General features: G+C 29.6%; 6 protein-coding genes across 7 annotated transcripts; 1 reads left to right on the top strand and 5 right to left on the bottom strand.

Annotated features, from left to right (window-relative positions):
- Positions 1-11,717: 11,717 nt before the first annotated feature.
- Positions 11,718-13,340, bottom strand: LOC100819427 (F-box/kelch-repeat protein At1g23390). Its single transcript, XM_003519882.5, has one exon. The coding sequence runs from the start codon at positions 12,971-12,973 to the stop codon at positions 11,873-11,875; it is 1,101 nt and encodes a 366-aa protein (XP_003519930.1). The 5' UTR covers positions 12,974-13,340; the 3' UTR covers positions 11,718-11,872.
- Positions 13,341-30,593: 17,253 nt separating this feature from the next.
- LOC100818180 (ATP-citrate synthase alpha chain protein 1-like) lies at positions 30,594-34,864 on the bottom strand. 2 transcript variants are annotated; one of them, NM_001289197.2, is made up of 13 exons: positions 34,606-34,864; positions 34,256-34,365; positions 33,502-33,678; positions 33,238-33,399; positions 33,051-33,131; positions 32,855-32,906; positions 32,599-32,713; positions 32,388-32,469; positions 31,766-31,861; positions 31,577-31,678; positions 31,272-31,388; positions 31,066-31,182; positions 30,594-30,942 (listed from the first exon to the last, which is right to left on the bottom strand). In NM_001289197.2, the coding sequence occupies exons 2-13, from the start codon at positions 34,352-34,354 to the stop codon at positions 30,871-30,873; spliced, it is 1,272 nt and encodes a 423-aa protein (NP_001276126.2). In that variant the 5' UTR covers positions 34,355-34,365; positions 34,606-34,864; the 3' UTR covers positions 30,594-30,870. The 2 variants fall into 2 exon arrangements, with proteins under 2 accessions (NP_001276126.2, XP_040862374.1); XM_041006440.1 differs by having other exon boundaries at positions 30,644-30,942; positions 31,577-31,861; positions 34,606-34,859.
- Positions 34,865-39,601: 4,737 nt separating this feature from the next.
- LOC100800572 (signal recognition particle receptor subunit beta) lies at positions 39,602-42,405 on the top strand. Its single transcript, XM_003519776.5, has 6 exons — positions 39,602-39,955; positions 40,047-40,129; positions 40,717-40,803; positions 41,054-41,202; positions 41,431-41,562; positions 41,947-42,405. Exons 1-6 carry the CDS (start codon positions 39,817-39,819, stop codon positions 42,134-42,136), a joined length of 780 nt encoding a protein of 259 aa, XP_003519824.1. The 5' UTR covers positions 39,602-39,816; the 3' UTR covers positions 42,137-42,405.
- Positions 42,406-43,584: 1,179 nt separating this feature from the next.
- LOC100799510 (uncharacterized) lies at positions 43,585-49,450 on the bottom strand. The gene is made up of 9 exons (XM_006574564.4): positions 49,113-49,450; positions 47,703-48,054; positions 46,963-46,996; positions 46,504-46,731; positions 45,339-45,431; positions 44,740-44,805; positions 44,560-44,651; positions 44,430-44,477; positions 43,585-43,899 (listed from the first exon to the last, which is right to left on the bottom strand). The coding sequence occupies exons 2-9, from the start codon at positions 48,023-48,025 to the stop codon at positions 43,782-43,784; spliced, it is 1,002 nt and encodes a 333-aa protein (XP_006574627.1). The 5' UTR covers positions 48,026-48,054; positions 49,113-49,450; the 3' UTR covers positions 43,585-43,781.
- A 3,056-nt stretch (positions 49,451-52,506) lies between these two features.
- Positions 52,507-53,331, bottom strand: LOC100527579 (putative ubiquitin-40S ribosomal protein S27a). Its single transcript, NM_001251252.3, has one exon. The coding sequence runs from the start codon at positions 53,271-53,273 to the stop codon at positions 52,806-52,808; it is 468 nt and encodes a 155-aa protein (NP_001238181.1). The 5' UTR covers positions 53,274-53,331; the 3' UTR covers positions 52,507-52,805.
- A 2,405-nt stretch (positions 53,332-55,736) lies between these two features.
- Positions 55,737-57,716, bottom strand: LOC100775415 (DNA-directed RNA polymerase subunit 10-like protein). Its single transcript, XM_003519961.5, has 4 exons — positions 57,587-57,716; positions 57,374-57,432; positions 56,170-56,264; positions 55,737-56,084 (listed from the first exon to the last, which is right to left on the bottom strand). The coding sequence occupies exons 1-4, from the start codon at positions 57,620-57,622 to the stop codon at positions 56,059-56,061; spliced, it is 216 nt and encodes a 71-aa protein (XP_003520009.1). The 5' UTR covers positions 57,623-57,716; the 3' UTR covers positions 55,737-56,058.
- Between the last annotated feature and the right edge of the window lie 10,341 nt (positions 57,717-68,057).

The raw sequence follows: 68,057 nt of genomic DNA, 5'->3' as shown, positions 1-68,057 counted from the left end.
TACTGACTGGCATGGCCTACCATTGTCGACCTCTATGACATTATTGAGCAATTCCAAAACCATTCCCAACATAAAGTAAGCGAAAATAATACTTTTCCAGAGACTACAACACAAAAGAGTAAGCGAGAAAAAGTTGAGGGTTGAATCTTGAGGGAAAAAAAAAAAGTAGGCAAATAATTCATGAGGGTAATCTTAATGCTATTTTATTCAAATGACAGTACGTACATGAATTCTGATCATAAAGCATGGCTAAACATAGAACTGTTTTGGCTGGTCACATTGATAAATGTTTTTTGCTAGGATTTCTATTTCAATTTTAAAATTATTCTTTGAACAAAAATTACAAGAGAAATTTTTACTTAAACCATGATTTGACATCTTTAAACATAAACCAGTGGTATAGTGAAGAGATTGTAGATTAAACTATCAACAAGATTAAGATACAGTTACATTTTTCCATAGGCATTAAGATACCGTTTTATATGACTAATCATAAACAAGAGCTAAATATCACCAAAGTTAAGGTTATTGGTGAGAATTAAATTAATGAATACATGTATTTGTTATGAAATTTGTGTGTATAATGTTCTGTGACTACATTAGTTTTACAATGTTTTGAAACAATGAATGTCCTTCTGAGAAACACGAAAAAGGGGAAGAAATATATCATTAACTTGATTCCACCATGGTGAGGATTTAGGAATAACATAATTATAAGTGGGGGATTGTTAAAAGAAGGAGCATCTATTTGGTAGATAGCATGTTATGTTAGGGATATTATTAATGATGAAATCCCTTTGGATCATAACAAAGCATTTTTTATTTTTTTTTAGCATTGAGTGGTGGGGGTGGGGCCAGGGATGAGGTCATAGAATGGAATGGAAGCCCCAATGTTAATGTGGTCCAAAGGATCAGATATGAGCAGCTTTGGCATTAGTTCCCATTCCATAATGTATCATTCAAGAATTCAAAGATCTCATTCCTCTCTTTCAATCAGTTTATCCTTTTTTTATTTGATTCTTCCAACTAAATTCATGACTCTTTGCTCAATTGTCCTTGAGACGTATTTGATCGTGATGCTTCCCAAATTGGGTCTGACCTTTCTCATTCCATTTGTTCAATCAAGACTTCAAGGCCACACAACAATCCACTAACCACTCCACTACCACAACGCAACGCATATTTTTTTGTTTCTTTTGGGATGTTGTTCCTTCCTAACCTCTCTACCATAGACACTTGTTTAATTTAGTTTATGCCATTGAGTTTCAACATCGCCATCATTTTTTTACTCCATTATAAGTTATGTTTCCTCTATTAATATTGTGTATGTAACTATATATATAGTTTTCATAGTGCAAATTGAGTGGATTGGTATTTTTAACGTCAAGAATGACTCTGCTAGTTTCCTAGCTAATTGAGATTTTATTACTTTCTTGGAATGATGCACTTGCTTTTTAGTTTTGTTAAATATTTGTGAACTTTGGATGTAACACTTCAACAGTTAAGCATATAATTTTAACTACACCAAAGGACAAAAACCAAATTATTTAGTTGTGTTCGAGAATATCATACGATTTTTAACCATGATTTTATCCATAACGTATATTCTTATCACCAATCCAAACACACTATCAATCACATTGTTGGAACTCGATTTCACCAAATCAAGCACTAGATTTTTTGTGTGGTCAAAGCACTAGATTCCAACAAAAACCCATTGGATACACTGATATTGGTCTTGTTCATATTTGTTAGGCCATTTTGCCATACTGTAACAAGTTCGTTTTCAAAAAGATCAAGTCAAGTATCCGTTGGGCTAGTTTATTGGGCTTGCAGTTGAACTCTAACATTAGGCTGGCTGTTGCTTACTTCAATTCTCATTACATTCTGGAATGCAAATTGTATTTTGGAATAAACTTTTTAAAATCCAATAGAAAGTGTCTCAAGCAATAATAGGCGTGCAGGAAGTTTTACCCCATTAGACTTTGGTAGTTGAGATTCCGGTAAATTTACAAGAGTAGGGTAATTTTTTAAAAAACATTGAAGTCATGTTTTGAATCATAACTTTAAGTGTGTGTATATATATATATATATATATATATATATATATATATATATATATATATATATATATATATATATATATATATATATATATATATATATTCTAAAGTTGTGTTTTAAAACATATTTTTTATATAAAATCGTATTTAAAACACGATTTATTCATATCTATAATATTTTTTAAATCTATCAATTCCTATAATTTTTTTAAAAAAAAAAAATTACCCCACTTTTGTAATTTTGCCTGGGGTTCCTCATTGACCCAAATAGCACAATTTAACATGTAAGCGACACCAATTATTCGTCATTGACCAAAATCAATAAAAAAAAATCATTACAATACTAAAACTTACTTCAATTATACTTGCACAATTAAAATTATATTTTATTTACAAATTAAAATGGTTAGAGAATTGGAAGAATTTCTATATAAATTTGAGCCAGCTTTAAATACTTTTTAATAAAAATAACTTTGAAATGATAATAGGGAAGGATGATTGATGAGGGAAAAAAAGAGTTAGAAGACATTCAAAACAATAAATATTAACATTGAATGAAAGGAATGTGACAGCTTTTGAGAAATATAGATAGTTTAATGTGGGGATTCCATTCACTTTAGAAAATTACAAATGATGTATTGGCAGCCTGGCAGAAGAAGCACATGCTCTGTAGCAGGATTTTGTCATCTACTGATCTACCAGAATAGGTTCGAGTTGTGTTCAAAGTTTAAACTGCTATACTCTGTCATGATTTGAAAGGGGTTCCACACTTCCTATAGATGTAGCTATATTTCTCTTTAGAAAATCAAATTTGACTCTCAAATTATAGTATAAGTAATAAAAATAGAAAGAGATCATTTTTAAGTTCAATCAGCAACATTCATGACCCAATGACTTTAAAAAAGTTATTTAAATAAGTTTTTTTGTTCGTATCGAGTTTTAGATTTTGCGTTTTAATCTATAATTTTTTTGAAAATTTTTAATCCTCATTCAGTTTTATTCCTCATAATTAGTTGTCATGATGAGATAAAAAAATTTCTTTTGTTCTCATTTTCTTTGTCTTTCCAAGGACTAATTTATAAACAAAAAAATAAATGAAAAATAAAAAATGTACGAGAAATTTAAAGAAACTAAAACTCAAAATCTGAAATTTGACAAAAACTAAAAACTTATTTTATCCTTAAATTAATTCAAAACCTTTTGCAAATCATAGTTTTAATTTTCTTTTTGTCAAATGTGGGCATAGAAAATAGAGAATGGGATTCAAATGGAGAGCTACTATTCTCACTATCATTTTTGCTAGTTTGAGATTGTGGCCGTGAGGGATACTTAGGAGAGACATCTTACAATAAAATCATATTTTTATTATTTTATTAATTTTCACCCATCTGACAAACAACGAAATGATTTTGTTGTACAATTCATTGTACACTATACAAACAGAATTGAATCTTATTTTCATTGTTTTATTTTGTTATCTCTCATGTGTGCACCAAAAATACAATTTCATTGTATAAGTCTACAATTATTTTTTTTTCTGTGGGAAAGATAATTTTGGAATAACATGAAAATCTCCACATGGGTAGTTTAAATAGCACTTTTGGTAGTGCAAATAGTAGCTCCCATCCAAATGCCTCATGAAGAAATGAATCCGTCTTCTATTTTTTGGAGATAACGTTGTATGTCCCCAAGACTTTAGATGATGTACTAAACTTTCCTTCAAAGTGGCCATTTGTTAAGTTTGAAGACCCTAAGGCTTACAGAAAAGGCCTTTAACTGAATCACTCACAGAAATTTCTTTATGCCCGAGTCAATTTGCTGGTACACCCAGCATAAGATGAGCAATTTCACTATTACTCTTCTGTAAAACTATACAGATTCATAATCGGTAAGAATAAGCTTATGGATTCTTAATCTATAAGTTTACCTAATTCGTAAACAAATCCATAACACATAATTTGTATATGGATTGGTAATAGACCAAGTGAGTTAATAGGTCAATTATATAATGAAATAATTAATATCACTATATATAATACTAAAATTTTTAATATATATTTAATGCACATGTAAATTTACATAATTAATTTTGATCTAATAATTAATTTGTTTACATATATAAATTTTTATGAAACTTATAATTTTTATTTAAAATTTATATATGTAAAAAATACATTATTAGATCAAAATTAATTATAATAAGACCAAAATTTTATTGGAATCCATAAGTTTATAGATTACAAATCCGTAAACATACTCTTATAAATTATGAATCTGTATCAATTTTACATAAAGATAATAGAATTGTCCATCTTATGTTGAATGTACCAACAATTTCACTAGTACCCAAAGCAATTGCTATCGCTCACGAGCGAACACACGTTGGGTTTCAAATTGGGCCTAAGAGTAATAGATTCTGGGTGTATTAGTATTTTAGTTTAAGATAATTATTTATTTTATATCACGAAAATTCACGATAAATAATTTTTTAATATATACGTTATACTAGTTTAAAACTCAATCCTTTCAAAAAAAATATTAAAACTCAGAATAAATAAATAAAATTGAATAAATATATTATTTTTTGATTTATTATAAATAATTTAGATTGTAATATAAAGTTATTATAATTATTAAAATTAAATTTAGAGATAGATAAAATATGATAAATAAAAAAACAAATATATATAATTAATAAGATTAAATATATAGACAAAATAAAAATATAATAGTTCAAAATGCAAGAGATTAATTTTTTTTCCTGGCTAATTACAGGAGTAATATGTGAAATGCAAATGCAAGTGAAGAGGAGAGAAAATATTAAAAATGTATAATTCATCAAATGAAAAAAAAATTAAAGTCTAACTTTTACAAGTTGTGTAAATCTATTTGTGTGACAAAAAAATATTTGTCATTATTTATAGAGTTCAAAATTTGGTTAGGATTGTTTTCCTTTTTCTTTTAATCGGCCATGACATGTTATAATTCATAGAAGTGTGTATTTGAATGAATATCTGTAAAATTGATTTTAAATGAATTTAATGTTGATTCAAATAAATGTTTGAGTGAAGTAATTTATGTTTGACTGTTTTTGTTATAAAAGAAAATTTATTTCAAAACTTAGTGTAAATATTTTAATCCAACACAACTCAAAAGATACTTTATTTCTATCATTTCTAATCAAACACAAATTTGAGGCAAAATCAATTTTATCTAACGATAATTAAATATTTATAATTTTATAAAATCAAGTTTGGCGACCATCAGAATTAGTTATCATTACTTACATTATGAAACCAAGCACATTTGCCATTTAAAGAGTTAAAAAAGTAGTTGAGATTTGTCTCCCTATTTTAATTTTCATTTTTCCATAACAAGTTATAGAAATAGATTTCCCATTTATAGAGTTCAAAAAATGGTTGTGATTCATTTTCTTTATCTTTTAATTCATTATTAAGGATTAGCCACAATATCTATAATTTTATTAAAATTATTTATATTAAATTGTTTAAAGATGATATAGGAAATTAGGTATAATATTATGATTAATTATACTTTATATAATGAATTTTATCCCACATGAATTTTTTATTATATTTCTATAATTAATTAGGATAAAATGTCATATTATTTTTAATGGTTTACCCACACGGATCATGAGGTGATGTATAATTTGACAATTTTATCATAAAGTAAATATTTGTGATGAAAAATCAAATTATTTTCATGTTGTACCCGTAAAGCATGAATTTGAATATATAATTTGATTATTTTATCATAAAGTTTAATTGTATCTTGTTGAATTAAAAATTTAACTCAAACAATTTTTATGTCACAAGATTCAATTTTCTAGTATGTTTACATTGTTAAAACATACAATTAAGATTAATATGACTCAAATTTTGATATAAGTCTTTGGATTTTTGCAGCTTCTCAAACAGTTAGCTTTCTGATATTCAATGTCATGTTTTCAAACTCGAAGGAGATAACTATAAGATATGTAAGTAGAGAATTTTTCTTCAATTGGGGTGGATGGACATGGATTATGCTATAAAAAAAGACGAATCACCTACAATCACTGATAAAAGTAGTCCAACTGTTGTTGCGCTATATGAGCGGTGGGATCAATCCAACCGACTCAGCGTGATGTTCATTAATACCAAAATCTCGACTGAAATGCGTGGTTCTGTTGACCAACATGAAAAGGTCTGAAACTTGCTTAAGGCTATTGATGACCAATTTATCACTTCAGATAAGGCTTTAGCAAGCACTCTGATGAAGTTCTCCTTTCTCCAGCTCATTAGGGTGAAAGGTGTGCAGGAGTGAATACATAATACAAATAGTTGAAGATATATTCTGATTATGTTTTTCACATTTGTTAATGACATGTGTTTCATCGTATTGTTTGTAACATCGCATATTTAATATTTTAGTCTTACGTAGGTTCATAATCAAGAAAAACATGTATGAGGGTTTCAAGGTGGTTTTGGCAACAATGATAAAGAGAGTTAGGGTATGTTTAGTTGTAGGGAGAGAAAATGACAGAATAAGTGAGAAGAGAAAAGAAAAGAAATAAATAAGAAATAAGGCAAAAATCAAAGTAATTTGGTTGAAGAGAAATACAAAAGAAATAGAGTAAAAATAAAATGATAGAATTTATAAAAATATCCTTTTACCCTTTTAAGATTAGTATTTTTTTTTGTTGCACAATTGATGTAAGAAATAGAACAAAGTCAATAAAATAAAATGTTAAATTTCTGCACAAATCTACTCATATGAATAGAAATCTGCAGCAGTGAGTCCCACCACCTTCTTAAAAAATTTCCTCTCTTATGGTCAACAAAAACGGCAAATTTCCCCATTTGGGGTAGTTTTAAAAACTTTTTCCCCAGATGGAGTGGTTTTAAAACTATTTACTAAAGGGGGCACTTTTGGACGTAACCCCATGCATGGTGCAAGGGTTTGTTGTTGCTGACTGGACTCGCCATTGACAGGGGCGATATGCACAAGTTTGACCCAAATCGCCATTGGAAGTGGCGACATGCGACAACAAGGGGAACCGCCAGTTTGACTGGCGAGTTCCCAGCACGTAGGCCTCAGGGCTAAGCGTCAGTGGCACAGGCCATGCAGAGGTTGCAGCTGCAGCAGTGGACTCGCCAATCAGGATGGCGGGATGCGCTTCACCGGATTACGCTTGGTACGCTTTCTTGTTCTTCTTCATATTACTCTTCTTCTTCATATTATTGCACTACATTGCTGTTCTTCTTGTTTTATTTCTGGTAAGTATTTTATACTGGTAAATATATGTTGCATTATATATATATATATATATATATATATATATATATATATATATATATTGAAACATAATTTTAGTGAAAATTATTTACGTGATTGTTCCTGCTGTTGTAGGACTGTGCTGTGATTGTTCTTGTTACGTGGTTTCTTCCCCTACGAGCTACTCCGAGCTATTACGTGGTTTTTCTAATTGGTAAGTATTTGTTAACTTGGTTTCGTAATTTTAGTAAATATGTCAATATTATTTAAGTTAGATTTTCTAAATTATATATTATTAGTTGTGTTATATATATATATATATATATATATATATATATATATATATATATATATATATTTTGTTAGGTTAGTTTTAGTTATTTTGATAATATAATTTTTTTAAAATTTTGTAAATTAGTATAGTATTAATTGTTTTATATATAGATATGCTAAGTTTGTTGATGTTAGGTGAAACTTTTAAATTTTAAGTAGTATGTTTAAATATGATTTAGTTGGTATATTATTATTTGTATGTTAGTTATAGTTGATTTATTAATATAATTTTGTTAAGATTTTTAAAATTTGTATGTTATTATTTATGATAAAATTATTTATACGTTAATTTTAGTTGTTATGTTATTATTATTTGGTTTAGATTTATTAGGCTTGTATAATATTATTTGTATTATATATATGATATTTTAGGTTTAGTTAGAATGTGAATATTATTTAGTTTATTGAATTATAGTTTTTATTGAAATATATGATACTTTATTAATTTTATATATACGTTCTTTAAATTTTTTATTCCATGAAATTTTTTTGATTTAATACCATTTTTTGTGTATAATATTTGTTATATAATTTAAATTTTAATAATTGGAAAAAATATGGTCATTTAATTAATTTAATGTAGGTATTTTATTATTTAATTTTGTTATGTATAGAGTATTTTACTTAGTAAATTAAGTTTTGTTGTGTTAAATTTATGTACGTGTTTTATTTTATAATTTTATTAAGTACGTATTTTAATTTTGTCATTTATTTTAATTTATGTTGCTATGTTAATTTTTAATTATGTTATTTGTAGAGTATTTTAGGTAGTATTTTAAGTTTTATTGTGTAAAATTTATTTCAATTTATGTACGTGTTTTATTTTATAATTTTATTAAGTACGTATTTTAATTTTGTCATTTATTTCAATTTATGTTGCTATGTTAATTTTTAATTATGTTATTTGTAGAGTATTTTAGGTAGTATTTTAAGTTTTATTGTGTAAAATCTACAACTGATAGCATAAATAATTTTATTATTTTGTAACTTTACCTTGTCTCCAATTTTTTTCTTCAAAGCACTAAAACTAATTCCACGTTTAATCTAAATCGTTTTTTTACTGCCTTCAAATATTACACCATCATTGTGTACCTACAAAAAAAATATTTTAATTAATTAATCATAATAAATTCAAAATAGTCAAATATAATCACAAAAAGTCTCTTTAACACAATTTTACATTAAACATTATTCTATAAAAAATTTATTTACTTTAAATATTTTTCATGGTAAAAACTTAAAAAAATAAACGATTCCTAGGTACTAATTTTAAAGCCCAAATAAACCATAAATAAAGTTAGTATTATTTATAAATAATTCATTCTCATAATAATAACTTCAACTTACGTACTACAAAAAAATATAATGGAAAAAAAATTAATTTTAAATACCGTTCAAGTTAAATGCTCATAAAATAAATTTACTATAACTTTATATTAAAATAAATTTCCACACTAAAAATACTTATTTCGAATAATTATGATGTTACAAATTTTTTTATTTTCAGACACTTTTCACAATACACGCTCGATCAATTTTTAACACTAACAAAGTATTAATACCAACCTAATCTAATTAAAAATATACTAAAATTTTCATATTTACCAATTTTTTTCGGGACTCAAATATTTTCTTTAGATAAATATCATCAAAAAAATTTCTATTTTACACACACAAAGAAGCATATCAAATATAAGACTAATTTAATTAAAAAATTATTAAAAACAAAACATTCAAAATGCTCTAAAAAATTACTTAACAAATATTTTATAATACAAATTATTTCACTCAAAATTACTAACCTGATTCAGAAATTTATGCCTCAACAAATAAATTTCAAACCTTATACGCACAAATTTAAATCTCAAGAAAAGCTTACAATTTTTGAAAACTGAAATGTAACTTTCAAAGCACAGCACCAACACTAACAATTTGCAGTTTTGAATACACAACGAACTCGCTTTGGGAAAAAACACCACCACTGAGTTTTCAACACACAACTAAAATGCAGTTTTGAACACATAGCATGATTGAGGTTTTTTTTTTTCGAGTTTATAAAGGCACTGAATCGCCATTTGGAATGACTATTTTCTTGGCCCTAAGTTGCCAATGACATTTGCCATGAACTCGCCAATGACAGTTGCAACTTGCCTTTTGGCCTGAAAAAGCTAAACAACACCTCTGCCACCTGCAAAAAGCTGGCTTACGAAACAGCCTAGAACTCGTTAGTTTGACTGACGGTTCCCACCTTCCACCTATATCGCCAGTCTCACTGGCGATTTGCTCCTGTGCATGTGCATATCGCCCCTGTCAATGGCGAGTCCAGTCAGCAGCAACAAACCCGCCAATTCCATTGGCGGTTTGCTTGCACCATGCATGGGGTTACGTCCAAAAGTGTCCCCTTGGGTAAATAGTTTTAAAACCACCCCATCTGGAGAAAAAGTTTTTAAAACTATCCCAAATGGGGAAATTTGCCCAACAAAATCACTGGACGATTATCTCTTCCCTCGTCTCCCTTTCTTTCTTATGTATCAAACCATGTCTTAGTTGTCATTCCATGATTACTCTTTCCTCATTTGCAAGTAAACTTAGAATGGGTGAGTTTCCAAATAAAAGTTTTAACCCGTGGTTCATGCAAAGTCCAAATTTTATGGGAAAAAATGGGTTTGACACATGATAAAAAAAAAGGGTTGTAGAAAGGTTGGTTTTTTCTTCTTTTCTTCTTTTCTTTTTCCTTTTTAGAATTGGTTGGTTTTTACTAGTGTAGAAAGGTGATTGTAAGTTGATTGCAACATGAAGTTTCCATTAGAAGAGCTAGTCATATTTCAACATCAATTTTTCACTTGATAATTCATTTAACATGAATTTATAAATGTAATATATCAACAAATGAATTAACAGTCAAGAGTAATATTTTTTTATCATGTGCCAGAAATTCATTTGAATAAAAAGAGACATGCATGAAAGATATTAATTTTAATTGATTTATGAAAATAAAAAATATTATAAACAAATACTACACAACTATATAGAATTTTATAAATATTTTTTAGTCTCTTTTAACCTTAGATTTGGATCGTTGCCCCTCTAAACAAAGCTTAGGATCGGCTTTTTATGTAAAAACAAAAGGTTAAACAATTTATTTTGCCTTTATGTAAAAACAAAGAGTTAAACAACTCAACAATTAATAAATAATAGTGAAGCAAGAGAAACTTCTTATATTGGAGAAGAAGACCTCTCAAATGAAGTAAGACACTAAGACCCTACCCGTGCACTTGTCTGGCTTCAATAGACCCACTTTCATTATCATTACAAATTTACAACCTCTAGTTGCAGACAAACATATCCACTCCACGTCAGATTTTCCTCATCACGATTCTCCCACAGCACTTTTTTCTTTTTTTTCTTTCCCTCCTTCTTTTAGTCACCACTATTTTTATCTATGCCAAATTAATATCCCATTCACTTTCTCATTCACCACCACACCACATTTTCTTATTAGGATATACAAGGCCTCTTGTGCCATAACGAGGAAAATAGATAAATCATGTTTTGAAATACGATTTTCAATAAATTGTATTTCAAATCAGGATTTTACTTCTCTGAAAAGTTTTACGCTAAAATTATATACCATCATATCATTTCAGTTTTTTTTTAAATTAAATGTTGAAATTGTATTCCAACATGTTTATTTTTTTTTATTAAAAAGAACTAAAATCGTATTTTTTATATGATTTCAGTTTTCACATAATTTTTTCTAATAAGTAAAACATAGGATTTATTTATTGTGAAATCGTATATTAAATGATAATTAAAAAAAAAATACTCATTTTTGTAATTCATCCGATATATAAGATTTATATAAGATTTGTATGGTGGTTAAAAGGAAAAAAAAATCACGATTGAAATTCCTTTTATTAAGATTTTAATAAAAATTAATAATTAATAGTTGGTTAAAAAAATATAATATTTTCTTATAATTTTTTTGCCTTTAAAATAATCAAACAAAAAAATTATTAAAAAATTGAAAAACTTATCTGCCAATTTAACGAAAATGATCCCAATCATTCCATACACTTGGAATCCCAATCCCAAAATCCTAAAGCATTTTTATTTATTAAAAAAAAAAGTATCACAAGGATTATTTATTGCAACCCATTGATCACACTTTTTTTTTCATTATTATTATTATGTCCAATTCACACTTGTTCTATGGAAAATGTGGGATTCTCCGACATCACCGCCCGCTGCAGATCCTCCAGGCACACATCGCCACCGCAAAACAGCATCCTCGCGCCACATCTAACGGCGGCGTTCCGTACACTCCGCCACTCGCACCCAACTCCATTCAAATGATTCAACACTTCGCACAACACCAGCTCCTCCGGTTCGAAAGTGTTCCTTACGTAAACAAAATCCCCAATCCACGTCACCTCCACCGAATCTAACTCCGAACCACTGAATAACTTCCGAACCATCTCCTTCGGCATCTCACCCACTTCCTCCATCCCCGAACCCACCCGAACCTCCCACAGCTTCACGCCTTTCACGTTCCCAACTTCCCACACCACCCCCGCCACCATCAACCTCTCTCCTAGGGTTCCGGTGACGCAGTGAAAAACACTCTCATGAGGCCTCAAATTAAACGGTCCTTTCCACGTTTTCGAAACAGTGTCGAACGAGTACGTCACGCCGGAGTGTTTCTCGGTCACGTGCATGATTTCTCCGGCGATCGCCACCGACAGCCACGACGACGCCGTCGAACCTTTCAGCAGCGCCGGCATGGAGGGACACGCCTCCCAGGATTGGCTCTTTAAGTCGTACATCTCCACCGCGAGCGGATCGTCCTCGAACTCGCACGCACCGCCGGCCACCACCACGCACGTCCCCACGCGCGCCACCACGGGGTCGGTGCGCCACACGCGCGGGGAAGGCGCGTGGTGCCAGTTGAGGTGCAGCGCGTCGAGGGAGAAGGCGAACTCGGATGGGGTGAGTGTGTAGAAGAGCGTCGAGTGTGAGGATCGCACGGGGGAGGTGTGACAGTATTTTGAGTTATTGATTTGGAGCCACACGTGCGAGCGGGGGTCGTAGGCGTGGAGGGTTGTCACGTGCGAGGCGCGGAGGCTCTGGGTGAGGACAATTAACCACGGCTTGATGGGTCTGACGTGGGCGAGGGAGGAGGACACCGCACGCTTCCAGGAATTCGACACGTGAGAGGCGGGCACAAGGTGGATGAGTGGCACGTGCGAGAATATGGCCTCTAAGATATCGCCGTGGATGGGTGCTTCTTCTGTTGCCATTGGTACAAGAATGAATGTCTTTGTGTTTCTGTTACTAAGTGTTTTTTGGGATAGTAGAGTGAGAGGGGAACGGGAATGAAGGGGTTATATAGAAGGTGAAAAAGGATAATGAACAAACAGATCCCATGTTATCCAATGGTTGTGTGCCACCTCATTAGTGTCAGAATGTGAATTTGGTCACAGATGGGGACCTCAACCCTGAATCCTCACCAACAATTTCGTGTCGGTTAGTGTATATTTGAAATACTGTTGGTAGCACAATCAAATTTGTACAAGTATTTTTACCCTTCCTTTTATGTTTAATTTGTGACGGATCATTAGATTTAGTTTAAAAATTCATGCACTAGTTGAATTCAAAATAAAACATGTTAACCGGTTTGCAACTTATTAGTGAATCTCTTTCATCATAGGTTATTTTTATATTATTATTTAACATTTTTTTTCTAATCAAGTATTTGAAAAAAAATTCAATTTGATTTTATTATCTTTCATCTCGTCTTACATTAAGTGATAATGTAATAGATAAAGTGTCACAAAATTAAAAGATAATCAACAAATCAAAATGTGAGATATATATTTTGGATACAGGGAATAATAAAAAAGAGAAAGTGAGAGAAGATATAACATGTGTACATTGATCATAAATAATAAAAACACCAATTATATATAGTTTAAATAAATTTTTCATACTTGAAAATATGTCATTTTTAAATTATAACCTATTTTTTTTGTCAAATCTACCTGAACATTTCTTTATGTTTCAACTTACTATTACCCGTTAAGTGATTATATGATAAACGAAATATCAGGTCATCATGTCTTGTCATAGATACTTCATTGTCACGTAATTACATTTGATGATGTGTGTCATGACAAGGTGCGATGATATTACACTTCATTTATTAGATTATTATTTAATAAAATATAACTAACGACACATAGTAAAATAAAATTAAAAACATTTTCAAGTATTTGATTGAAAAAAAATGGATGTTAAAAAGTAATTTGACAACAATCAATATCTTGCATATGAAAAACTTAATTAAGTGATTTTAAAATTATATATTAATAAAGAATCTATTAAAAGATTGATAAGATAGAATTGAAACTAAAATTTTGTGTATTTGTAAATTTTCAAAAATATTAAAACAAATTTAAATACAACTATCCCGACAACAAAAAAATCTTTTTTGGGATATTCCTAGCCGTATCCTAGACGTACAACGTTAAAACTCAACTATTACCCATGTCTTTCATAAAAGAGGGCCAGATGTTCAGTGTTGCATCGACAACATTGTACTTATATAATTAGTCTATAATTCTGAAATAAACATGAAATTGTAAAAACAAAAATAGCAATTCTTGACAGTTAAAAAGAATTAAAAGAGTTGCTAGTTTAACTTAAACTTTAGTTTTACTCTTATTGATGTTATATTTCTATGACTTATAAAAAATATGTTAATTTTTTATCATATCAAGATCGCACTCAACTATGGTCACGCTATGGTGATGATACTAGAATTTTGTTAATAACGTAATATTATGACAAATGTTTCGCACTAGTTGTGGTGGACACTGGTATCAATACTCAATATAGCAAAGCGTTAGTTTGTGATTATGTACTGGTAAGTTGTCGTGACGATGAAGATGGGGGATGATGATGAGTGCTCCAATTTTGGGTTAAAAAATGCTTTCTTTTCCCTCGCAATATTTAAAAAATTGATTTTACCCTTTATAAAAATGCAATACATTTTTAGTTTTATATTTATAAAATGATATAATTTTAGTCTTTCATTAGGGATTAAAAACACATATTTTTGTGAAAATGTAGGAATTAAAGTATATATTAAATTTTTGTAACACATAATAATATTTATCAGTGATTAAAATTATGAAATAAATAAATAAATGTAAATGATATAAGTATGCATAATCATAATATATTCAGCAAAAAAAATAATCACAATATTGAGTTTTTTAATTAAAAAATAAAAAATTCCAGCAAGCTGGTTCAAACTAATTTTGGTTGATTTGGATTAGTGAGTCCAAATTTAGATCAATTTAACTGATTTTACAGCAGTTCTTTGTAAAAGCCATTTAATGACTGATTCCTAATTCAACTGACCGACCGACCAACTCAATTTAGTTCTAACAACATTATTGTATCCTAAAAAAAGTTGAAAATTATTTATATATATTGCCCATAGTAGCCAACTATCTAATTATTTTGAAAAAAAGCAGCACACATGTTTAATGTTGCTTCGGTAGCATTGCGCTTACATCAATGGCCAATAATATTCTTGAAATTAATAAACTCGAAATTGTCAAAACAATATTAGGTAATAATATGAATTAATCAATTGACATTTTTTTTATATTTCTAATATTTTATATATCAATAATTGTCATTACAAGTTATACCTTAAATTTTAATTTAACTCGTATCTATGTTAACTTTTAGGATAAAATTCGTTGACATTCTCTATAATTTGGTGAAAATTATACCAATATTTCTTAACGTAAATGTTAATACTCCTTAATTATTTGAACCATTCATGTTACACTAAAAAAAATAAGTTATACCGTATATTCCTATAAACAGGGGTCCAATACAAAATTATGATGCAGGTAAAAATTTTAAGAAAGCATAAGAAGTGCTAGAATAATTTGCAGTAACTTTTATAATTTAGATTACACTCATTTGTAGTTGAGCCCGCTGACGTACCGATAGTTTTTTTTTTTTAGGTAAGCCGATGACTGATAGTTGAATCATGGTGATAGCGCAATAATTATTTCGAACCAACTGTGGTGTCAATGTGTTATAGTTGTACGGACTATATAGTAACAAAAATTTATTGATTATAGTTCTCACCGTGAGGATGAATGATGATATTAATGGGAGATTTTTTTTGTTTTTTTATACTTAGTAATAAGAATATCACTATTAAAAGTTTTATAACAATTCATGCAAATTATTTAATTAATTAACTGATTTTTTTTTATAATAATGAGAGATGTGACATATTAATTCTTAATCCTTAAATTAAATGTAAAAATATTAATATTATGAATTTAATTTGCAGAGAAAAATTAAATAATTTTATATTATTATTTAATTATAAATTATAGAGATTATATTTTTTTAAAAGTTTTATAATGATTATTTTTATGGTTATAATAATTATATTTTTTAATGAAAAATGTTGATAATGTAATTCTTTTTATATGGGTAGTACATAAAGATTTATTCTTTGTGCATTGTCTATATTTACATGATTAATTAATAAATAAAAAAACTATCATTGTATTGGAACTACAATTGTTTGTCGATATTAGTATTTCAGTCAACACTAGATGACTGATAGATATTTGATTGCAAAACAATTTTTTTAGCCGACAAAGGATAGGAAGGGTAATTTTGGTATAAAAAACAGGATGAGGCCCATGATCTGAAATGCAATTGTTTTATGGAATATAGGCACATTGCTTTCACAAAAGATAAATCAGGTAAGACATTAAGATCATGTAATTCATGGTCACCCTAAAATTTAGAATAGTGGTTAGTACTTTTGGTGGTGTATCAGATTATCAAGAATGACTAATGGCTTGTAATTGTCTTGTCTTACAAATTGGAAAAAATCATATGTAATTATGGGGATGACCATCATCAATCAAAATTATCTCTTAGATTTCTTACTTTCGCTCATTACTTTCTTGTTTTTACCACTTTTTAATCGCTTTCATTTACTTTCACATAATTTACATTAGTTGTTTACAATGTTCTTTTACTGCAATTTTACATGAGTAGCTTAACATAGAAACATTGAATTTACAACTTTTTGGAGTAAATCATGATCAAGAAATATAGTTTCTTTACTTGAGTCAATCAGTTAACTGTGAATCGATTGGTGTTAGCCGGCACAATGGCAAGATAATATTTCACACCAACATATTGATATAATTTTAAAAATAATTATTATAAAAATCAATAAATTTTTCATAAATAGGAATTTTAAAAGTAAAAGATATTTTAAAACTATAAATATATAAACTATTTAGTGGTGGGAGTTTGGGTGATATGTAATTATGTATGATATTATAATTTTTAATTTATTGTTATTATATTAATATTTTCACAGAATCTTAAAATCATATATTTGTTAATTTATTTAATAATTTAAGTCGTTTAATTCATTTTAAGTTTATTAAATTATTCAGTGACATATATGTTAATTTGTGTTTAAAAAATTATTGTAAAATATTTTTTAGACAAACATACAGAATAAAGTTAAGTCTTAAAAATGGGTATTTCTCAAGTGAATAGGTTAATAGAACTTAAATTTGACAATTCAAGATAAAATCTAATTAGATGACTCATTTCTTTTCTATTCTCACCAGACTTGGAAACAAATGCAACTGTAACATCGATGAGTACAATATACTGTAGTATTAGCTATTGAATTGACAACAATTAAGAAAATAAAAATATTTTTTTTCTTGAGAGGAAAGGAGGTGATATAAAGGAAACAAATGATTGAATTCCAGTATGTAGTGTGCATTTTAAATAATTCATTTTAATGGAAATTTTTATATTTCAGAAATTTAAAAAATCCTCAACAAGCACACAATTAAAGTTCATATCAGTAGGCATGGTAATAGGATTCTCATCTAGAATCATAAAAAATTGTAATAATTGAGAATTACTCATATTGATAATTAAAATGAACTGATAACTGTATTTATATTAATTATAATTCTTATTAGGAATTTGGATAGTATAGTTGAATCTAGAAGGGGAACCTTTTTGACAGTTCGTTTGAAAATTAATTCTTACCTAAACTTGATAGTTGTTACGTCAACTAAAAAGCTAGACACATGAAATTTCCTTTTTGACCTTATGACAAAATTCAAACATCGGAGTCTTGCAGGAAATCTTCACCAGAAATGTGTTAAACTCTCAGAGTCCAGGCACAATATGAGGGAGTTGAAAAAAAAATAGATGGATCATGGATGTGTAATGTATTTCGCGGTGTAGGTTTTATGGTTGGAACAAACCACACATAGAAAATATGTACCCAAAAAATAAACACCACCCATAAACAAAACATATATCATTAATTCATTATCAACAAAGCAACTATTCGTGTGTGTATGAGTCATTAATTAGTAGTGGAAGACAAATATGATGACCTAGAAATCACTGATAACCTATCCATCACCCACCCTAATACCCCTAATATGGTGCTTTTGCTACTATGTTAATTATGTTGATGTCATTTTGTTAGGAAGACGGTGCCAACCATACCCTAATAAAGTAGTCATTCCCCTTATGGGACCGTCATATGTTCGGGAGCAAACACAATTCCTATTACAATACTTGTTTATAATTACTGAAAAATAAAATAAAAAAACACTTTAATTATATTATCCAAGTTATCTTATTAATTTAAAGCGAGGATTTGTGCCACGACAAAACAAAGCTGTCTATAATTTTTTAACTTGTATTTATATTTAGTGAGGATTCAAATAAAAAATAAAAATAAGTAACCTCATCATTTTCTAAGATGATTTCTTTTATAGAAGGTTTAGATGCACGTTTTTGACCTAGATAGAAACAGAGTAGACGGCAAGGGCCAACTGCCTTAACTTGTCACACAAAGTCGCGGTTTTCGCACGCTCTGTTTGTCAACGGCGTGAAATATGGGACAAAAAGTCACAGTTCGGATTCTAGAAAAGGAGGAAAAACTTTCCCCAATTTGTTTATAACAACATAAAACCATAGAAAACCATAATTAAAATAATGATATTTTATAATGACATCATTTTTAGTTCTTTAATTTTTTTTTATTCTAATTTTTGACAAGTTTTAGTTTTTTTTATTAATTTTCTCTCAGCATTTTTAGTTCTAATTTTTTTATCTTTTTTTAATCTTTCATTTATTTTTATTACTTAAAGTTAGTTTAAAATATATAAAAATAAGGGACTAAAAATGTACAAAGACTAACATTGAATAATAAAAATAAATAAAGGATTGAAAATGAATAAAAAAAACGCGAGACTAAAAAAACTGATAAAAATTAACCGATACTTAAAATTGGTTAAAAATGACTAAAATTTAAAATTAAAAAAAATTAAGAAATTAAAATTTTAATTAATCCTAAAAAAACATAGTTCAATGGAGGACTTAAAGCTGATTAAGTGGGTAAAATAGTGGAGACCAGTCTTTCAAATTTCAATTATTTTGATTGACGTACGACTTACTTTTATTTGCTTTGAGACACGTTTTTTCAGTTACGTGTCTAATTTGAATGTATCAGTTTCCCATTCATTTTGGCATTGGGTAAATTCTCTCATTCTAAAAGCTTTTTTGTTGGAATGGAATGTTTTTTTATGAAATATTTATTGGAAGCGGTATAGTTTTATGTAATAGTTTTCTTTCTTTAACTTTTGAGATTATCAGTACTCTCTTTTATGGAAGTCTACAATTGCCATGCAGTGGCCTTTATTTGTGTACTTGCAGCAAATTTTTAAGTTTGCTCCTCTTCTATTTCTGCTACCATTAATATATTGAATTCTTTTGGCTGATAAAAAACATGAATATTTATTGGTAAATTAACTCATTTAGTTTCAAAAGTAATAAAATTTAAAATGGATCTCTAAAGGTATAATTTATCTTTCATTTAGTTCAAAATTTAAAAATTACGTGATTTGAGTGATAATGTTAATATTTCATTTAATCTCAACTTTGAAATGGAAATATTGTATTAATAAAATTTACTAAAAGATTAAGATTTCATGTCTCTGTAAAATATCCATTCCAGCAGGTGAGAGTAACATCCAACATTCCTCGTTCTAAAAAAGAAAAATCTTACATTCTTACATATATAGTAATTATATATAGATATAGTGTTAAAAAAAGTAATGGATTTTCCCAAATCCCAATAGATACCGAATGGTAGGTAAGAGTTAGACATTCAGGAAATGATTCTAAATACTCTGGACAAGCTTGTTTCACGGGTAAATTTATTAATACAGGAAATATAAAAGGGAAAGTTTTATCTCTTATTTATTACAATGTTATAAAATAATTAATCTCAAATATATTTCATTTTTGCAATAATCTATAATATTTAAAACACACATATACCCTCATTTTTACTTACTTAATGTTCTTTATGTACATGTTATAACTTTTCTCATTCCCACAAATTTGGTTTCTATGCCAATTTTATGTATGTTGTTCACAATAGTTTTTTTGCTTCCCCTTCAATGCTCCTCCACAATAAAAGACAATTTTTGCTTCCTTCTCAACCGGAATCGCTGAAGGAGGAGTCTGATTTTCTCTTTCAACATGCACGCAATACGTGTATTCATTTACTTGAAAAATTAGTTTTTTTTTTTTTTTTTACAGTGTCTGAAAAATTTGAGTAAAAATTCAATTTTTTTTCTGAGTCACAAATCATTTTTCATATATTCACCCGTCATATTGTTTCGTCTCTGCACAAATATATTGTTTGCCTCAATGGGTCTTCCTCTGTTTTTTACTTAGGAGTGTATTGAATTAAGATTTTAAAAGACTATTTTGATATAATTTTTTTTTATGAATTTTAAAAGATCTTATAAAAAAGTAATGATTTTTAAGATTTTTTAAAAGACTTTTATAATTTAGATTTTAATGGATTGATAAAACATGAATTCATAAAATTTGAAATAACATGATGAATTTTTAAGATTTTAAAGGATTTCGTAAATTTTTTAAAAAAAGTATTTAAAGTTATTGATAAAATTTCATGAATTTTGTCTACCTATCACTTTAAATAAAACACATCTTATACAAAGAGTTTTAAATTTGTTACATAACAAATCAATTTTTCCTAGCATATTTATAAGCACAATAGGTTCATTCTATTTTAATAATCAATCATGTTAATTGTATAAAAATTATATACAATAATGTCTACCGGTCATATAAATACTTATAGTTATTCCCACAATAACGATCTCACCAAACAAAAGACATGCATGTCTAACCATTATTTCAAACCTCATTTATATATTTATTCACCTATACATAATCAACTTTTCACAGTGATTAAAACTATATATTTTTTATATTCATATATTCCTTTATTTATATGTATAAACATGGAGTCAAGATGTCCCCACATTCAAAAAATTGAGAAAACCTTTCATATCACACGTTTTAGGACATGTTGATCATGAGTCAAAATAATAAAAAAAGTTATGAATGTCTACGGTTTTAAACAAAGAGACAATAGATTATGTGTGATGAGAGAAAAAATATGTCAATTTGTAAGAAAAGAAAGAAAGAAAGTCTCATAAAATCTCAAGGGTTTTGATGAGATTCTTTAATATGTATATTCTCATAAAAAGTCTCATAAAATTCATTAAAATCCATCAAAATTTGTATACTTTTAAATATTATAAAACTTTTTTTTAAGTTGTAAAAAATCTTAATTGAATACCAACAGATTTTATTGAATTTTTTAAAAATCCTAACAGTGTTGATTCACAAAAGATATTTCTATTATTTAGAAATCTTGATTGAATATTTCAAATTTTTTTATTAAAAAACTTTTAAAATCCTTTGAAATCTTAATTAAATACACCCATTATTTTAAATTTATCATAATATATTTTTTGTTTTTTCCCTAACAATCCTTCTACGTATTAAATATAAAAAAATGAATACATTTACAGTATAAAAGGTGTTTTACAATATTATCTACTCACAAACTATTGTTATATACTAGAAGTTTTAATTTGACCCCAAACTTTAGGGCTAACTCATCCAATATATTATAATAGTAGTATTAATCCTCTTTATAAAATTAGTATTTTAGTTTCTGCTTATATAGGATAAAATTAGTCCAGGATTGAATCTTTAATTATATAAAAATTCATGAGTTTTTTTAAGAAACCAAAATTCATTAGTTAAGAGCCTAAGACTACTAATTCTCAATTGCAAATCTGTCTAAATTAAGTTTGAACCGGTTCAAATTAGTGGGATAACAAAAACATTAGTCTTATTTCTTGATTGCAAATCTGTTCAAATTATTTATACGGTGAAACATTGACAAATAATTTTATTCCTTAAATCAGTATAATTAAAGGTTCAATCTCAATTCGTATTTGAAAAAAAAAATATTTATCGAGAAACATCAATCATTAAATAAATTTCAATACTTTAAGATATTAATTCTTGATTCTGATCAAATAATACTCAGAATTCACCTAAAAACATGTCTATTTTAAGTTAGTGGAGCTGGAGTTACAAGTTAGTACACCAAATTAATAAAAAGTTAAGAATTTAGACTAATACTTTAGTCTGTAAATATTAATACTTTAATATTTTTAATTATTTTAACAAAAAGTAATAATGAAAAAAAAGCCTGAAATTCCACCACTAAAAACGAGCTTTATGCCTAGATCATTGCAAAGCATGGGCGGAGCCTCACAAATATCATAAGGCACTTTTGTCGGTGACAACTCACAGTGACTTAAACTTTTAAGGCAAATAACGACTAAAAAAATTATTCAAAATAACTGGTTTTGTTATAAAAGACAATCCTCTTTGAGCCGATTGCATCACTAAATTTGGAATTATTTTTAAAAAATTAAATTTTCACTACAAAATATTTATTAATTGTATTATCATATTTTTACATGATAAATATTTTAATAAACTCTAAAAAAGATTATGCTACTATTTTCCCTTAAAAAATTTTGAGGACAAATAAAATGAAATAAAAATATGTTTAAGAAATTAAATTTATTTGTGTTCTAATTTAATAATTAAATAAAATTGTAAACTAATGTTATACTCTTACCATAAGTGTGCCATGACCATATTTAATCGAGTAAAATGAATACATAATGATTAAATTGATTATAGATTACAAATAATCGACTATAATGTAGACACTTGGATTTTACACAAGTTAATCTATTAGTTATTGTGAATAATTGATTAAAATTTGAATATACTCCCTTCTTTTATTGATAATTATAAGATTTTTTCAGCTAATTTATGTTCTTTTAAAAAAGTAATTATCGTATTAAATTTATTAATTATTTGTATCATTATTCTAAAATTATCTTTTTATTTTTTTATCCAGTTACTCGTTTCACATTAATATTTGAAAAAGAAATAATTAAGGGATGGTAAGTAGAAAAAAAATAATTAATGTATTTAAAATTAGAAAATAATTTTATAAAAATAGACAATCAAATTTTTGAAAAAAAATTATAATTGGGAATAAAGGAAGTATATATTTGATTTAGTGAAACCCATTTTTATTTTTATTTTTTACGAAAAGTGAAACCCAATTATTGAATATAAAGAATCGATTATTGAGTTTAAAGAATCAAGTTTTGAAAGTGACATAGGGTTGAAGATATGTCCCAATAATTGATTCATGAATAATTAAGTTATTTAAAGATACAGAGGGATCAACGACGAGCTTCGTAGTGGCACAAAATTGAAGCAGCACGGTCACACGACTTCACAAACTAGCAAAGACGAGACCTTCGCAAACCATCGATTAATCCAAACAAAGCGATTTGATCCAAACAAACTAGCTAGTGAGAAAAATTCACGACTTGTCGTTCCCTGAAAAAATAAGCACATTCAACATCACTTTCTTGGCCATAATAGCTATTAGTTGCTCCTAGTTTTACATGAGCAAAATTTTTAATTTATAGTTTTCTGAATTTTTTGTTTGTATTTTTTGGAAGTCAATATATTCTAGTACTAGTTTTATCATTAATTTATCTTTTTCGTGTGTGTTTTGTGAATGATTTCTTTTTTCCTTCTAACATGTTCGTTAAGTATACAATTGTATTTGTGTAGTTGATGCAATAGAGAAGCATAATATTGATATCGGTGCCAAAGTGATGTCATGTAAGATTGCTATAAAGAGGAGTACCCTTTGATGCTGTCAAGTTGGTGCCCAATGTGATCATTTATTGCCACACTAACAAAATAGTGTATGGTTGTGACATGTGCTCAAGGAGGTGATACAATAAAGGCTCTTGGAGAAAATAGAAAACAATGGAATTTGCTTTAGTGACTTGTAGTTGGAGACATATATATAAACATCTACCATGTGCACAAATAGATGTATATGTGCTTTTAGGCTATTTGTTTGTCGATCTTATAAGATTTTTTAATGATTTTGTCTATTATTGTCAAAATTTGTAACAATATTCCAATCTTTTGTACTTAAGTATATATAAAATGTTAGAGTTTAGTAAATATATCTCTTGATTTTAAGTTTTACTTCCTAGAGATCTTAGACTGTTTGTTGTAATAGAAAACAATTTTATTTTAATAATATTTATTCATGTTCATGACTATTAAAAAAAGCTTAACATTAGCATCAAATTCTTTAGTGGCATAATGTTGATACCAATTTATTGCTACTTTTTTTTACAAGTATATTTTTATGAACAAAAGATTTATTGGATATAGCTAGTGTAGAGCATAAGACATGCAAGTACACTACCTTGCAAGGACTATAAGCTTTAATACATCATTGTTATAGAATATTGATAGAAAGGGTGTCCGAAGTGAAGAAGTCGACAACAAATATATAGTGTAGTTTGCAACAATTGGTGAAACAAATTCCTGATCTATTTTTTCCTTAATAAATAAGCCAAGACCAATCCTTACATCAATAAATACTATTAATCAAAAAGACATTCAATGAAAATTATTTTTGACTCAATGAAAATAAGTCAGAGAGGAAATATACTGACATTAAAATGAAAAAATATTCAAGACAATATCGTGCCAAACCTTTTCATGGTTAAAATAATAGAAGATGCAAAATACATTCTCATTATCTTAGACTAAACACAATTACATTGCTTGAAGATCCGCTTCGACTCTTGAAACAACACTTAATCAAAAATGCTAACGAGAAAGGCAGCAAGAACAACGAGAGAATGATATGTGAATGAAAAAAAAAGGACTTACACCGAGAAAATTGAGAATTTGAGAACGTGACAAATTTAGTAATCATCTAAATTCAAGAAAAAATTAACACATGTTATTTACTTGAATTTGAGAATGTCATTGGTACATATATGATGAAACTGAGAATGATACGTGAATAGCAGCAAAAGGAGCTGAACAAAGAACTGTCACGGAGAACTTATGTGAAATGCACCAACACTAACGAAGGAGAGAAAGGAAAACTAATAATCGATTATGTGAAATGCAACTCAGAAAAAAGATGCACCAACAGTTCAGAAATTCAGAAGAGAAAATAAATTGACAATGTTCGCAAGTGAAGTGTGACGTGAGACTGAGAGGGGGCAGGAGAGAGAATAGGGTTTTTTGTTTTTATTTTAAAATTAATAATTAAATTACTTAAATAACCTTAATACAAATCACTTCAAGTGGAGGAGTATTGATTTTTGTATCCAATAATTGTTAAGTGTTAATGCACTGCTGTGTGTATATATATATATATATAGTGACGGATTTAAGATGCTAAGTTAGTAGGAGTAAATTATAAAAAATAAAATCAGTAAGTTCAATTATATAAATATAGATAAAATAAAATATAAAAATATAAAATTTTATTTACGAATTTGATGAATTTTAAAAAATGAGGGGATGCAAGTGCACCCCTCAAAACAACATAGGTCCACCACTATATATATATATAAGTTATTTTATATTTTTGTATATATATTAAGAAGTTTTAAAAAACTCATTAGTTTAAGTATGCTTTTTCTTTCTTTGTTTTCTAACTCCAAATAGTTTTCTTTTATTTTCTTCAAAAAGAAAAAAATAGTATCAGTAATATGTTATTAAAACTCTTTTTAATTTATAACCCAATCAATTTAATTTATTTATTTATTTTGTTTAAACTATGTATCTTTTATGAAAATAATCATGTTGAAATCAAATAAAATCAAAACGACTATAAATAATAATAAAAATATTTAAATATTTAACATAATTATATACTTAAGATTTAATTCAGAGATCACAGTATATTTGAGATAATTAAAAAAAATAAATTATTTCAATAATTAATTATATATATAATTGATTATAATCGAAATAATTTTTGTTTGATAAATTTGTTGAAAAGTGATTTCAAGTGACTAATTAGACCAAAATAACTCACATTTATCTATAGGATAGTAATTTATATATATGTTAATCCAATTTAATATATACTATCAAATTATATGATAATATTTTAGTAAATTAAACCTAACCGTTTGTATATGGGAAAATACATTTGACGAAAATGATCACTTCTAGATCTATTCAACGTAGTTGAGAAACTATGCAAAATTTATTTCATTTGTTAGATTTTGGTTGAAAACTGTCACCTCTTCTTAACTACATTAACATTACAAACAGACTCAGTCTAATAGTGCAAAATGAATTAATTTGCTGACTAACTCGTCGAAAAGACTTTTAGCGTAGAGGTTCTTCAAATGGTTCCTAATCCCATAGAAATTTCCTTGCTTTTTCATGCTTATCAAATGAAGATTAATTAATGTAAAAAAAAGAAGCTAAAATATCATTTTTGTCCATTATGGTTTTTTTAGTCATTTTTTTTTTAAATTTCATTGAATTTCTTATGTTTGTGAGTAATCATTTCTTAAATAATGATGTAGCTTAATTTTATTATGGTTTTTGGCACTTTATTTTCTTATGGTTCAAAACTATCAAAAATTACTTATATGAAACATTTAGTGGGTATTAAATAATTTAATATCAATAGAATCCAGTTGAGATTATTGAATATGACAGATATATCGTTGTAAATTTCTTAATATTTATTTTTTATTCTTATAAATAAAAAAATTTAATTAAATTTGGGAAATATTAATTTTTGATAATGTTTAACCGGCATAAATGATTTAGTATGTTGTATCTATTAAATGCTTTAGATAAACAATTTTTTTTGACAAATTAGAATAGCCATCAATTAATAGATCAAAATGATATTTTATCCTAAAAATGTTATTAGTTCTGTTTTGGTTTTTTAGAACATAAAAAATATTATTATAATTACAACAATATCCATCAATTATTGAACAACCAGTAATATAATTGTCGTTGAATTTATAGGCTGCCCATTGCCGTGTGGTGTGGATCACAACTCACAATTCAATAAATTCATTAGATGGATAAGGGACCAACACAGGAAATAAGAAAAGGGATAAGTCATTTCTAGTCTAATAAGGTCTATTCATGATGGGACTATATAGTTTGACTTTTTTAAATTATAAAAATATTTTTTACATTAAAGCTATTTTTTTTACCATGTTACCAGCATTTATCTTCGTCCATAACTATTTTTTGTTGAAAAGTGTGTTTGGCTTTCTTTAGTAGAGATTTCCTTTCCAATTAGGGTGTTTATATTCAATCCATTAAAAAAATGTAAATTGATAAAATAAATAAATAAATAAAATTGATAGAAATCGATTTACTTTAGTTTTGTTTGGGATTATTGTTTTTCCGCATAATTGATCAGTTTGGATTGATTGCAATTGGTGTTTGCAACAATAAAAATAAAAAATCCTTGGAAAGAGACATTGTTTGGGGTAGATTATTCATATTATTTTCGTTTGATGCATCCCATAATTTTAAATATTCTTACAATATTCATATTTATTATAACTTCATACCATGTCACCTTATTTCTTCCAATTCGACAACTCCCCTGCACCCCATTCTTCTTCATTGTGACCCCATTAAGGTATCGTGGTTCATAAAGTGTTATGAAATTCACGTTACAAAGTTATGGATTAAGAAGTCCTAAACAAATATACATTAAGGATTGCTCAATTCATAATTTCACAAGGATAATTATGAAATGATTGATTCATATTTCTTTTAATTTAATTACGGATTGAACAATTTATAATGGATATTTTGTTTTAGATTGCTTAATCAATAATTGTATTTGAAGAATTACAGAATGGGTAAGTTGTAGGTCATCTAATGTAATTATGGATAGAACAATCTAAACCATAATATACATTATGAATTATTCAATTCATAATTATATTAGAAGAAGTACCAATCAATGGTTCCATTATTGTATGTGTGGTGCCTTCTACTAAACTAGTGAGGTGCAAAAAATGTTGTACATTAAAATTTCAATTCTATTGTGCAATATATAACATATTTGTTATTCCATTGTATTTTTTTTTGCACCCTCACTAGTTCCTTCTCCAGCAATACTTAGGTCACTATCAATGGTAGAATGGGCATGAGCTTGGACACTCAACCTTGGACGATGCAAGGGAAAACTAATCAAAGGATGAGTAGGAGCTTGGATAGGCACAAGGGTTCCACAAGGTGCGACAATTGCCTTGAAAAGGGATGGAGACGACAACACAACAGAGAAAAGAAGGCAATCGGGTGCTAGAGTTGGGTGAGAGAGGAAGGGGTGCAATATAGGGAATGAAGGACATTTACGTCCATTTGGAGTCTTAATTTTTAATTATTGGGTGCACCAAACAAAATATGGGGTGCATCAAAAAGTTGCCTCTTGAGTATTGAGCCACCGGATCAGTTTAAATCTTCCAGTCCATTGGGCACACAAAGCCCATAGTGTTATAGTTCTCACTTCTTTTGACTTTATTATGTTATTATCTTTTTATTACAGTTAATGTGTATTTTTATTTTTAATAAATTTCAACTTAAAATTTTGATAATTTATACTTGTATTTATCACGTTATTATCTTTTTATTACAGCTATTGTGTATTTTTATTTTTAATAAATTTCAACTTAAATTTTTGATAATTTGTACTTGTATTTATATTTTTATATTATTACAGTCCAATCTTTCATTTTTCTTATTAATACTCCCTCCCCCGTAATTTATAATATAAGCTTTTTCCTCCATATTATGGAAACTATTTTCTAACCTGTATTAGAGTACCAAAATTCATTTCAAATTACACACACCATAGAATGAAAACATTATCATGATACAAATATGCCATGAACCGTCAGCTTGATGGTCATTACTCATTGGTGTAAGTATGCTCTTCTTTCTTTGTTTTCCCACTCCAAATAGTTTTTTTTTCCTTTTTTTCAAAAAGAAAAAATAGTGTGAATAATATTTTATTAACACTCTTTTTAATTTATAACCCAATCAGTCCAATATTTTAATCTATTTATTTATTTTGTTTAAGACTATGTATCTTTTATGAAAAATAATCATGTTTAAAGGAGATGAGATCACTGTGACTATAAATGATAAAAAAAATTTCAAATATTTAACATAAATACATACGACTTAATTTTGAGATCACGATGTGTTTGAGTTAGTCGAAAAAATTAGATTATTTTACTAATCGATTATATGTATAATGTATTAGGTTAGAAAATTAGATTAATTGAAAGATTGGGTTGTATTGATTTTAGCTTTCAAATAAAAAAATTTATATTTAGAGGCAGAGGGAGTATAATCAAGTTATTCTCCTAACCTTTCTCTTCTAAAATTTGCTAATTTACATATTTGTTCTCAAATACGTGAACTGAACTCATTTATTCAAAATCTACCAATGAAAAAAAATCATATTTTACTAAAGTTAAAAGTTTTTTTTAAAACCTTAACTTCACACCGTAAAATCTTAAAATTTGATAAATTTTTTAACTTCTAAACCTTTTAAACCATTTTGTATAGCAAATTCATCCTTAACCTTTTGAATTGTGTTTCTCAAGCTTGTCTTGACGTCTTGTGCTCATCCGCAGAAGAATGTATAAATTCATGAAAATGATTTCTTAAATTAGACACGAAGCTCCAATTCTCAGATTCTTAGACTCTTGAGTCCCATCCAATTTATTTATTACCATAAAATATGGTTAGAGACTTAGTTGATATCTTCATTAAGACCGAAAGAGCCAACCAATATCTTATCTTCACTTGACTTGAGATAGGATTATTCTAAGGCCAAGTCCCATCCCTTTTATTACCACAAACTATTCTTAGAGTTAGTCGATGTTTTCATTAAGAACGAAACCCAACCAATATCTAACTACGGCAAATTGCAAACCATTCATTTGAGAGACTAAAAATATAATTAAAACTAATTGGAATCTGAATTGTGCGCAGACGAAGATTGGTAGGAAGTTGGAACTTGGAACCCCGATAGGTAGTTAGTTACTCACCCTAGAGCAGCCTCCTATGATGGAGAAATTATAACATGATCTGGAACTGAGACTATATAGTCCCAGTCAATTTCTAACCATATATTTTAATTTACGAAAATAAAAAATAGTGTATCATATGAAAATTAGTTGGGGTCGGAATTTTCGACAATTAAAGTTGGTATGTTTCTGTTGAACACAAACATGAATCCCACACTTCCCAAGTTTCCTTGGTGTGGAACTTAGAAGGAAAAACTTACATCTACTATAGTTCATTTGAAGCCTCAGAAGATCCAAAACTCATATTTCTTACCCTTCACTTCTTTCACATTAAGGTTAGGTTGTAGAATATGAACGTAGAAGAATATTTAAAAAGTTTTAGCATAATCAAATATTGGAAATTGTGCAAATGTGAGATGTTGTATTTTGTATATTAAAATATGTACGAAGAACATTGTTTAGAGGGGCAGGAAAGCCTAAGAAAATAGATCAAAACGCAGTTAAAAGTAGTAACAGTCAAATGAAAAACACTCTTTATTGTGTCAAGACAGCGCCATCAGAATTCTACAAAAACAATGTGACAACAATCCTGGCCACTCTTTCTTGGATGGCTTGATTTCATAAACATATACTCTAACTAAATTTCCAAATTCCAGGAATGGAAAAGGAAATTAAGAATCAACGTTCACTTCAGACTCACCATGAAAATACTATAAATGAAGGTGTTGTTGACCTTAAGCAGCGGCTGTAATGAACTGTATTGCCTCTTTGCATATACCAGTCATTGTGGCTTCGGGTCCATAAACCTATAAAAAAGATAGATAACCAAAAAGATTAAAGATTGTTCCTCAAGGCAAATATTCCAAACAGCATAAATTGGTCGTTCAATACTTCAATACAATCAATAATAAAGGCATGAATTAGGTTACCTCAATGGGGATGCCAATCTCCTCTCCAAGTGCTCGCATCAAAGCTAGACCCTTCTGGTAGTTGGGACCCCCTCTCCTCACAAAGATGTGCATCCTTGCTGCTTTCAATTTCGACTCCTGAATTGCAATAGCTCAACACTCAATTAACTACTACAAGAAGATTCTCATCATACATCTGAACTAAGCTCTATTGATCATAGACTTACCTTCTCCTTCAATGCCCGAATTATACCACTAAATGTGGCAGCAACATCAGTAAAGTTGGCTATGCCTCCTCCTATCACAAGAGCTCTCTTCTGGCCATCAGGGTTTGCAGTTGCACACTGGAAAGAAAAAAGGAGGTTATAATAGATACAAAATACCAATGGTATCAGGTGCAAAGTTAGCATGCATATCATAAGAGCTATATTGGGACAATTCGGACAAGGACATTCTGATCATGTAAGCATGAATGCTAAATCTCTAAATTGATATTTAGACCAAAAGCAACGCAGAGATATAGGTTAATTACATCAATTACAACTCTGGCATACTGCAAGACCTCCTCTTCTTTGGGTGCACCGCTGTATTCAGCATAGTTTCCAAGCTCAGATGCAAAGCCAAGATCTCCTACCTGTTTTAATATTGTACTACATAAGTTGTCACTTAATGTTACAAATGTTTTAGCTATGAATTTGGTGTTAAAATAAGAGAAACACACCGTATCAGCATAGATAACACTAGCACCTCCCCCAGCTACCATTGTCCAAATTCGGCCCTTAGGGTTCAACACTGTGAATTTTAAGGATGCACTTGTCTGCAAATAGTAAATAAACAAACAAATTAAGTATCAAAATTACAACTATAAGCAATAGTATTATTGCGTTCTTCAATACATTACTGATGACTGCTGTTAGAGAAGCATGAGCATTAACAGCAGGTGATACTGAGAACCTAAAAGGATTAGGGTACATTCAATTAAGCTCTTATTTAATAAGCTTTAATTACATGAGAGCTTATATCATAAATTTGCCACAATACTTGTTGAAATAAGCTAAGAAGAGCTAATACGAAATAAGCTTCTTATTACCTATAAGCTCTCTCAAACACCCCCTAAGACCTAAATCATTTTTACTTCCCAAGATTCCTCCATGCAGTTTCAGAATAATAGCAGGTTTAACTCAATTATAGTTTTTACCCTCAGTAAGGAGAAAAAAATGTATGTGCTATGTATAGTACACAAACAGGCACAGGCACAGTCAAACAAAACACAGACACACATCTTATGGACATAGTTTTATCGAATAAGATTGTAAATGGAGGGCAAAGTTATATTTGTGCACCTTTTCATCTAATCCATGAATGAAAGACTCGGTGGCACTCATAACCCTTCCAAATGGCAGCGGAAATTCAATGTCTCCCCACCTACAACAAATTCAACCACATGTTAAATATTAACCGCAAAATATCCACCAGTTTTACATAATGAAATAGAAAGATAATATTCTATCCTTGAAAATAACACTTGGCATTTACTAGAGGGAAAAAACCCACTTCTTGAAGTTCTTGAAAGCAGCAGTGTCATCTAGCTCGCCTCTCATATCCAAAGGATAAGGCTTTCCATCAACCAATGTGAAAGGATTCATCTCTAAGAAAGTAAAATCCAGGTCTAACACAAAAGAAACATAAATAAATAAATAAATGCATATAATAAAGGAAAATGACAATTTAAATGTTAACTGTTAATAAAGTTGATTGTAGAAGCCCATCTAGTAGTGTTTTGATAACTTGATATATATATTTTGTATACCTTGAAACAGAGTGAAAACCACTTTGAGAAATTCCTCAATTTCTCCCTTGATCTGTAGAAAAAGTACAGGATTCAATCACATGGTCCAATTCATTTACATCACGAATCAAAGTAATATGCATAAACACGAGTATGGTAAAAACTTCAAACTTAATCTGTTCATAAAATAACAAATTAGCAATTAAACTGAATTGACCTCCAAGGGAAGGGTTGCAACAAGTGGGGCAACGATTTCTGACGTAAGAGACATTCCAGTTGGAACAAATGCAGTCTTAACCTGAAATATGAACAAACCACATTGTAACATATATAAGGGGAAATTTCACATGTGCAAAATATATAAATTATTTAATCTGAAAGGTGAAAAATATGTATTTTAGTACCTTATCCCAGTTGTCTTCAATTTCAATTCCTCCACATTCTGAAAAGCTTATACTGTTCCCAAGTCTCTCGGAGACAATGTTAAGGTAAAACTCTTCATTGTGTGGGATGAAAGGTTCAACAATGAAAGTTGTTATGGGTCCTTTGCATCCACTCATCTCAACCTATATATTAGAGAAAGACATAACTAAATACATCAAGGGTGGAAAGGGAAACACCCCGAACAACTAAAAAAATAAAGAGGGAAAACCACGAGGATAAAGCACCTCTTTTCCAAGACGCTCCTTCACAAATGAAACAACTTGTGCAAAATCCAAATTCAAGGCAACCAAACCACTTTTGCCACGCTTTCCAAATAACATGTCAGGTTTAACAACCAATTTAGAAGATGAAAGCCAGGGTTCCTTCTCTTGTAGCTCAGTGAAATCAGTTGATGCGGTAATCTTGAAACACAAACAGAAACAAATTCATTAATCATTACTCGAGTTTGATATGCACCATGCTACATGAGCCACGCGTAGAGTGGTAAAAGATTGTGAATTTTAGTTAAAACGTACTAACATTGTAAAGATTTTTTTTACACTATCTTCCAATCACAGATTGTGAAGTATGGTAAGTTTGTTGACTTTTACAATAACTACTTTGAAAGTCACACTTAGTTGATTACATTGACAATACATGAAAATTAAATTCAAAGATTATTGATTTCTAAAAACTAGATTTTTTTTCATTTGCATTCCCATTATAAAGTAGAATAAACAATACATGCACTCACAGTATAAAATGTCTTTTACACTACATTCAATCGCAAACCATCATGCAGAGTAATGCCTTAAATGACCAATTAAACTCCATAAAGTAAGTAACATAGCTTAAATGAATAAGTTAAAGTTTCTCATAGAAGTGAAGCTGAACTTATCTGAGTGTTAAACTAACTTTAGCTGACAGATCATAAGATCTTCTGCATTATGCACACATTAATGTTTATACCAATCAACTCATGATAAGAGTAGTACTCACTTGTGCAGACTTGATCGGCAACTCCTTGCCAGAGAGTCTCTTAAAGTGCTCCTTCAACAACCTCTTTGAGTCATACTCTCTGATCTTCTTACGCGCCATTTTTCCTCACTCTATTTCATCAACAAAACAACTCAACAATCAATTATTCATCGTAACAGATCTGAACCACAACAAACTCAAACACCAAATCCCATTTACAATAAATAAAAATAGAAAGACCCCATCTCAAATTCGCTTCAGGGAGGCTCAAAATTCAGATCAAAATCGAAGCTTTATGGCTCAGAATATTGTACGGAACACGCAGAAACAAGAAACAAAGAGGAACAAGGAGAAGAAATGCAAGGAATTACCGTTAGAAGGAGAAAGGGGATAAGTGGTTGTTAGATCTAACGAACGGGTGGACGAATGGTTAAAGTGTGTGATGGCTGTATATATAGGTGAAGGCTTTGATTATTTTAATTTTAATTTAATTTGTTTGGAGAAGGAAAAAGGTGAAAAGAAAATGATGGGGTTGTTGGGTTGGTGAAGTGTAAGAGGGAGATTGAAAGAGGAAATGAATTAGGAAAAGAACAGATACACATGACGGCTTACCCACCTACTACTCTTTCCTTTGAACCAACGTCTAAGTTTGTGCTTTCATTCAACAGAATGGATACACATACTTGGACATGTTTTTTTTTTTAAAATGTTTTAAGAATTAAAAATAAAACATCTATAAGAACTAAATACAATAAAATAATTATAAGAATGAAAAGAAAAAAAAGTTAAATTACAAAAATTAAAAAGATATTTTTAAGTTTTTTTATCGGTTAGTTTTTGTTAATATTGACATGTAATATATTTGGATCTTTGTTTGTTTGTTTTTTTAAATGGGAAAGGAAAAGAAATATAATACTCTCCTATCTGAATCTTGATAGTAACAAATTTATCTTAAATTTATTTTTAAAAATTATTATTGTCATTAATAATTTTTTTTATTTTTCTTAAGAAAATTAATATATTTTTTTCTTTTAATGGTTTGTTAATAGTTTTTCTTTTTTCTTTTAATGATGTCTATTTTTAGTCTAAAAATATTTAATGTAAGAAATATTATAGATTGAATGTTATAAAAATAATAAACATCATTTTAAATTTAAATCTTATAAACAAGAATAAAGAGAATAAAAACTGTAATTAAAAAAAAGAAAAGAAATACAAGAAAGAAAGTACATATAAAAGAAATGTAAGGAAAAATGTATAAAGAACCAATAAATTTGTGTTTACCGAATGAAACTTTGATATCCTTTAATTTTTTACAAATAAAAAAGTACATTTCTTTACAGCAAAGTATCTTTAAGTGATGATTAAAATTTAATTTTTTTCTATTTTCTATTTCCTATTTTAGGGGTCGAGCATAGCATAAGTATAGTATAAGTCATTATTTTGTCCCCTATGGTTTATTTAATGAGAAAAAAATTATAATTTACAGTTTTATACAATAATTCAATCAAACCTATTATATATAATAAATTTATTAATTTTTAAAATAATTATTTTAAAATAATTCAAATAAAATACCAGTATAAAATAATTTTATATTATTAATATATAAATATTAAACTTTTATTTAATTATTTTTTACTACTAGTAACTGATTGATGTAGGATGTGACGTAACATTACAATGATTAATTAATTAAAAATTAGAAATAATTAATAAAGTTATGTTCATAAAGGTAAAATTAATGCAATTTTTCACTTGTACTAACATGATTTATTGGACGTCCATTGTTATACTAATCTTGCTCCACTATGTCTCCAATCCATAATATACTATTTGGTACTTAAAAAAAAAAAATACTAAAATAGTTTTGAACGAGATAGAAAAGGAAAGCAACTAAGCAAGAGTGCGGATTGCAGCAAATTATATATGAATATAAAACATGTTCTTGTACCTTTTGTTTTTAACTTATGTTTCAATGTCTCTGTCAAAGTTCGTACTTAGATAGGATTCAAAACCGATTATGCTTTGGTGCTACAAGCATGACCGATTGCATGCATAATTAATTATATTATGAAAATATAAAATAACCCAATATGCATATAACTATAAGCATATACAATTTTCACTGCACTTGTTTGCATGATTGATTAATTGTAAGTTTATTCTTACTCGGTTGGATCTTCAAAGCAATATACTTGTTGTCGAGTAAGGTAACTTATTTTAACAATCCCTAATTAACATTTTTTGAAACAATTTTTTAAAGTGGATTTTTAGATTTAAGTAAGGTTATAAAATTCGAGAATTTACGCGAATTTTATACACTTAACTGATAATAGTTCACTTCATATAAAAATATTAATAAAATATTTATAAATAACATATCAATTAAACATTTCTATAATATAATAAAGTAAAATAGTAAATTATAAATTTCATAATACTTAAATATCTATAATGCATCATTACTAAATGATAACTTATAAATGTTATAATAATGATAAATCATTCTCATGGAGGATTTAATGTTATTAGAGAACAAGAGTTTTATGTTATTAAACGTGATTTTTTTTTATTCGGGAAGAACACATTAAATGAATGTATGTTGAACACTAAACAAACAAAAAACAATTCAAAATAACTTACATTTTGGTTTAATTTTTTTAACTTACTAACTCGTTAACTCGATGGTAAACTTTAGAGTTTATCGAATTTATTTAGAATTTATTGAATGTATCAAGAGTTTACTAAAAAGAGAGTGAAAGTTTACACATGAGTTAACTCACTAAGTAAACTTGTAAACTTATAAGAGTTAATGAGTTAATTTAAGAGTTTGATAATTATGATTTGAGGTAAAAGTTTTTCTATATTTTATTTGTTATTTTTGTATATTTCCTAATTTACCTTTTAAAAAATAAACAATGGGGATATGTCATAACATTCCAAAGCAACAAGTAATGAGACTACGTAGTATTTGTGAGTATTATCAAAAAGGAAGAATATACAGCTCCATAAAAGGGGGGGGAAATGTACTATGCAAGCTGACTAACTTTTCTAGTTCCTAGGTCAACTACTCACAATAACAATTAGGGTTACCCCCCTTTGTAACCTCGGAAAGATAATTATCAATGTTGAAAATTAAAGAGGAGAGAAATTAAAATCCCACAATTACAATGAAAGGGTAAGACCAAGAATATTTTTGCCAATTTGGTTTAGATTTATGTCAATTTGGTTCTAAAATTATGTCATTTTGTGTTTAATGCAGAAAATTGTAATATTAACTTCAAACTTCATATTATTTGCAATGCATACGTTTTCACTACACAAGCGCAAAACAATACACATATTTCAACTGAAATAAGAAGAACGAAATAGTTTGTGATGCACTTTTGTTTGAAGCTAAAATACGTGAAAATGCAGCAGAATAAATTCTAACTCAAAGGAATAAATAAAGAATTACCTATTTTGAGCTGGTTGATTTTTCCCCCCCTCTATAAAACCTGAATAGTGAGTTGAAAACTGCATAGTTACAGTCATGCTTCATGCACTCCATGAAACCAGAGTATTGTCCATTATCAATAAGAATATTATGGGTCTCCAATTCAATTTCATTCACTAGTTAATTACAATGACTGATCATATATTTGGTTGCAGCTACCACTGGACAAAGAAGGGTCAAGGAATAAAGAAGGACCAAGTTGCAGCCAATTAATGATCAATCTGTTTTACTTTTTTGAAATAGTTTTTCTACATGGTTGTGTAGTGAATTATGGTTATCCATTGATATGTTGCACACTCAGTAAAGTTATTTTTCCGTTGGTTTGCTTGATGATGATGGCTTCTGTATACTGAGTATTTCTCTATTTTGTTTATTTTTTTGTCATAGCTATTTATCAACTTGTAAACTCAGCAAGAAAATAAAAGGTACCCGTTGAGTTCGATGCTGCTACTATGCTAGTTAATATGGAAATATCACAATCAATTTGAACACGATTCGTAAACGAAAAACCCACGTGACATAAACAGTTTTGATTGTGACCAATTTATGATGACAATAAATAAATAAATAGTAGTACCAATTATCATCACGCCTTGGATATGAGAAGTTTCAATTGATATATGAAGAAGACAAAGTGATAAGAATTGAAGCAGCTAGCCCTCCTCTTTTGAAGTCAATACATTAGAGTATAATTAAACTATAAAGGCACGCACGAGTTATTATTTGCCCAGATTTGAATTTGGAAAATGAGTCACCTACCTCTACCATACGAAGCAAAAGTTAACTCAACGTAGAATCAAATTATAGTTGTTGATCAACAATGGCAACCTTGGGTTTAGCGAAGAATTACCAATTACTACCATATTTTTGGATCCTTGGAGTTCAAATATAAATTTTACCCAGTGCAATTTGGATTGAATTGTTTCTATAATTACCCGAGAGTTATGTTAAGAGTAAAGATCCATGCAGTTTGTAATAATAATAATAATAATAATAAAAAAGATCCATGCAGTTTGAAAAACAACTACGGAGGATCTGAATATATTTTTATTGCTTTTTATCTTTCACTTAGCAATGGATATTCTAAGGTGTATAAGGAATTTGTCTGAGAAATTACAGTAAAGAGTTATAATAATTATTGATCACAACTTCTTTTATTTTTTATTTTTTATCGTAAACTAAGAATTAAATTCGTATTTCTTTTAAAATTATAAGGACGCATGAATAGATAAAAATAAGTCTATTGAGAAATTGCAACTTGTTAAACTGTATGAAATGTTATAGAGATTCATAATTTAACAATTTTAAAATATACTAAAAAATTACTAAATGATTGTAAAGCTCTTCCTCCTCCAAATATTTTATATACCAAAAGGGTCATTCTATTTTATTATTTTTATGAATTATGTAATGATTCAAGAAAGGTTAAATTACCCTGGCCACACTCAAAATGAAAGGTTAAGTTATAATCCTTTGTTATGATCCTTACATGAAAAAATCTTTTATCTTGCTCTTTATATAAAAAGTTTATGAACCAATCCAATTTCCTAAAGTTACAACAGTTTTAAATTGATAAAACTAAATTATTATTTCTTCAAAATAAATTAAATTAAACATCCACCAAAATGTAGTGTTTTTTTTTATATAAAAAGATAAAAAATAAATTGCATTTTTTCATAAAATACAATAAAATAGTATCAAATACAAAGAAACTGATAAAAACGGCCAGAAAAAATGCATTATGTCATATAAATTTTTGATTTTCTAAGTCTATAATAAATAAATAAAGATATAATTGTGGGAGAAAAAACTTAAGCAAGTATAATCTATTGGTATAGATTAAACCGTTTTAAGAAATAAAAAGGAAACGGCATACCTTGTCTGTCGTTTGGCATCATATTTCAAAGGAGGCTCAGAATTCCTGGTCGACACGCCAGCCAGATCCACAAATCGGAAGAATCAGAGCGCCGTCGGAAACCGCCGTCCACGGCGGTGAAACTCGCCTTCGCATCCTCTCGTCTTCGAACCCGAAGCCTCTCTCGGTTCCTCACTCTTCTCACATCGCCAAAAACTCAAATTCACGATGGAAGAGTTGGAGCAGTGGAAGGAACAACTTTCGCACTTCGCTAACCTAGCTTTGGATCGTCTTCGCGAGGTTCCCCCGAATCAGCTCTACGCTGCTGCTGCAATCGCGATTTTCACAACTCTGCTTCTTCTCTCAAGTGAGTTCGCTGTTCGCGTCATTGTCGAATTCTAACGCTTCTTTTAATCGATTATCACTTATCAGTGTTTATTGATGATTTGTGTTTGCAGTACGGTTGTTCAAGCGCGCGAAGTCCAACACCATTGTTTTGACCGGGCTCAGTGGGAGTGGAAAAACTGTTCTCTTCTATCAGGTATTGGCTCTAAATCGCTATTATCGAGTTCATTGGTTCTGTTGTTAATCCTCAATTCAATTTAGGTTAGTGTGGTTTGGTTAATCTGAAAACTAGAAGTAAATTACTTTTTTAGGTTTTGCCCTTGGTGAGGAGGGACTGAGGGTTAGGTTAGGACAAGTTTTTGAAATGCATGGCCTACTGCCTTGATTGTTAGTTGTAATAATAATAATGCAACAAAGGAAGCGATTGTGGTTAGTTATGACCAAATGGAGCTTGTACGAGGATTGAGGCCATTGTCTATAGTCACAACCATTAAGATCAGGATAACATGTAAAAAGTTTTCTACATAGACTTCAATCACTTTTTGTGCTTTTCAGTATTATTGTAATGCATCTTGTGTTTTTTATTGGCCGTGCTTATATGCATTGTTTTCATGCAATAATTGTTTAAAAATGAAAACATCTTATAACATTAGCAGGTGTTGTTACAATTTACATGTTGGGATATAATCAACTCCTTGGAAAGTATTACTAGGTGACTTTCCTTGTAGTGACATTTTTGGTGATAACATAATGTTCTTGATGCACTTTTCATGCCTGCTGCAGCTTAGGGATGGCTCAACTCATCAGGGTACAGTTACATCGATGGAGCCTAATGAAGGCACTTTTATTCTTCACAATGAGAAAACCAGGGTAATATTTTAGCCTGCCACTCTCATATACTTGCCTGAATGTATAGTTCTAAGCATTTTTCTTCTACTTTAAGATGCAAAAAATTGTGCCTCCCACCTCTAGAAAAAGAGGTGATAAGCACATTTTTCCTTGTTTGGGATATCATAGTAGCTGAATTATATCAATCTTATTTCATATGTTTGTTTGTTGATTGTGGAATCAGACAATAGAATTGACTAAATGTTGTCTTATATTTCTTTGATTTTAACAGAAGGGCAAGATAAAGCCTGTTCATGTTGTTGATGTTCCTGGGCATTCTCGGCTTCGACCCAAACTGGATGAGTACTTGCCTCAAGCAGCTGGGGTAGTTTTTGTAGTAGATGCTTTGGACTTTTTACCAAACTGCCGTGCTGCTTCAGAGTAATTCCTTCCTCCAAATTCAGTTGCTAGATTACCATCTTTATACGAAGTAGCACTTTTAGTCAATATTAGCAGGGAGCCACTAGTAAGCCATGATGGGAAATATCAGCGTAATATCTAGATATTTTAGCATTATAACATTACATAACTGACCATTTCCCACTACTCCTGAGGAAGAAGGGATGCCGGCAGATACAAGGATACTAACATTTTCTTTTATTTTATTAGGTACCTTTATGATCTATTGACTAAAGGAAGTGTTGTGAGGAAGAAGATTCCAATGCTTATTCTCTGCAACAAAACAGACAAAGTCACTGCTCATACTAAAGAGTTTATCCGAAAACAGATGGAGAAGGAAATGTATGTCTTCAAGTCCCAGATCTTTTATCTCTACTCACTTTATCAATCAGCAACTGTTTTATGATTTCATTTTATTGTCCTGTTGATAATTGATAATAGTTGTGCTCTCTCTGTGATGGATGGGACATGTGCACATTCATGTGTCAATGCTGTTATTGTTGATTGGTTCATATTGAAGGAAGTATCCTTCTATTTTCTATTGAATACTGTAATTTTTTTTAGCTTCATTCACTTAGTTACTTGTCTTTATGCTCTCAATCAACTGATTGGTTTGTTTTGATCTTGAAAATGTGCATAGTTATTTATTATTTAATATATGATAGCCTGATTCTTTTCATGATTTCACTGCCAAATCTATTATTGACTCTTGATATCCTTTTTCAGAGACAAATTACGGGCATCAAGAAGTGCAATATCAGCAGCTGACATCGCAAATGAGTTCACCCTGGGGGTACCCGGTGAGCCGTTTTCTTTTACCCAGTGCTCTAACAAAGTGACAACTGCAGACGCTTCTGGTTTAACTGGGGAAATATCTCAGCTGGAAGAGTTTATCAGAGAACATGTAAAGCGATAGCTGGATATTGTGTTTAAACTTGCGGATTTTTGTTGAACTGAATGAATATGTAGCGTTGCTCTTCTTGGTTGTTATTTCTTTGATTTCAAAGAACTGTCTGGATAAGAAGAGGCAAAAAAGAGAAAATGGGGTTTTGGGGGTGGGGTTGGGGTGTTCGGAGTAGGAATCACTATGTTGGGATCAATGAGGATTTACTTCATTTTAAGTCCTGGTATATTGATTGGACTATAATGATTTATCAAATTGTATCCATACTTCATTTACTTTTACCTTGTTCTCTACTGCTGCTCCAGAGGCTTTTTAGCTCCATGTCCTCAACTTTATTTTCAGATCTTTTTGGTCACTTTTAAGTTTTAACTTTTACGTTGGGTGACATAACCAAGAAAGTTGCTAGGGTTTTTTACCGGAAAAATGCAACTAAGACATGTCATTTGCGCAATGATGCAAATCATCTAACTGCCGCTCATGTAATGATTGGTATCTAGTTCCATGGTCGGACAGGATCCGATTCTTTTAATTATCAAGAGCAGTTTTAAAGGATAAAATGAGTAATCTTAAAGACCAATTTGGCAAATTCTGCGAACCGCTGTTCCTACTTCCTAGCAAGAACTTAAAGCTGTAAATGCCGTTTCTCCCTTATGTGGTAGTGCCAAAATCCCAATTCGAGCTCAAGAATGCATGGTTTGTAAATGTAAATTACAGTGGCAACATGGCTTGTAATAACCAGAAAGTCAGTAACCCCAATAGAAAATTCTTGGAGGCATCTGGAAAATGCTTGGAAGTTGGAATTTGAATTATATTTCTTCGGTCATATGATAACTCCGAATAATACCAAGAGTTTATTATGCATATGCACATCCTCTTGAGATGACTTCTCACCCGGCTGTGGCTGTTTAGTGTTTATCATACAATCATTGCAGCATTGCTGCATACAGTTCAGTATCTTGCATGTAAAAACGTTGTACATTAACAAAGCGGATTTGACCCCTTTAAAAAAAGATGCAAAACAGTAATTTCTATCATCGATGAAAAAATAAATCAATTGTTAATATTTCAGCAAATTTATAATTTATTATGCATATGCACGTAATTTTGATCATCGATTTTCTCATTACCAACTAAGATTACTTTTCTCTCATAGAAATCAAACTCAAGTATTAGAGAATTTACAACAAATGAGTTAGACCCCCTTAAAGTTAGAGGAGTTGATTTTTAATGAGAAAATCAATTATTGATATTCTAACCATATAATAATTTCTTAGTAAAATATTGTATATCATCCGTGCATAGAAATTTGTTGACATTGTTACGCAGATGATATTAATATCCATACTGAATACAAATTAAAACAACACATTTGAAACATATATTTGATTTTACTTTGGGATGATTTAATCAATGTATGAGGATATTATGGAAGATTTAACTTTTATGGAAGATATACATGGTTAGACCAGAGAACTTTTATGAATTCCATCTGAAGTTGCAAATACAAATACATATCACAATTACCCCCGCACAAAAATGATAGTCCTCTAAACACTTTGGGGGGAGGGATGGGGTTACAAATTGATCTTCAAAGTTAAAATCTGCTTTAGCCACGATGAAGATAGCCTTACTCCGATGACTAATCTTCAATGTATTATCACCGTATAAACTGACAAGAGCCAGGAAACAATTTTGACAACCACAAGTGCTTCAACTTCATTATCAAAGCAAAGAAGCCATAGCATGGAATGTGCATTACACCCACACCAAAGTACCTAAGAGTCCAACAAGAGGCCAAAGGATATATGTCATTATCTGAATTTGCACACTTTAATTTATCTAGAGAGGAGTATTAGCAATACACTCTTTTAAAAAATTTAATTATTGATTAAAATTTATTAAAAATTACAAAACTATCAGTGAAGTTTTTTAAATAAGTGAGACCCACATAATTTTGTGATTTCCAACAAATTCTAATTAAAGTGTATTGGAGTGTGTTGCTAACATTTTTCTTCACCTAAATTAATTTGATTATCAATTGTTGCATTCAGTGGAATATAAGATGAACATGCAATGCTACTTGATAAACTGCTCCTCGCTTGCAAGTTTATTTTTAAGTTTGTCAAAGTTGAAGACATTGACCAAAATTTCATGGCAAAAGGTTCTAGTTTCTTTGTCCGTATCCCCATATAAGAAACAGTATTACATATGAAAGGATAATCTTATGTCCATCAGTGGTAAAGTTAATTTTTAATTTTATGGGTACTATTTGAGTGGTGGTGATGCATTGAATTTAAGAACGTACCATAAGGGTGCATATGGGGATGACAGATCAAGGAAAGGATAAGGCCACCTGAAACAACGGATAGAAAATTTACGAACAGAATTGTGTCAAGTGGAAAGCAACAATCAGAAAATGGGTTACTCGCTTTTACCATAATGAAACACAAGCATGAATGATCCACTGAAAAATCACAAATATAGCTGTCCACAAAATAAAATATGCAAATCGAAACACTGGAAATCTCTGCATGTGTTAAGAAGTAGATGTAAGTTTGAAGTAGGTATGTAAGGAGAAATAATATAAGCAAAAATAAAACCAAAAAAAAAATCACCATGCAATTCAATGATGCATCACCGAGGAGGAATATGGCGTTAAGGGAGTGCAAACAAACATCCATCTGCAAGTTGGAAAGTGCAAACATTAAGGGTTGAGTAGCAAAAGACCTTCTATTAGAACCAAAACTAAACAAGATGTTTACATTCATAAACCCCATTCACCTTTCTATGGCTTCATTGGCTTCATAATAGTTAAGGTATTTCAAACAACGACACCTATTAATTACATATATTCTAGGTAATCAGTGTTCAGCATATGCTGGAAAACACAAATGCTTTGATGGTGATTACATGCAACATGTTTCAGATGTATATTATAAAATTTTAATAAAAAAATTTAGAAAAATTGTTCCCTCACATTTAAGGAAAATATGATACAGCTAGGTTCAAGGACATGATGAATTGCAACAGAACAGACTCATTAGTAACATTGATATTCAATGGGAATTTCCAAAAGTGTTTAATTTTTTAAACAAAAATTAAACTAGAAAGGAAAGGCCAAACATTCTCCAAAACTTTTTATTAGTATATTAAGTATAACTTTCTTAACCAAAAAGATAAATGGAAGACCAGGGACAAGATCAATAAAACTCACAAAATGCAGATGGAAATCTTTAGTATTCAGATATGTTGGATAAAGGACAAGCCAGAATACAACGTCAGTGAGCACTACAGCACCTGCACAAGTCTGAATATTTAAAAGAAAATTTAAACAAATCAGTAGATTGCCTCCTAGGTTTAATCAGTTAATAACACAATGAAATTCAAAATGCATTAGTGTTTGATTGACAAGCAGAAAAAGGAACAAGATGAATAAGAAGACAACATTATAAAAAACACGACTTTAACAGAGACTGAATCCCACACAAACTTGCAAATCTATATTTTAATACATAATGATTTTGGTTTGAACACTTTTCTCTTCAATCAAATAGTTAACTGGGACTTTCAAACTAGAATTTAAATGATTAAGTAGCAATCTTCGTAAGGATAGCATGATTACTAATTTAGTATTTGCTACAATTATGAGCATATAGCAGAAATCCTTTTCAGCCATGATGGATCAAATGCTATTACAGAAGGAACTTTAGAACCTAATTGTGTTCTTTTTTAAGCAAAAATTTATTCGAAAGAAAAGAAGGAAAGCAAAGCTAAAAGGACAAGAAAAAATGTAATTGCGTAAAGCTCCTCGATGTCTAAACAAAATTAATAAAACAAACAAACTACCAAAGAGGGTGTAGAAACCATTCTGTCCCATAATAAGTTTGAGTCAGTGAAATACCGTAAAAAATGTTAGGTAGTGACAATACATACAAATAGAGGATGTTGATTATCTAAAATGCCAATAAAACAAGTTTCTCAAATTACCTCCTGACTATGATAAAATGTTTGCAGGTATCCTGATAATTGTGGATAAATTCTCATAGGCTCCTTGGAAAAGCCAGTTAAATATGTTATTTGGCAACCCGTGCTTTCTCCATCTCAAATAGACAAACTTTTTCAAGCTAAACATTTGACAACGACGAAGTTCCCTAATAACTTTTCAATTCACATATCTTTTTACGGCTTCGTCTTCAATCATACCCACTTTCTTTCACAAAACCAATTTTAATTGAAAAATATCAGTTGCATGTCCTTACTATACAAAATTTATGGTTAAAGGTCAATTTGCAATTGTTAAAATTAGTCACTAGATTAATTAAAATAAATTTAATGTATAAAAAATATATACTCTAATAAAATCTTGAAACAAAAATTACCTGAAAAGTTATTTGAAAAATATAACCCCATACACCAGCAATATTTCGAGTGTAAAGCTCCTGATTGGCATTGGAATTCTTGTACAGGTTAGGTAATTCTGGAGTCCCATCAAGTGTAGGAGCCACATAAGTGCCTTCTTCAGTATCTAAATCAGCACGATTGACTGTGCTGCTATCAATTTTATTGTGTTTATAGCGACATCCATATATTGAGACACAAGATCCAAGCTGAAAGTGCAATTGAGAGCACAAGTCACTTGGAGAAAATATAAAATGAAAACAGAGAAAAGGAAAGTTGACTGATAGGTTCAATTGTTTTTCTGAAGGAACATATGAAACTGTATGTTACCGAATGTCTTATAACCCAACTAGAATTCCACCCTAACCCCAAAAAGATAAAAGAAAATGCAATTTTATTATTATAATTTCAGAATATGAATTAGACATGAGAAGTGTTACCCCAAAGTAAATAGTGACCAAAGTAAATGTCCACCTGTTCAGCAAGAAAGAAAGAAAGAAAAAATTAGCATAAAGTGATGTTTTATCATACAGTCAATCATTTTCTTCCAACATACACTCTTTTATCACATGAGTCCTTAATACTCCAATACATGCAATATATATGTGCTTCCACTTTAACCAACACTCTTCACTGTTGACATATGTGAACAGATCTTCTGTCCCCAATGCTATCCTCCAACAAAAATACTTCCAATTATCCACAAAAAAAAAAAAGTTTACTATGAGCTAAGAGAGTAGGAATACATTTAAGAGAGAAGTGACATTTTTCACTTAGTTGGCGCCAGCATTTTAAAGGGGAGACATGATTGAGGATACAGAGAAGGAACAGAAAACTTGAATTCAGCCCTATAGTAATAAGTACAAGTACAAACTACAAAGAAAATGTTCTTCAACAATCCTAACACTGGATCTGAAATAACTAAAAAATAAATAAATGTATAACCAAAGTCTCTAGCTTGTTATTGAGGTAGCAATGAAATAGGAACATAAAATATATGAAGCAAAAAGAATTAGTTTTCTAATTTCTTTTTCAATAAAGAAAGCATGCATACAAGTCTAGGAGCCTTGGGCAGTTTTTGTTACTTCAAGCAAGCTTGTCTATAACTTGTTTAATCTATCTCATCAATAAATAACTGCATGAAGACTAGAATAGACAAGATATGTGCAATGTAGCTTACTGAGTGTAGAAATAAAATATGCCACCTCCATCAGCAACCACATTGGCAGTGAGCAAAGAAAAAAGCAGAAGAAAAGAAATTATCCTGTAAGTAAGCAGCCAAGCAGGATGAATTCCGTTAAGACATGTACTCCATGCTTCATACTCATAAAGTGACCCAGCCGTTTCTCGCTGCCTTTCTCTTCTCTCATTCCTCGATTTATTGAATTCTTCATACTTCCATATCAAAAATGATGCCAGGCCCATAGTTAATAAAATAAATAGTGCACAGAGGAAGAACCTCCAATTCAACCAATAACTTAAGGCAGTAGTATCTGGTGCCATGGTGGGTCGCCAATTATGGCTTGGAGAATCTGTTAATATCAAGAAACTGATGAGTTACTTATACTTACTTTGGTAAATATGTGTTCCTGCTAAAAAGTTCTATGCACTCAGTTAAGACTGTATAATTCCCAAGCATGCATGCATGAGTTATGAGGTGACAAATTTAAACAGGAAAGGTTCAGATGAAGAAAATGTTAACAGATAATACCATTGGTGCACAGAGTTAGGGAGAGGGAAAGAAAGACATATTGAAATCCTGTTTGGATAAACTTCTCCATAAGCATTTGAAAAAAAGAAATAGAAAGATAAATTGAGCTTCTCCCATAAACTAAAATCAACTTATGTACTCAACTTATGCAGAAGAGCTCTCATTGAACTTCTCCAAAATTTGAGGTGCTTAAGTTGATTTTAGCTTATCGTAGAAATTCAATTCATATTACCTGCTTATGGCAAAGTTTATCCAATTAGGACCCTTATTAACAGCAACAAAGACAATGGAACCACTCCCTTCCACCAGAAAAAAAACAAAAAACATAAGAATTAATTTTGGTACCTGAGTACATTTGAATTATAGGGGAAGGAATACAGAAAGCTAGTAATCCACATAATTTTTTGTAAAATAATGGGAATTTAGTCAAAACCATTTCAAATTTCTCAACTGATTCAGTTCCTCACAACAGGGGAAAAAGAATGAAAACTTGAACAGTCTGAAGAAACAACACTAGAATCACCAAAGTCCAGCAGGAACAGAATTCTTGCATTCAGAACATTCAAACAAAAAGACAGAGTTAGATGAAAGAATAACAAAGCAAAACAGTATTTTGCCACGATTATTCTTCTCAGGAATATTTAGAAAAACAAGTGAACAAGACAAGGAGCAAACTGAGAACCCCTCCAATCTCCGATGCTCAATCGAACCCAGATTCCTTACTTTAAATGGGTTTCACGAAAATTCCAAAAAGTTCCATACTTTGTCAAGAAGAGGATATATATCTATATATATAAAGAAGATGATTACTGATTCCTAATTCAGAAAAATAAATAAACAAAACAAACGAGAAATAAAAATAAAAGTAGAAGCACTCACAGAGAGAGTTGACAAGTGAAAATAAGAGGACAGAGGCGTGAAAGCTGAAAAAAAGATGCTTTGCTTCTTCCTTTTTATATGTAGGAAGAAGAGAAAGCCAATATGTGTCAAGTGTGAATCAAAGAACCAACAAATTTGGTATTATTATTATTAATGAATTAACAGTGAGAAAGGTATTTTGGTTTAATTCGATTGATTTTCATTCATGAGTGGCTGATCCCAAATTACATCCTTGGGGATTCACCGGAGAAGAAGACGCCACACGCTTTTCCTCTGCTCCGTTACCATGTATTCCCAAAGCCCACGTCTCTAAGGATAAAAATTAAATTATCATATTTAATTTTATCAAAAACAAAATTCTCTTTTGCTGTTTTTTTTTTAAAAAAAATGGTATTGATACGATTTATTTCTTATCTAAAATTCAATCAACATTCGAATTAATTAGGATTTTAACTCAAATCACTTAATTAAAAAATATAAGTTCATATTTAGTGAACTGTTGTTGGTTTTTTTCGTTGTCTTTTATGCACAATAAATTTTTAGTAATTTATTAAAGTAGGAGTATAATTTATGAATGTACTTATGTACAACAAAAAGAAAAATTTATGAATGTATTATTATTAATGAATATAAAAGATTGATGTCCTAAGTTAAGCCATTTTATCAAAAGAGATTTCACACCAGAAATTTTTTCTATAGAACCAGGACTAGCCAGCGAAGCGCGTAGTTCTGGGGACTTCTTGACATGAATATTAAACAAATACTACTGGAAAAGTCCAAATTCTCTTCCTACTTCCCATTGGTGTTTGGTTTCAGGTTTGAAAACTGATTGTAAGTCCACGAGGTAGTGTTTAATTGTGACGAATGAAAAAGAAAAAATAATTAAAAAAACATGAGAAATAAAAAAAATAATTTAAATCAAAGATGTTGATTGAAATAAAAATACTAATTCGGCCTTGTTGGATACTAAGGCACCTTACAGGAGAGAGAATTTGAATCCACTTCCTTTAACTGCAAACTCTCTCATAAATAATCTGTGTAAGATACGTAACTTAATTTCCAAAAGTTAGTTCAAATAGGGAAGGGTCCCTCATTTATATATTTAAGAATTACTTTTAGTCAATGTAATATTTAAATTATTTCTAATAAAAAGATCTTTTTATACGTGGGTCTCATAATTTTTTTAAAAATCTCTTTGTTGTTCAAATCAACCAAATCACCTTGTCATCGTCTCTTTCCTCTTATTCCTTGCACTTCCCTCCTCCTCCACTGTTTCGTACAAATCAAACTAAGTTTAAATAATTTTAAATATATTTTTATATGTTTGATTTCATATTAAAGAATAATTTAAATTTAATTAAATTTAAAATTAATTATGAGTTCAAGTAACTTGAATAACTTCTATATTAAAATTTTAATTTTACCTTTAACTTAATTTTATCATAAAAATATTTAAACAAAAATTAAATCACTTTAAAACCAATTTTTCAATATAAAACCAAAAAATTAATTTTATAAAATTAATTTAATTCAAAATTAATTTTAATAATATTCATCCAAATATACACTTAATAGTTAATCCTTACTTGAAAGATGAATGAATAATAACCAAAAAATTGTTCTCAATATATTAATTTAATAATAATTTAATTAAAAAATATGAAATACTTTTGAATGTAATAATAACATTTATATCGTTATTCAATTCAATCATAATTTATCATGTTTGATAAATTTATTAATTTTTATGATAGTTTATATAAGATTGGATGATTCGGTCATGCCACACTCCATAAGTGATTTTAATAGATGATAAAAAATAAACAATTAATATTTTAATATGTAATATCAATTAATAATTTTATCAATTAACGTGCAACAGAATAAGAATATAATATAATTCTCTAAAATACATTTTTCTAAATCACTCTAAAGAAGAACAACCAAGGATCTAGCTCAGGATATATATATATATATATATATATATATATATATATATATATATATATATATATAAAACTCTAAAGAAGAACAAATTCATTTTGTCGTATGTGAAACCTAGGCATAATAGCATAGATGTATCACAAAATGATCGATCGACCAATTGAATTTCTAAAACCAAATGCAAATATTTCATGCCTAAAGTTTTGCTAAATATACCAAACTAGACATAAAACTACAGCCAAACTAAACACGTCCCCGTAAGCGTTTTTGAAGTTTTAACATTTCGTAATGTTACATATTTAGTGCCAAACGGATGGTGAATAAACAAAACTAAAAAAGTTATGACAAAATATTGCAAATGCTACTTCGTCCACTATTGATATATATGGTCAAAATATAAGTATTGACAATTTTAACCTTACAAAGTTGGTGTTGTTGTGTTGAGTTAGGACATCTCAAATCCAATTCTAAGATGTTAATCGCGTAATCCGCTATCAGTCCTTGTTATAGACCCAAACACAATCAAAAAGGGTTCAAAACATGCACTCTATCTTGATTGTCACTAAAAGCAACCAGTAATTCCTCCATTCTCCAACAAGTTTGCAAAATTACACTCAAAAGGTACCAACTACAAAAGCACAACCACCGGAACACACAAAGATTGTCAGGTAGTTGTCTAGCAAACTAGTTTTTTACATGTATAAAAAATTAATTGGAAAAGCAAATAAGCATATACCCCATCAGAAGTGTTTAAAGGGAAAAAAATCGTTACTATTTGTTCTGATTTTTCACTAGAACAAACCAAACTTACAACATTGTCAATCAACCCAAAACTTAAAGAAACAAAACAAATACTACACCATCGAAATCACAATAGTGAGGATCGGAATATCTCATTAACAAATACAAAATCATGAGCAAAAAACATCACAACTCACAAGCCCTCTCAGCATATAATATCGACCATAAATTTATCAAACATCTTTAATGCAATCGATCAACAATCCAAAAATATACAGGTTCCATTTCCTAATCCACACTCTTTTAAACAACCCTATATCATTAATATACAACCACACACAACAGCCTTTGCATTACAAGCATCACAAACAAGAAAACATGTACTATGACTGACTATGCACCACAAAACCAATTCCATCATACACTAATTAAATTCTATCATAAAGAAAGCAAACACAACACAAAACCGACAAAGAAGAGTTAAATTTAAACCAAACTAACAATTTATTGAAGCAGAGAATCATAGACAAGATAATCCAAAACGAAACAGTATTAATGAATGTTTAATTGAAACCCAAACAGTCACCGTCACAACCCACCAGCATATCAATTGACCATAAATTTATCAAACATCTTTAGGGCAATCGATTAGCAGTGCCAAAAATCTACACTTATTTTATTTGCATAACGAGCATCCCATAAAAGCAATCAAACATTATAGCTTTAGTCCACAAAACCAATTCCCATCATACAATTTGATCATAAAGCGAGCAACAAAACACAACACAAAACCAATAAAAAAACATGCATAGGCGGCTACATATTATATAAACCAAACTAACAATATATTTAAAGCGAAAAATAATAAGTAATCCAAAGCGAAACAGTATTCATAAAGGTTTAATCAAAGCCCAAACAGTCATAACACTAATTGAACAAAAACATTAACCAAAACTTTTAAATAACTAAAATTAAAATAGAACCACAGAGAATTCACTTCCAACGAATTTAAGCATCGGCCTTCTGGTAGACATAGGTCAAGCCACACTTGCCGCAATAGTGGCGGTCGAAGTGATTGGCCATGAAAGTCCCGGCACCACACTCGGCGTTGGGGCACTCCTTGCGGAGCCTCTGCACTTTTCCAGAATCGTCGACCTTGTAGAACTGGAGAATGCCGAGCTTGACCTTCTTGTGCTTGTGTTTGATCTTCTTGGGCTTGGTGTAGGTCTTCTTCTTGCGCTTCTTGGCGCCACCGCGGAGACGGAGGACGAGGTGGAGGGTGGACTCCTTCTGGATGTTGTAGTCGGCGAGGGTGCGGCCGTCCTCCAGCTGCTTTCCGGCGAAGATGAGGCGCTGCTGGTCCGGAGGGATGCCTTCCTTGTCCTGGATCTTGGCCTTCACGTTGTCGATGGTGTCAGAAGACTCCACCTCAAGGGTGATCGTCTTACCCGTTAGGGTTTTCACGAAGATCTGCATCGTGTCGCAGGGAGGGTGAGAGGCTAGGGTTTCTTCCTATGCAGCAGGGTTTGGGGGTGAGAAGTGGTTAGTGATGCTTAGGAGGGTTTATATACTCATGTGGTGGGGGTGAGGCTATTGGGTTAGGGTTTCCATGATGGCCCAACATTTGCTGGACTCGGCCCAAACTCTGTATTAGTCTTTATTATTTCAAAAAAAAAGTTACTATTCTCACTCCACTTTATTGCTAATACACTAGCTTCTATAATTATTTTTCCAAAAATATCCTAGAATTTGCACACTTCATTTTATGCACTCTTCCACTGCCGCCACACAAACCTCCACCACCTCCAGCCAACAGAGTGGAGGTTCTTTCCAGCCGCCATGAAATCACCCTAAAAATTATCAAAAAACAAAAATACACAATTCATCAAATATTCCACTTCAGTGAAAAAAAGTGGAGCCCTTATCCTCATCAGTAGGTACAGATTTGTTATCCTCAGCCCTCATCCGAGACTTCATTCTGGTCTATCTCTCTGTTTTCTTTGGGTTTTAGTACTTTCACTATCATGACTTGTATGTGAACTTATACTCTCACTTTCACTATCATGACTTGTATGAGACCACATCCGAGCCCTTGTACTTTCACTTTCAATAGCTATGAATTTTCAATTTAAGTTGTTATTATAAGAATGAGGGTGCATGGCAAGGATCAAACTCTAAATTTCTTGGTCATAAAGGCTTTGATACCAGGATGGTTTTTTTTGTTGTTACTTCTTAAACAGTTTTGGTCTAAAAGAAAAACTCAGTAAAACAGATAACAATTTTTTTCTAAAAAAATGCAGTGAGACGATAGAAAACGATTTAAAGGTTACTTCACTAATATATATGAAAAGAATAATTATACGTACCCGATTAGTTCTTCTGCGGAAGAAAAGACCAAGCTTTTGTAAAATAGTACTACATGTAAGCATTGTACTTGGACTACGACCATCATGCGCTCCTACTACAGCAGTTAGTGCTAGCGCAGCTATTCCATATCCACTGCAAATAAAAGAAAACTTTCAACCAAGCAATGGATGGAATCAAGTTGAAGATCGAAAGAAAGACCTCCCCCAACCCCAAGTTCTCTTTTTACATATTATGAGTGATGTCAATATATAAGATACAGAAAGAGCCTTTAAGAAAACTAAGGAACGATAAAATTACAAACTCAAAGCCCTTTTCCAGCTAATGGAATTCTTGGTCTCAGTATAGAGGGTGTGTTACAGAAGAAATGCAACAAGGAAGAGAAACCGGCGGGTGGGTATCAGGGTCAATGTGTGAATACTGAATACTGAATACTGAAATTTCAAATAATCACTGGATAGAGGGAGTAATAGAATTTTACGTTATTTACACAATGACTCGATCATGCGCAACCAGCGTCAATGTATGAATACTGAAATTTTATGTTATTTACAAAAGTCTTAAATCAATTTTTTATCTCTGTAATTTGGAGTTCTTTTTTTTTTTAATTCTTGTATTTGTTTTATTTTAATATTTTATTATTCAAAACATTTTTTTATTGTTCAAAGTGTTATTTAAAACATTTTAGGATGAAAAATAAAATAAATACATTTTACAAAAATTAAAATGATTTTTTTACAGAGAGAAAAATAAAAAAATATTAAATTACAAGGACTAAAAATATATTTAGACTTTTATAAAATGATCACAATTCTGAAATTTCAAATTAACAAAAACAAAAATTCTTAAAAAAAAATTTCTAAGAAGTTGAGAACAAAATTAAACCATTTAAAATAATTTGAAAGTCAAATTGATTCATTTTAAAAAATTTAAGAACTAAATTAAACCTTTTAAAATTTTAAAAACCAAATTAAACTATTTCAAATAACTTAGAAATTAAATTGATAATTAAGCCAATAAAAAATAAAAGAAAATAAAAGAGTGCAAACAAAACACTCTTTTCAACATACATTTCTTCCTTAATTGAAATTCAAAAGCCCTATTAACTAGAAAATGAAACCCATCAAATAAAAATAAAACCCACATATAATAAGACTCATGACTAAGAAAATTTAATTCTTGATTAAGCAAGATATATAAATATCGTAAATATCTTGATATCGTATTTAATTCTTTCAAATAAAATTAATAATAAGACTCGTGCAAAGACAGCCAAAAGTGGATAATAACCGTGATCTTTTTTATGTGCCAATTACACAGAATATAAAATTGTTAACTTGTTTTCATCACATTTTACGCTTAAGAAATTATATATTATCAACGGTGTTAGTGATCGTGCTGTTAAGAGTCAGTCTGATACTCTATTAACAATTGGGATGAAATTTTCAAGGTCAAATTTTTTTCATAAACTCATCCCCAAATTAACACTACACGCATTATATATACATGTTAAAATGCAACATGCAGAGTAAGTCAGGTAGCAATATTCGTAAGCATATAAATTTAGGACATGCATTTGTATCAATTTGGACATTCTTAAATAATCAGATCTTCGAGTCAGTCTCCTAATGTTTGGTCAGACATATAATTGTGTATGAGATATTAATATCAAAAGACAACTTTGCATCAGAAAGACTAAAAAAAGAGTAATTAACATAAGTTGGGCCTTGTCATAGCCCCTTTAACGAACGGATAACCATAATTCGCATGAACCAGCACACAACCATGACCAGCTTGTAGCAAAACAATTCAGAAAAGGAAAAAAGATTGTTCATTGGCCAGATAGCATGGAATTCAACTGAAACATCTTGGTCATCCTTTGCTCCCTAAGGCCTTCTTAACTGGGATCAGACTTGTCCAGAGCTGCAACCAAATTTATGATCAGTACAAACCGAATGACATTTGAAAATTAAAATACACAAGGAATAATAGAGGTAACAGGAATTACTGTTGTAATTCAATAACTTCTCAATGAGATCGACATGGGTCATAAGCATGCGCCTACAGCAATATCGAACCAGTCCCAAAGCATCCAGGGCATCTCTGCATTCCATCATTATGTTAATATTCAAATATTAAAATTAATCTTTTCCATGAGGTAGACACTAAAATTCCATTAAGGAATCAAGTATTTCAAAATATACACAATGGTACCCTATATCCCTCAAAGGATGCGGTTGAGGAAGAGAAATATTATATGAAGAACTAATACTTTTTGACTAGTTATGCCAAATGCAAATACAATCTTAATCTATGATCTTTTCTTGTCTGGAAAATAGTGCAATGAACTTGGTCTACATCTGTGCTTAGCTTACCGCTTAAAATTCTTAATTGTTCCTTTTATTTATTTATTTTTGGGGTGACTAGTTTCAACAAGTTTATTTGCAGCTAAGCCAGACATGCTACATTGTATATAAAATGCATGTTAAACTGACAATAAGATAGAAAAGGAAGTGAATATGAACTCCACCACCCAAATGATATATATACTACCCAGCAATTAAAGTTATTACTTATGACCAAAGAGTAACAACCTACAGATACAACACAACTATGACAAGCAAATAACATTCGAATAGATAAGGCACAAACAAATTCATTTTCTCTCCAAGGAGACAATTGTTTACACAAACAAGTGATAAAACTACAGTTTTTTACAGAGCACCATGATCAGCCACAATATTTATTACACAAACTGTAAATTTAATGCAAAATACCAACAATACAGATTATATACAGAGACTAACTAATCATGTCACTATGCAGGCAATTTTACCCAAAAGTCAGCGGGTCAAAGCAAGAACAAGCCACAATTTAATTCAAAACACAAGATAATGACAAACACATACACAAACACACGGATTTTGAGAAAAACAGCACACTTAACAACAACAACAACAACTTCACAAGTAAGCTCATGGTCTTAGCACCACTGGCTCCCTTCAACAAAACCCTAGACAGAACAATTTCCAAGTAGCATAATAATCCTTACAAATAAAAAGTTACTCATATATAAACAACTAAAAAAAGTTCAATTGTTCTGTCTCTGCAACCCCATATTCGAAAAAAAAAAAAACAAGTAAAAACAATAAACCCTTCAATTAATCTTAAATAGGAAAGAGAGAGAGGGAGAGAGGAATTTGGGTACCGACCCTTCACTGTAATCTGACTGCAGAAGGTCTAAATAGGTATCCCATTTGTTTCCAATGACCTAAATCGGAGAAAAGAAGACACATTGATCATTAATTAACCAAAACCCTAAACCCTAAACCCTAATCACACATAAAGTCCAGACATTTTTTGTTTTTAATTTACGAAATAAAGTGAAAAGAGGAAGAATCAGAGTATTTGGGATGCGAAGAGACCTTTCCGCAGGTGAAACAACGAACAGGGATGATCATCTTTCTTCCTCTCTGCTAAGTGCTCACAGTCTCAAACCACGCCTGAGTCCTTCTTCACCGTATTTATATTGGTTTTTAACATGTAAGAAAGGAAATAAGAGATACTTTAAAAAAAAAAAAGGAAAAAAGAAAAAGCTTCTGGGTGGATATTTCACTTAAAATTCTTTTTTTTTTTTTGCTGATAACTTAAAATTCAATTTATATACGTTAAATGAATAGGCACTTTTTGACGGAAAAATTTACTTTTTTCACTTATTTCAAAAGAGTCAAAGTAATATTTCACTGCATAAACAACATCTTATATTGATAAACTGTTTATATTATAAATATTTAATTTTATTTTATACGATCGCATTTAGATATATAATTTAATTTAGTATTTATTTAACTAAAACATGTCCTATTTTTTTATATTACATATGAGTTGATAATTATATCTTACTTTGATACGCTTTCGTGTTTCAATTTCACCATGAAATTTTTTAAGGTAAATTCAAAGGAAATTATGCAAGTCACAAGTTACTTTTACAAGTATAACCAAATATCTACTCGAATGCTTGATAATAAGATATCATGGTGACTATGCTTAATAATATTAATAAGATAATCTAAATAATTTTAATATAATTTTTTTCCAAATATTCACAGGATTATGATAAATTTTTATCATGCAAAAAAAAAACTATATAGTATGCAAAAAATATACAGTTATGCTTATTTCTCATTAAATATTTTTATTCCATGAAAGTGTTACTACACTTTTAATTTAATTTATTCACGGAAAGAATATATTAAAAAATAGTCATCTTATTCACATAAAGCTTCTACTTAATTGGGTAGATTTAGAGGCTAAAATATATTTTGTACAAGGTTTTTAAAAAAAAAATAAAATTAGTGAGAACAATAAAAATAATCAAAAGGAAGAACAAACATAATGAAGGGATTAAGCCAAGACCCATTAACCAAGATAGCAAAATCTATAATTAGGTAAAGATTGTCTATTTGGAAGGTATCCAGGTACTCATGACTAACAAAAAGAGGGATGTTGTCCCACAAAGTGAAACTAGATTGAGAATTTGCTCAGCACAAGAGTTACATTATCTATAAATGTGAGAAGTAATCAAAATAATATCTTTACAAAAAAAAAGGCAACTTTCCAAGGAACAAGAGAAGCATTTTTGAAGGCCTCCACAACAACAGTCCAGTCACTTTCAAACCAAAATTTACTCCAATTTCTATCCACAACAACCAAGGAAGACACCCTTATGGTCTCTAAAGATAGCACCACTGCCGGAATGATCCGGGGAGCCCCTTGAGGATCCATCCGTTTTGCATTTTATGGTATGGCAGGCCGGAGGGGACCAAATCACGCAAACAAATTGCAAAGCCTTCGACTATTTTGTACTAGTTGTTGTATGTTAAAATGAAAAAGAAAAAAAAAAATCTTGAATACTATGAGAAGAAACAGCCTTGGTGCATATGCAGCGGTAAAGTTGTGCTTGCGTACAACATTCCTCCCCCATACTTTTGCATAGCGAAGAGTCTCTCGACAATGGGATACGAAGTTTTTTACTATGAAAAAAAAAAATTATGTAGGATAAAAATTTTTACATAATCATTTAATTACAATACATCATATAATAAATTTATTGACTTTTAAAATAATTATCTAAGTGATATACTTAATAAAAAAACATTGAAATCATAATCTATTGTCATATGCATATAAATCCTCCATAAACTAATTTAATTTAACTTTATTTGTGTGTTAAGATATTATTAATAAAATTATTGTGTTTTTCTTTGTTGAGGACAATCAAAATGAAAGAGTCCCTTGATTAAGTTGTTTGAAAGGTGTTGGGCTACTTGCTTTATCATCATGATCATACTTTGGTTTAGTAAGCAACCTCTGTGCATTTCTGTAAAAAAAAAAAAAAAAAACGAAAAGCAACCTCTGTGCATGGTTTTGTTTTTAAGAATTTCTAATGTATTAGATGCTTGAATTATAAAAGCATTTCTTTGAAATCATTCTAATAAAAGGACCACTGGCCATGAATATTTAATATCATGCGTACATGGTATCCGAAGGCACTTTTACTTTTTCTATAATTAAGGAAAAATGGCTTTTACAATAAAAATTTAAAATAAAGAATTTATGGATAAAAAAGTATTTATTATATATGTTGAAAATACTAAAATCACTCAAGATTTACTTTTTTTAAGTATTTTATTTAAAAATATTTAATGGTTTTATATAACCATGGATACGATTTAGAATTTCTCAAAAATTGTTTCACGAGTAAGTCTTTTTTTATTATATTTTAAGTAAGATAAAAATAAGAGAACAACTATCAAATTAATTCTTGTCATACATGTAATTGCTGAGAACATGTGTATATTTCCAGCAAGAGAAAATTCATTGTTGTTCTGCAATTGCTCACTTCTGGGAACATGTTTATTTTTCAATTTAAACGCACGTTGAACAGAAACTCGATAATTTCTTGCTTCCACATTCAACTGCTTTGGAAAGTGCACCGATGTTAAACTAAACACACTATTAGACTTGAAGAAAGTCCGGAAAGGAACTTTGACAACCACCATGCCTGATTCTTAAAATGTATCATTTACGAAAAAGTTGGATAACCACATAGCTATTTTCTTATGTATTGCCTTTCTTTTTTCGTTGAATTTGATTAAATAATCATCAATACACATACCAATTTGTGCTATAACTTTATTACTAGTTATTTATAAGAACATAAAAATATTTGGAGTGCTTAAGCTATTTACATTTACATAAGATATAAATGAGACTGCAGAATATGACCAGTAAGAGGATTTCTTAACAAATGACAAAGGATTAATTAAACCTAAAGGGCCATAAGTTTGTGCATGACAAAGATAAAGATTTTATACGTTATGCTGTCAACCGTAACCGGAAGAATGAAAGAGAACTAATTTATGTAGAACTGCAGTGGGGTCTCACTCTGATTTTACATTATACAGCTGCTTAGAAAAGCCTAAAGACAGCATCAGATGCTGGAAACCTGATAGAATGTGAGAAAAAAACAAAAAAATAATAATTCATTTCCATATGTCTAGCATGCAGGTATCTACTTATCTTCAGTAGATCAAAAGATCAGTCTGTTTGACAGAAACAATTATTAAGAATAGAAAATGCTGCAGATTCAGCAAAAGGGAATGAAAAATGCAACTACCATGATATACCAATCATGTTTTAGAGAAAAAAATATTACTCAGGGTTCTGGTGGCAAGTTTGTCTGGCTTAGAAGAATCTTAACTATTGTGTCCAGATTTGCTTGAATTATCATGTATACTTATGCTATTGGGTGCAAAAAGTAGTGCGAGTTTGAAACTTCATACTGAAAAGAAGGTATTTTATTTGTTGAACTTCACTCGGCTTGAATCACACGAAAGAAATCACTAAGTATGCAAATGATTTGCAAGTTTGGGTGCAAAGCCCTCTTGTGCTATTGGAAACCGAATTTTGTCTAATTAGTTGGGTGTTTCTTTGTAAGTGACTATACATGTGAGAAGCCTAATTTCATGTCTTGGTCGAAACCTAAAAATAGTCACAACTCCCTTTGAATGAGTGAGTTCAAATTCTCAAACACAATTCCACAGACAGCCACAACTAGATAGAAATGTAATAAGCAAAAAGATTAACAAGGACAAGTTTTGTATTGACATAACATGGTAAAAAGTTTCCTACTAATAAAGCAATATTGGAATCATTTGTAATCAAGCCAAGTTTTCTGAACCAGTAGGGCAGGATCACCTATGAAGCAATCTTGGAACAGTTTATGGGTGAGGAAGCAGGTACATGCACAAAGCATCACATACACTGATATGCCTATTAAATGTCCAAGGGGTAAGGTATGGAGTACCATTCTTATATATCCGCAGCACCAGGTTGGAGGTGATGGTTTTAATTTACCAATCCCCTGAATAAATAAATAAATTGGTCAGCATAATTTCTTATGTAAAATGAATTACAAAAAAAAAATAAAAATAGAAGAATAATTAAAGAAAAAAATAATTCTACTTGCTTTCCCAAATAAAATAAATAACGAAAGAAGTGGTTTAGCCATTAGCTTTGTAAACTAGTACCTACATGTAATATTTTTTTTGGTCTGTGTTACAATCACATTTGGAATGTATAAGCAGGCTTTCTGTTTTTACTTATGTTCAGCATGTACTTTTAGTCAGATATGTCTTATTCTTTTCTTGTTTAGAGATGTTATCTATAGAAAGTTCTCTTATACCAATGGCTGCAAGAGAGCTTTAAACCAGGGGAGAAACTATCTGAGGGTAAGTATGTAATGAAGTTGGATCATCAAGGTGATTGAAAATAATTGAGTCTGGTCTCTACTAAGCCAACTAATGGGAGCATTTTCAGCAATGCTTAGCCGTCCAAGAATAAAAAGATGGAAGAGAAAATACTTTATTTTCATCAATAAGCACTCCAATCAGTCCTGGTCAAGTTGACAGTATAAATGACACAAACACAAGACCTCAAGAACTACTACACTATGAGCTTACCTCTACAACATTGTAGTGTCAAGTGTGTGTTTCAGAAAAGTCCTATTCGTTACACTCTGCATAAAACGATTCATCAATACACACACCATATTTTGGTAAAGCTTAGGAACTACATCATAAGCGCGCTTAGCAGAAGGAAACCCTACAATGGTGCCCACTCTGCCCAGGAATGGGTTGAATATCAGACCTTGTCACTTCACCACTTTCCCCAGCCCCTATAAGTTGGTAACAAACTTGAATATGGAGTTTTAAATACATTGACAACAAGACACAAGAAATCCATAAAGTAGAAATCAAACAATTAAATCCAATTTTTAATAAGTTGATAAAAAAACTATAAGAGGTCAAATAAACTAAAGGAGCAAAAGTAATTGGACATTAACTTGTTACAGGTTGAATTGTTTAAGTATGCAGAAATAATTATTGGTTAATCCACCATCTTTCGGCCTGTTAGCATTTATGTTTTTCTTCGGCCCATTTAGAAAGGAACACAGGCCACAAAAGGCCCAAAGGAAAGAACAAATACTCCTATAAGAGTGCTCGGTTGCTCACTCAAAAGGGACAGTCAAACCAACAATACCAAAGGATATTGTTTGCTGCACTTCCCTTTATCCTTCAGTAATATCCATTCCGAATGTAAAATTGCTTTCCAGAATGTATTTCTTTTTTAGCTTCTGGAATAATCATTTTGAAAAGTTAAAAAACATTCCAAACAGAGTGCAGGAAGCAATAGCCAATACCAAATTACAATCATAGGATTAAATCTAGTGAAAGAAATTAGTTTCTCAAAATTGTGAACTAAGGTTGGAATTCCTACCGAAAGAGGTATCTTCATTTTGTATCTAACTATGTTTTAAATAAGATTGTTTCTAAAAAGAATACTTATAGTAAAAAATATCTTATCGAGATATGCATTAGTTTCCGTTAAGGGTACTTTTGTAGAAAATATATAAAAAAGTTGGGGTTAAGTTGAAGAATAAGAACTTAAAAAACACTCATGTATTTAACTCGTTATTAGGTTTTTAATAGTCCACAAAATATCATGATAAGAAAAAAAAAACAGCAAACTCATCCTTAGTCTATTGGATTGACAACTTGACATATTGTATGGGAGGATTGAGTAAATTGATGAGTTGAATCATGGAACCGAATTTATTGTAATATGTCAAACTTGCTGTCTCATCGAGCTCAATTCAATTTTATCGTTATAAATATGATGATTTTTCATCTTGCAAAAAAAATCAACATAGTATATAATAATAATAGTAATAATAATTTAATTTGAATATATTTACAACGTAATGAATATAGAAATGAAAATTTCTACATTGTGATTTAATTATTGATTGTTATGTAATTAAAAGTTATTAAATTTTATAATAATTATTTAAAAATCATATATAATTTAGATGACTTCTTATTGGTTAAAATTATGCTCAAATTAAACTCATAATCATAGGTACACTAAGAAGAATTCCTTGAACAATGTTTTAGAACTATGTACCTTTTTTTATTGGAATCAAAACACTAAACATGAATGATTTTTTTTCTGATCTTGATTTTTTAAGATAAAAATATCAAAATAAGATTACCGAAATTCTACCCTATTGGTTACCACCACATCACACAAGAAGTCGATTGTTAGTGGCACAACCACTTCCGCAATTGAAGATGCTTATGCTCGAAGAAGGTCAAGAAAGGAATCTTGACTACCTCATGCATGCCCAATTCTCAAATCGTCTTTGAGGAAAATGTTGGATAAGCAATGGCCACATCTTGATATATATCACCTTTCATCATCAACTTGGAATACTCATTAAATTGGATTAAGTAATCATCAATACACATTGTATTAGTTGGAATGTAACTTTACTGTGAGTAATTTATAACAATATGAAATTGCTTTTGATTTTTTCTTCTCAGTATTTTTAGTTAATTATGACTTTTTCACTGCTTTTTTAAAAATACATATATAAGTTTTTCATTTTAAAATTAAGTAAATTTAGTTCCCTTATGAAATTTCTTCTATTTTATAAAATAACTTTAAAAATCTAGAAATAAAAAATTAATTTAATAGAAATTTGATAAACTTTAAAGACATTTGTAAACATGTTGTATTTTGGATGAAATTTGATATTTTTTGTCCGTGAATCTTGAATAGAAAAAAATTTGATTGATTAAATTTATAGAGATTTTGAATAAAAGAAATAGAATTTAATAAGATTTGGTAGAAGAAAATTTAAAAATAAAGAGAATCGATCGGCTCAAAAGATTGGATCAGACTAGCCACAGAGAGTCCAATTTAATTAGAAAGGCCAAAAAATACAACAAACTCTAAAGTTTTCTATTAAAGATTGTACTTTAATATATATTTTGTGAAAATTGTTCTTTAAATTAAGTTTTAAGTTAAATAAGAATTGGAGGATTGTCTATTGTGAAATGTACATAGTCTCATACCAAAACAAATGTCCATAAAAAATAAAACGCAACACACAAACTCATAACATGATCGCATTACATAGAGGAAAAGATGATTTTGAGTTCCGCAACAAATTGGGATGCATTCAACACTCGGTATGAAAGCAAGACATTCTTATATATTACTTCATCAAAAAATTGCTTTTTGTTTTTCGTTAAATAAAGTTTGAGTCATTCTTTCAAGCATAAAACAACTTGTATGAATCAAAATCAAGTTTAATAAGTCTCCCAAACTCCCGTTTGGGTAGGTCAAACACCTACAAATCATGCACGCGTAGATTAAGTTAGAAGACTAGTGTGATGCTCTAAGTTGATGCATTTATCAGCCTCTACGCAAAGGCAAACCCAAAATCAATCTATTTCTAGCCAAAATGGGGAACAATTTTGACCACGCTTGTTGACTTGTTATGTGTGTGAGCCAGGTAATTGGAAAAAAAAATTGTGTTGGGAGAAATAAAATCGTTCTCCTCAATAGATTAGATGGTGGCAATTGATTCAGAGTCCCATATGTTAAAGGCACAAATAATGATGGCCTTGGCTTTGGTCAACAACCACCATAATTGTACCCACGTTTGTCACCTTCAATTTTTCTGATTATAACAGTTCGCTTATTTCATCTGTTTAACATGGGCTTTTTAGTTTTACCAAGCCAATATTAAAAAAATAAAACTATTTACTAAAAAAAAACAACTTACCAAAATAGAGTAGCTTATGAGAGATAATAATATATTGTTTAAATATTTAATACAATTGTATATTTAAGACTTAAATTTAAGTGTTTTTTTTTTTGGGAAAGGAACTTGAGACATTTGATTCAAAACAACATAAAAAATACAATGAGAAATGCATATGAAAGATATGAGAGTTAGCATATAAGAATGACACTCTTGTTAGAAAATTAATAACAAAATTTGTTTTTCTCTTGACGAAACTCGCTATTGAGTTGAGAAAAAAAGTAATATTTACATTATAAATTCAAGTCTATTAGTTTATTATAACAACTCTGTATTAATTTATCTACGTGTTTGATATTATATATATATATATATATATATATATATATATATATATATATATATATATATATATATATAATGTAAAAAAATAATAACTACATATAATATTGCAAATGATGTGATTCATTTAATGTTTGTATACAAAGCTGTATAAGTATATAATCGTTTATTCGTTTATTTCAAATGATGAATAGTGGCAAAAATATATCATCTAAGAATGTGGCTGTATGAAATGTTAAAGCAAGTAAGCAAGAGGGCAGAGCTCTACTTTCCTTTTAACTCATGAAAATAAATTTTCGTCCCGTCAACTTTTATCCCTTCCCTTCATCCATCCATATTACCCAATAGTTTGATTATATAAAATTTACGTGTTCGATCCAATATTAATATTGTCAATGAGTTTATTTTATCTAGTAATTTAATTAAAATATATTGATTGCGTAACATTGTTATCCAATTATAAATTATTATATATTATATATGATAAGATTTTAAAATCTATATTAATTATTTAAAATAATTTCTAATTAACTGATAATATAATTATTTTATACTAATAATGCATGCAAAATATTTTTTTACATTATTTATACTGTTATGAACTTTAAATCAGTTTAAAGAAATTAATTACAAATAAAGATGGAGCAAGGGGTAGAACTAGAACATGTCTTTTTAAGATTATCTAAGCAAAATTTGGGCCAAACTAACACCAAATTAATTAAAAAAAAAAACACCTTCTAATTCCGGAATAACATAGGCTAGGCAAGAATAACGTGTGTTTGTTACTTTGTTATGTCATCCATGACAAATGAGAGAGAATAGCGCATATTGGAAAGTGTGGGTCTAACTCTTCATGTTGTAATGTTTTTTTTTTTGCTGAATTTCATATTGTAATTTTTAATGGAGAATGTTAAGTAATCTATATTAGTCAAGAAAAGGTTTTTTTGTTTTAAATTTTGTTCTCGTCTGTTGTCACTGTACAAAATAGATATTAGTTAAAAATAATAAATAATTTAATGTTAACAGTATATTTACTATGATTTTTAATATAAATATAACATATTTTTCAATTAAAATATATTTATTAATTTCTTACGAGCTTAACTATTGTTTTTGTAAGACTTGTTTTTTGTTTCTGTTTATGAGTATGTAAGACTTATGTTTAAAATCCAAAGTAGTGTTCTTGTGAGAGTGAGACTCACGTTTAAAATCCATCCAACAAAATTTAAAACAAAACATTTTATTGCCAGAAGTGTAATATATTTATATATAAATTCTATATTTTATCTGAATGGTTAAATTGTAAATATAAATATACATGTTTTAAGTAGTTATGCAATCTTAACTAATTTTTAAATCATGCATGTATAATTGTTTAAAGAAAAATCATTATGCTCACATTCTAAATATATGAATTATGAACCACTATATACATATATATGTGTCTATGTGTGTATGCATGTGTATTAGGGAATGCATTAGATAGTTTAATTTTTTGTTATATAAATAATTTAATAATCACTTTAGTTAACATGGTCCTTTTGTTACCATGTGTTGCAAACAATTCTTGTTTTTATTAAGAGATTGCGAACAATTCTTAAATGTTACAAGTTTAATTTATTTTATTCAAAAAGCCACAAAATTTAGTCCATCAGTTATAAGCATTAGATTTTTTGCCCGTTAGTAGAGTGTGACAATTTTATAAAATTTGTCGCGAATACAAATATAAGCGTACTTCACACATGCCATGAATAATGCTAGGAACATATTTTTTACAGTTGCATCATTGTATTCATTCTTTTCCCACCTAAAATTTATCAATTTTTTCTTTCTTTTTTAATTCATAAAATATAATGTTTTATTTAGTTATAATAACAAAACACTTATAACTAATAGATATGTTTTGATTAAATTAATCAATTAAATATTATATGGATCTTAATTATATAATTATGGTATTCTTTTATTATCATATATTTTTTTATTACGATAAAACTAGGAATGGAATCCCACCCAAAAAAATCATGTGCAATAGTTCTGAGAGGTCTTATCTGCACATTTTTATCTACACTAAATAAATCCCAATTTATAGTCTTTAGAATTGAATAAACTATTATAGAAAAGTATTGTCAAAATATAATACTCAAACATTTTGTCTAAAAATTGCATGTCATTAATTATTTTTACAATGAAATAATAAAGTATTATATATAAAAATAGAAAAGAAATAAATATCAGAGTTTAATATTTAATGGCTAAGTACTAACTATAACTATAAAAACAAGAAATAAAAATAGAAGTCAACATGCCCTAAAAGTTAAAAAGCTAAAAATTGATTTTAATATAAAAACATTAATTATATTATTTAATTTATGGGT

The sequence above is a fragment of the Glycine max genome, chromosome 2, assembly GCF_000004515.6.
Source record: "Glycine max cultivar Williams 82 chromosome 2, Glycine_max_v4.0, whole genome shotgun sequence".
NCBI classification, from domain to species: Eukaryota; Viridiplantae; Streptophyta; class Magnoliopsida; order Fabales; family Fabaceae; genus Glycine; species Glycine max.
Note: the sequence above shows the minus strand (reverse complement) of the source record. Positions and strands in the feature narration are given on the sequence as shown.

What these genes read in the sequence shown, in the direction of transcription:
- LOC100819427 (XM_003519882.5), bottom strand. Translation starts at nt 12,973, where the DNA reads ATGGCAACAGAAGAAGCACCCATCCACGGCGATATCTTAGAGGCCATA.
- LOC100818180 (XM_041006440.1), bottom strand. Translation starts at nt 34,354, where the DNA reads ATGGCGCGTAAGAAGATCAGAGAGTATGACTCAAAGAGGTTGTTGAAG. An exon ending in AGGAGCGTCTTGGAAAAGAG is followed by an intron (nt 33,400 to 33,501) that starts GTGCTTTATCCT and finishes TCTAATATATAG; the next exon opens with GTTGAGATGAGTGGATGCAA. An exon ending in TTCGGGCATTGAAGGAGAAG is followed by an intron (nt 31,183 to 31,271) that starts GTAAGTCTATGA and finishes ATTGCAATTCAG; the next exon opens with GAGTCGAAATTGAAAGCAGC.
- LOC100800572 (XM_003519776.5), top strand. Translation starts at nt 39,817, where the DNA reads ATGGAAGAGTTGGAGCAGTGGAAGGAACAACTTTCGCACTTCGCTAAC. An exon ending in AAACTGTTCTCTTCTATCAG is followed by an intron (nt 40,130 to 40,716) that starts GTATTGGCTCTA and finishes TGCCTGCTGCAG; the next exon opens with CTTAGGGATGGCTCAACTCA. An exon ending in AAACAGATGGAGAAGGAAAT is followed by an intron (nt 41,563 to 41,946) that starts GTATGTCTTCAA and finishes ATCCTTTTTCAG; the next exon opens with AGACAAATTACGGGCATCAA.
- LOC100799510 (XM_006574564.4), bottom strand. Translation starts at nt 48,025, where the DNA reads ATGGCACCAGATACTACTGCCTTAAGTTATTGGTTGAATTGGAGGTTC. An exon ending in TTTTTCAAATAACTTTTCAG is followed by an intron (nt 45,432 to 46,503) that starts GTAATTTTTGTT and finishes TTAAATATTCAG; the next exon opens with ACTTGTGCAGGTGCTGTAGT. An exon ending in TCCCCATATGCACCCTTATG is followed by an intron (nt 43,900 to 44,429) that starts GTACGTTCTTAA and finishes TTGGACTCTTAG; the next exon opens with GTACTTTGGTGTGGGTGTAA.
- LOC100527579 (NM_001251252.3), bottom strand. Translation starts at nt 53,273, where the DNA reads ATGCAGATCTTCGTGAAAACCCTAACGGGTAAGACGATCACCCTTGAG.
- LOC100775415 (XM_003519961.5), bottom strand. Translation starts at nt 57,622, where the DNA reads ATGATCATCCCTGTTCGTTGTTTCACCTGCGGAAAG. An exon ending in GTTGTTTCACCTGCGGAAAG is followed by an intron (nt 57,433 to 57,586) that starts GTCTCTTCGCAT and finishes TCTCCGATTTAG; the next exon opens with GTCATTGGAAACAAATGGGA. An exon ending in CAGTCAGATTACAGTGAAGG is followed by an intron (nt 56,265 to 57,373) that starts GTCGGTACCCAA and finishes GATGGAATGCAG; the next exon opens with AGATGCCCTGGATGCTTTGG.